General features: G+C 45.6%; 3 protein-coding genes across 7 annotated transcripts; 1 reads left to right on the forward strand and 2 right to left on the reverse strand.

Annotated features, from left to right (window-relative positions):
* The first annotated feature begins 440 nt into the window (after positions 1–440).
* DENND10 (DENN domain containing 10) lies at positions 441–17,624 on the forward strand. 3 transcript variants are annotated; one of them, XM_054581589.1, is made up of 9 exons: positions 441–517; positions 2,555–2,751; positions 4,290–4,369; positions 7,561–7,709; positions 8,730–8,841; positions 11,077–11,177; positions 12,529–12,636; positions 15,069–15,163; positions 17,448–17,624. In XM_054581589.1, exons 1-9 carry the CDS (start codon positions 463–465, stop codon positions 17,622–17,624), a joined length of 1,074 nt encoding a protein of 357 aa, XP_054437564.1. In that variant the 5' UTR covers positions 441–462. The 3 variants fall into 3 exon arrangements, with proteins under 3 accessions (XP_054437564.1, XP_054437565.1, XP_054437566.1); XM_054581590.1 differs by lacking the exon at positions 4,290–4,369 and having other exon boundaries at positions 443–517; positions 2,535–2,751; XM_054581591.1 differs by lacking the exons at positions 441–517; positions 2,555–2,751; positions 4,290–4,369 and adding an exon at positions 4,655–4,690.
* On the reverse strand, positions 17,574–38,994 carry SFXN4 (sideroflexin 4). 3 transcript variants are annotated; one of them, XM_054581593.1, is made up of 15 exons: positions 38,793–38,994; positions 37,530–37,595; positions 35,695–35,769; positions 34,777–34,803; positions 34,636–34,690; positions 33,648–33,673; positions 32,857–32,910; positions 32,502–32,558; positions 32,310–32,375; positions 31,523–31,601; positions 30,559–30,674; positions 25,043–25,128; positions 23,223–23,340; positions 21,238–21,317; positions 17,574–17,687 (listed from the first exon to the last, which is right to left on the reverse strand). In XM_054581593.1, the coding sequence occupies exons 1-14, from the start codon at positions 38,829–38,831 to the stop codon at positions 21,240–21,242; spliced, it is 942 nt and encodes a 313-aa protein (XP_054437568.1). In that variant the 5' UTR covers positions 38,832–38,994; the 3' UTR covers positions 17,574–17,687; positions 21,238–21,239. The 3 variants fall into 3 exon arrangements, with proteins under 3 accessions (XP_054437568.1, XP_054437567.1, XP_054437569.1); XM_054581592.1 differs by lacking the exon at positions 17,574–17,687 and having other exon boundaries at positions 20,902–21,317; XM_054581594.1 differs by lacking the exons at positions 17,574–17,687; positions 32,857–32,910 and having other exon boundaries at positions 20,902–21,317.
* A 1,920-nt stretch (positions 38,995–40,914) lies between these two features.
* Positions 40,915–49,685, reverse strand: PRDX3 (peroxiredoxin 3). The gene is made up of 7 exons (XM_054581595.1): positions 49,595–49,685; positions 48,089–48,224; positions 46,035–46,176; positions 45,331–45,466; positions 44,413–44,516; positions 41,993–42,158; positions 40,915–41,692 (listed from the first exon to the last, which is right to left on the reverse strand). The coding sequence occupies exons 1-7, from the start codon at positions 49,628–49,630 to the stop codon at positions 41,639–41,641; spliced, it is 774 nt and encodes a 257-aa protein (XP_054437570.1). The 5' UTR covers positions 49,631–49,685; the 3' UTR covers positions 40,915–41,638.
* Between the last annotated feature and the right edge of the window lie 11,263 nt (positions 49,686–60,948).

The following is a 60,948-nucleotide window of genomic DNA, read 5'->3' on the forward strand; positions in this document are numbered from 1 at the left end:
TTCCCAAAACTAAAATCATCTTTGGAAGAGAAGAGATTTCAGTCGATGAAATACAGGAAAATATGACAAGGCAGCTGATGGTGATTGGGAGAGCTGTGCGAGGTCCCAAGGTGCCTACTTTGAAGGGGACTGAGACGTCATTGCCCTATGTATAATGATTCTGGGTTGAAGAGACAGCGGGTGAAAATCTGGATTAGAGAAATGGACGGAAGCTGCCGAGCCTGAGGGACGTTTTTGGGGGTGACGAGCCATGGGCTCAAAGTGAATGGAGGAGCTGGCAGGAAGTCCCCAAGAGCGGGGCAGGGGCGGGGCCTCCAGGGCTGGGGCGGGGCCTGGGGTGGAGGCGGGGCCGTAGCCTGCGGGTGGGGCCAACCGGTAGGCAGGCTCTGGACGAGAGGGCGGAGCCTGTGAGCGGGCGTTGGGAGCGGCGCTCTGCGGCGGAGGCGGTGGCGGCGGCGGAAGATGGCTGCGGCTGAGGTGGCGGACACCCAGCTGATGCTCGGAGTCGGGCTGATTGGTGAGGACGCAGGCGCCCTGTCCCACAGGCCCGCACCCCAGTTCCGCCTCCGCCTGGGCCCCGGGCGGACCCTGATCCCACCGCTCGCGGAGGGGAGGGCGCGATCCCCTCCCAGTTGGGCCTGGGCGGAGGGCTGCGCGGCCCGACCTCCTCGACGCGGGGGTTCGACCAGCGGCCCTGGGCCCTTCCGCCCGCGCCTTCGCGTGGCGCCCGCCGGGGTCGGGCGGCGGGGCGGAAGGATCCCCCAGGCCTCTTAATTCCGAGGGAAGCTCCTCCTGGACGCCCCGGGCGGCAGACGAGACTGGGCGTGGAATGGAGGGTGACCGAGCTCCTGCGTCTGCGAGGGGGCCTCTGCTCAGGCGGGACTCTGACGGGGCCGAGCACCGCTCTCGGGCGCCACAGCGGGGAGGGGGGAGGGCCGGGGGCCCCTTAGAGGGTGGGGGAACCAGGCTTGACTACCCGCCCGGCGCCCGACTGGCCTGGATCATGTGATCGAGCGGTTCGAGACCCGGCGGCCGGCTGCACCGGCCCCGGGTACTGCGCGTTTTGCGTGGATTATGTCCATTTAACTCTCCCCTCGGCTCCAGGGGTGTGAGTAACGTTTGATACCCACTTTACCCAGCAGCAGCTGGAGGCCCCAGGTGTCACTTGTACACCGACGCACGCTACAAAGTGGCGGGGCCATGATTGGAACCCTTGCAGTCTAGCCCCCGCGCCCCAGCCTCAGCCAGTGGAGGACTCCTGCATCGTACGATAAAGCTTGTGCACGTAGCACGGGTGTCTGCTTAAGCACGCTGGGTGGGATGCCGTTGGTTTTGAGGATGAGGAAGTACGTTGGGACCTTTGGGCAGCCCAGAATGTGTGTCTGAGCCGTGCGCAGTGTTTCAGTGTTGGGTGTTTTCAAGGAACCATTCATTCGACATGGGGCAGCGAGCACGGGGTTGCTTGGTTCCCTGTGTGCCATTGCCCTTTGAAAAAGTATTATTCTATTGAGATTTTTACAAAACTTCTCTAGGTACTCTGTATCCCAAATGTACAAGAACATTGGGTTAAGAAAAACCTGGCAAAATGTACTGATTACTTTTAAGTGTCTCCATGAGTGCTTTTATGTGGGAATGGCTTCGTGTATTCCTCTCTTTTTTTTCTTAAATCATTTTTTTATTTTTCAATTACAGATGGCATATATTAGCTTCAGGTGTACACCCCAGTGATTAGACATTACACAACTTACTACGTGATCATCCTGATAAATCTCGTACCCATCTGAAGATTTCTAATGTGATTTTAAAACTGCTTCAAAGCAAAGCTTAAGTAGCTTGGGCACCTTAGTGCTGCCTGAAGTACTTCTGAATTAAGGCAGAGTTACACTATGACTTTATTTGGTAACAGTGAAGAAAAAGATGGCTTACAATCCTTTTCAATTCAGCAGTTTTTAATTTTCCATGTTGACTTGAAAAATAAAGGAATTTTCTTCAAAATAAGGGGAGGAGAAATGCCCTTCCCCCTTATGAACAAGGAGGGCCAGATGTTGAGAATTGCTGAAGCTGAGTGACGGGGAGGAGGAATTTTTCATTCTCTGCTTTTTTTATACACTTGACATTTTCCATAGTAAGTTTTTTAAGTCTATAGATCAAAATCTAGATTCTTACTGCTATATGTGCAATAACTTTCTAAAATTTAGGCTATCTTTGCATGGAGTTTTTATTAATAGATTGCTTCTGTTATTGAGGTGTTTATTTTGATGATGATATTACATGTGTGACTGGATACACTTTATTATTATTATTAAAATTTTAAATAGAAAATGTGTACAATCAGTATGTAGCATGATCTCCTCAGGTGGCCTAAAAATCAAGGTCAGGAAAGCTAGGTTATGTGAGCAGTAGAGGTAGGTGGGAACTGGGGGCCTCACGTGCTGTGGGTTGCTTTGTAAAATGGGATGTTAAAAGTGATTCCGCTAAGTGCTTCTGAGTAACCAATCAATTCACTCCCTTGCTGCTGTTTGACATTCTCACAGTGACCATCTTTCCACCGTAGAAAAGGACACCAATGGAGAAGTTCTGTGGGTGTGGTGTTATCCTTCCACGACAGCTACTCTAAGGAACCTGCTGCTGAGAAAATGCTGCCTTACAGATGAAAACAAGCTCCTCCATCCCTTCGTCTTTGGTCAGTACAGAAGAACATGGTTTTATATCACAACAGTTGAAGTTCCAGATTCTTCAGTTTTGAAAAAGGTATGACTGCATAAAGGTCAAAAAACCAAAAATATTTGAAATGATGTAAGATTATTTCAGTAACTCTTAGCCTTAGATTTTATTATTCAAAATTCACTTGAAAAACATTAAATATGGTTTTCATTGGGTGTGTTACATGACTGACCCTGTTGTTGGTGTAGGGAAGCCTTTTTCAGGTTATACACTGATGGAGGAGAAATGTAGAAATAATTTCAATGTAATGACTCTGATTAAAAGTGTGAAGAAGGATTTTTTCCATCATTAAAAACTATTGTAGAGGATATAATTGTCCTTTACTTAGTTAGGAAAATCTTTTTATTCATTTATGGATAGTGAGGCTATACTAAGAATAGAAAGGATAATTAAGGAAACTCATGTATTCAGTAGGTTTTTTCTTGTGTCATTTAATATGGACAGGATCAATGTGACAGGTTGAAAACCACTATGTGGTTGTTGTGAGCTTCCCAATCCCGAACGTCTAGCAGGGTTTTTCAAAGAAAAGAATATTGGGGAGTCAATGGCTGGGTTCCTAGCATGTTTCTGAGTGGAGGATTCTTTTACCTTTTCAGGGATAATTTTAGAGCCAATAACCTGACTGTATGAAGCATATCCAAGATAGCAGTTTAAGGAACTGCATTTAGAAAAACAGGAAGGCAACAATTTAGAAACTGTTATAGGCTTAAGACAAAACAGAGATTCATAATTAGAAAATGTAAATTTGCAGAAAGATAGTTTTCCACCTGTTATTAAATCTCTCGTTTATGTTCATTAAGTTTTTGAGGAAAAATTTTGATGTATCCTCAGGGAGAGTTATTATGTTTTACACTACAGACTGCCAAATTACAGCAACAGTGATTTCAAATCTGTTTTTCAAATTTGAAAAATAACGAGATTTTAGATTTTACACTTCAAGATATGATTTTTGAAAGTATTTCTTAAATGTTTTGCTTTTATAAAGTTCTAAATTTTGTCTCATCAGTGGGAATCATAGATATATGATTATCAGAAATTTATATTTATGATGATAGAGGCATATAAAAAAATGAAGCTTATTATAACAGCACCCTAGATTATATAGCAACCCACAGAGAATAAACTATTTCAGGAACTCTATAATTTTTACTGTAAGAATTTTACTGACCTTTTTTTGTGGTTTTCTATCCTGCTATTTCATTAAAGAGAAATAGTTCCTACAGTGGTAGGTCTGATAGAGCACACCTAGTTCTGCTTTGATGAGGTTAAGGGCTTTTAAATAAAAATTCACATTTTTTATATTTGAAATGTTTTTGTTTTGAAAAAATAAAGTGTTACATTCTTATGTAGTAAATTCAATATATGTACAGTTACATATAATTTTTTATATTTGTGGATATACATAGAAATGTATAAAGAAACAATTGAGGACTTTGTTATATTTTGGTCTTCTTCTTTTAATGCTGGTACATCTTGTACAAGAGGTTTTTTAGGATAGAATAATAAAAGTTAATTCTAGTAAAGTATCTTTAAAAAGTTTACTTACTTTTGTTTCTTTTGGACAGGTGACTCATTTTTCTATTGTTCTGACCGCCAAAGATTTTAACCCAGAGAAATATGCCGCCTTCACTAGGATATTGTGTAGGTCTGTATGAAAACTGTACTAAATGCTAATATACAAAAATGAAGATCTTAGTAGTTACATAGCAGATTTCTACATCGAGGAAGCAGAATTCAGCCCTTTGTCTCGCCAACTTAATCTTTATTGGCCCTTCGAAAGCTGTTTTATAAAGAGGAACTTTCTCTTCTGCTTCAATGATATTGCTCCTCTTATTTGGGAAAATGGAAGAGAGGAGGAGAAAAAGCAGTTTGCACAACTAGTGTAGTTCCTGGGTGTTTTGAGTCACTTGCCATTTTTGGTCTATTTCTCCTCATTTCCAGTCCAGAACTTGCCTGAGCAGAATGGGTAAGTGAAGTGCTGTATGAAGGGGCAAGCTGCTTCATACGTGTCCAGGTCTCTGTGTGGGAGTCATTTGGAGGGGAGTTAGTGAGCATTTTGAATTACACTGAAAGCACAGGAAAACATTCCTTAGCTGGAATGCTGAGAAGCTGAAAAACTGATTAATTGGTTAAGTGCAATTCAAGTAGACTCCTTTAGTTTCATCCTAGCTGTTGAAAAAAATTTATCTAAAATACACCAGTGTACTTGCCTCAGTAAGTAAATCTAATAGACTTCATGGAATCTTTCTTATGTGTTAAGAATGGTGGCTTTTTCTATAATGAATACTTTTTGCAGGGTTTTGTTTAGTGTTTTTTGTTTTTAATAAATATTGTTGTCATTAGATAGACTTGAAAGTCTAATATGTATTACTCTCAGTTCTCAGGCTCACACCCAGTAAGTAGTTTGGGGCGGGGAATGGGGGGTGAAAATGGGGGAAGTTTTGTTTTTCCCACTATAAGCCCAATAAATGGTTTGCTTTTTGCCACTTTTATGTGCACACATAACACACGGCATAGCATAAAAATACCTTCTCATTACCTAAGAGTTTCAGTTAGGTTGTAGTTTGACAAAATGAAGTTTCACTGTTTTTGCAGCCAGCTATGATAAGAAAGACTTCTTGCCATCATAAGATAAACTCCAGGTATATGGCTCACTGTGGAATATAAACATTTCTCTGTTAATGTGGTACTTACACAAGGAGAGACTTGTTGCTATAAGAGATGCTGTCCAGAAGCTGTGAACTAAAAACATTGCAAAGGTGGTTTTGAACAAACACTGGACTCTCGTTTCATTCGCTTAAGTCAGGGTTAGGTTACTTAACTGAATTCACTGTGAAATGTTCTGGGGCCCAGAGGGAAGGTTAGTTTGGACCCCACTGCCGGACCGGCAGGAAGCCCAGAAGGTTTCTTGCGTCTGTGGTGCCATGGCATTGGCGCATTCTAGATTTGCTTCTGCCACAATGCAAGGGGAATGAGGACTCTGAGCTATTGCCAGCCACCTCGTCGTCCTCCTACCCCTTAGCGAACTCTCGTGCTTGACCATACGTGTGTACACACCCGTGTACTCAGGTGCATGCACACATGTGTGCACACGCACACTTCGTCCCTGTGAACGCATGTGTCTGCGTGCATGTGCACGTAGACCAACACTTTTAAAATAATTTTTTATTTTTCCATTATATGCAATACTACATTACTTTCAGGTGTATACCATAGTGATTAAGCGGACAATTTTTGATAATGGCAAGGTATCCGTGGACGTGCTCCCTTCCATTTCTGGTGAGAGAGGCAGGCAGGCGTTCGTTCCCCAGCATGCGGCTCACGGCACAGCGGAGGCCCGCGTCAGGCAGGGTGGCGGTCATTCCCTGTAAGGGATACAGGTCAGCTGCCATGACCCCCTTCCTCTTCTGGTCCCTCAGCTAGCGGCCCCGGTAGGGACAGGGTTTCGTGCACACTTGGAGTCGGTTGTCCAGGCCAGGTGTGACAGCTTGTGGGTGACCATCTGGATACGTTCCCCTGGCTTGTGCTTTGTGGTTTTACTATGGAGTAGTTTTGGGGGGTTCTTCCCTCTGTTTAGTCTCTCATGGCCCACAGTTGTCACATTGGAAGTCATTTTATCCTACTACCTTTCTTACGTTTCTCTTCTCCATTACTGTATATTGTTTCTATTTTATAATTGTAATGGTGTGCTTTTTGGTTTCTGTATTTTTTTTGTGGTGGTAATGTAAGTGCATAGTTAATACAAAATACAAACGATACAGAAGGGTGTACAGTGAAAACTACGTCCTTTCCCCTATTCCCAGCCTCTTGACCCTCTACCCCAAGGCATTTCCTAGGCCTGTTTTTGTATCCAACTGAGATATTTCCTCCTACATAAGCATGTGGATGAGTCCGTGGACTTACCTGTGTTTTATAAATATGTTAGGGTACCACAGTCATTGTTCTCTACCCTCTTCTCTCAATTTCTGCATTAAAAAACAGTGATGATTGACAAAATTTGGTAAGCAGTTAAAACACTTTTTTTCGTTATCTTAATAAAACTTAATATACAATAAGTATAATAATTTTCAAGTGATCTCTCTTAAACAGTGATTTTATTTTCTTTCCAATTTTCAATCTCTTCAGCTGCTGAAAGGCCCAAGTAGACCCAGCTCTGCTTTCCAAGCAGAATTTAGATTTAGTTACTCATAGGAAGAGATTTCAGGGGGGGAGATTGATTTCACGTGCGAGCTATAAACGGAGCCAGTTTCCAGTCAGCAATTTCTGGAAGTTTTTAACTTGATGAATGTATCTAGCGTGCATTTATCACCAGAAGCTTAAAGGAGTTGGATTTCTTAATGATATAAATATAGTTATCTCTGGGAACTCTGATAATAAATATAGGTTCTACAACTAATTACTGCTTTCTCTATGAACAATGCATAAACCTCCTTTCTTGTCAAAGGAAATTCCAGCAATAAAACAGAGTTATGACTAAGAACCCCATTGTGAATGTAACACATAAAAAGAGATAAGTGCACGATGCTCCTGAGAATAATGGGGCCTCAGAAAGCCCGCAGTTCGTTCTCCTGCCTGAGTGGGCTGTCGCAGGCTCTCCCAGATAGAAAGAGCGAGCCAGCTTCAAAGAATTGCCGAAGGTCTCTGAAGTGTTTCTTTTAAGATACATTTTTAAATTAAAATTTTAAATGATCATGTAATGAAAAAATTCAGGCATTCACAAGTGTATTAGCAAGTTGGCCTCAATTCTTTAGAAGGTACCCATGCCTGGCTTTGGTGCATTTCTCCATGTGGTTCATGCAAAATAAAAGCATGATTGCTTTTTGTCCTTTGTTACAGAATATACCTGAAATATGGGAGCCCAGTTAAAATGATGGAGAGTTATATTGCAGTTCTTACAAAGGGGATATGCCAGAGTGAAGAAAATGGCTCTTTCCTCAGCAAGGACTTTAGTGCTCGAAAGGCATACCTTGCGGGCTCTGTCAAAGGTAAAAAAAAAAGAAAAAAGAAACAAAAACCCATCCCAGATGATTTCATCCTGACAATGACAAAATCCTGAAGCCGAGGACAATCTGTCAGTAGACTCTGATTTTCCATCTTTCCACATATATTATCTACATATTTACTTTTTGTATAGGAGAGTTCAACTTCTCCATTTTCTTATTTGATTAGAATTCTGTCAGAGGAAAGCAGACTTTTGTGATGTTCCTTTCCAAAAAATCTGACTTTAAGTATAGAACTGTTCTTTCACCAGCGAGCTGCCCTTCGTGGGTTCAGGTCTCCCCTGACTTCCATAGTTTTCTTTCCTTAGCTCTTAGCTGTTATTAACTCTTCCATCTGGAGAGCTCAAGCCCCTGACCCAGGCTTCTAATCCTGTTCCAGCCTTTATCTCCTACCTGGAAAACTCAAAATAGCAAAGACAGCTCGGGGCTAAGCCACAGTCTCCTGGGTCCTTATCAAAGGGAGGAGAGGGAGCTCCCTGCCCACTCTGCTCTCCTCCCGCCACAGTGCCTGTCTGTCTGTACTGCCGGTGCCCTGTGCTCCGTGGTTCCTCAGCATCCCTGTGGAGGTGTTAGGTGTTGCGCAGCGATCCCAAAAGGACTGACGTGCTTGCCTCAGCAGCACAGATACTAAAATCAAAAAGACTCAGTAATGACATGTAGGTGGGTGGGGGGTTGTTAGTGAACAATTTTTAAAATTTAAGGTTTTATGACACAGAAAGATGCTGGTTCCCTTCATACCATTTACTCCACTTTCTTGTGAGTCTGGCTTTATGCATCCAGCATAATGAGTCTTTTGGGGGGCAGGCGTAGGCAGCTGTGGCGCCCATCCTGGGGAGCAGACGTATTTACCAGATAAGATGCTTCTGTACTTACAGCATTTATCTAAACTTACCTTTTGTGTTGAAAACAATTTTGCATTCATTTGACAAGAATTATTTCCAATATAAACTTTATTTCCTTATGCAACATTTAATTCAGTCATGTTATACTTTCTTTTGTTTTAAGACATTGTATCTCAGTTTGGAATGGAAACTATTATCTTACATACAGCACTGATGCTCAAGAAAAGAATTGTCGTCTATCACCCCAAAATAGAAGCTGTCCAGGAGTTTACCAGGTATCTTCTCTAATCATTAAAAAATGTAAACTTTGCTGGCAGCTAGTTTGGGGCCCTTGATGTTACTATTACTATATGCTCTGTTTGTACATTTGGTAAAAATAGAATATGTTAGTCTGGGGATGAAGTACCATTTTGGTCTCACGGTCCAGTTAATTTTTTTGCTTTTTAAATTTATATTTTTAAAAAAATTTTAATTTTTGATGTTAGAGGGGAAGGGAGGGAGAAAGTTGCCTTGCCTTCCATATGGGCCCCAACATGGGAATTAAATCACAGCCCAGAATTGTGCCCTGACCTGGAATTAAACTGGTGACCTTTTTTGATTTCTCAGATGATGTCTAACCAACTAACTGAGCCATACTGGCCAGGGCTAATCGTCCAGTTGAGATTTAACGATTCAAGGCCGCTGAGTTTGGACAGATACTTCTTTAAATTTAAAAATACAAATATTTTAGAGCAAGAAATATTTTGGGCCTGTAGCCCATACGGTCTCTGTCCCAACCACTCAGCTGTCATGGGTAGCATAAAAGCAGCCGGAGGTGAGTGAGTGAGCATGGCTGTGTTCCAGTAAAACTGTGTGTACAGACAGGCGGCAACTCATGGGTCATATTTTCCTGACCCCTGTTTAGGTAAGTAGTTTCTTCCATTCAATTTTTCTACAGACTGTTTTTTTATTTTTTTTTAAAGATTTTATTTATTTATTTTTAGAGAGAGGGGAAGAGATGGAGAGAAACATCAATCTGTTCCCTCCTGCATGTGCCCCACCTGGGGATGGGGCCCACAACCTAGGCACGTGCCCTGACAGGGAACTGAACAAGTAACCTTTTGCTTTGCAGGACGGTGCTTAACCAACTGAGCCACTTGGTCAGGGCTTCTCTTATTTTTGCAATAAATACGTTTATTTTGTTCTTTTTATTTTTTGGCTAATCTAACTTGTTCTTACATTCTTTTTTAAAATCAAGGAGAACTAGCATTTATGCTGTATTTACTATGTGGCAGGCATTGTATAAGATACCTTAAATTTATGATGAGAACTTTTCAAGTATTATTACCCTGTATTATTAATGAGAAAATTAGGACTCAGGGAGGCTAAACGGTCAGATAAAAGAAAGAAGAAAGGCTTCGTAGTTAGAAAGACCTGGGTTAAAATACCAGGGCCTGACCAGTGTGGCTCGTTGGCTGGGTGTCATTCTGCAAAGTGAAAGGTTGCCCCTTCAATTCCCAGCCAGGGCACATGCCTAGGTTGCAGGTTTGGTCCCCGTCAGGGTGCATATGAGAGGCAACCAGTTGATGTTTCTCTCTCACATCAGTGTTTCCCTTCCTCTCTTTCTCCCTCCCTTCCCCTGTCTCTAAAAATAAATGAATAAAATCTTTAGAAGAAAATCCTGGGAAGGCAATTTATTCCATCAGTGTCCACATAAAGGGTACTAGTATTTCCAAGCCTCAGTCTTTTTATCTGTAAAATGAAGATAATACTGACCTCATAAGCTTGTTTTTAGGATTGAAAATAGTTTGTGTAAAGTTCTTCGCTGGTACCTTGCCCATAGTGTGCACTTTAGGAATAATCATTGTTGTGATAGCAGTTGCCTCAGGTCTTAGGTGAAAGGGCCAGAATTTTTACCCCGCTCATTCTGACTCAAAACCCTGTATTTTTCTACCCCATTATCCTTCCCCTCTACATTTATGCTACTAAAACTGGAGTGTCCAGAGCTTCATGTAACAAGGCACCAGGGAGTTCACAAAATCACAAATTCAGCACATCTTGCAGTAGCTGTTTTACTGGAAGGTTTTTTTGTTTTTTGTTTGTTATTTTTGAGGAAACCTATTTTGTATAAATAAACACAAAGTGGTTTACAAGTTTGACTGGAATTAAATATGAAATGAGACACTTTCCTGCTTACAGGCCTTCTCTGGAGTGAATGTGCAGTTTCCTTCTCCATAGCAGTCAGCACAATAGGGTTGTTGGAGGAAAACCTTAGCAGCGTCTCTCTTTGCTGCCAAGGAGGACTTTTGAAATTTCATCTCGGGCTTTATGTAGCTAATCTGGCACCAAAAGCAGAGTTTAAAACATTGTGTACCTTTCATTTGAAGTCTGGAGGTGTTAGCCCTTTTACGGCTGGTTCTCCCCCCTGCCTGTGACAGCCCGATTTTCCTCCTGGAAGAAGAGGGAAGAGGGCAGCTGAGTCTCTCAGGGGCAGGCCAGCAGCCATGTGAGCTCTCGCTTTGTTTCCCCAGGACTCTGCCTGCCCTGGTGTGGCATCGACAGGACTGGACCATACTGCACTCGTACGTGCACCTCAATGCCGATGAGCTGGAAGCGCTGCAGATGTGCACAGGTGGGCCACGGAATCGCAGGACAGGGACTGGGCTTTCACTGCGGCTGTCGTTTGGTTCTGTGATATGGGGCTTTTTTTGTTTGTTCGTTTGTTTTTGTGCAGTTTTGTGTGTGTGCATTCTAAAGGAGAGTACTGATTGGTTCTTACTTTGGTAAATGGAACCGATTTTTCCTCCTTTTAAAACCTTGAATTTAGAAAAAAATTGGGTAAAATACACGTAACGCAATTCATCATCTAAATCATTTTTAAGTGTGTAGTTCAGTGACATTAAGTACACTAACATTTTTATGTAGCCATCACCAAAATACAACTTATTTTTAACTTGTAAAGTTCTCATCTCAAAGTTTTCTTATTAGTGATTATTTACTTATTTAAGATTTTATTTATTTTTAGAGAGAGGGGAAGAGAAGGAGGAAGAGGGAGAGAAACATCTATTGTCTCTCCTATGTACCCCAGCCAGTGGCTGGGCCCTCAGCCCCGGAATGTGTCCCAGTCAGGGATTGGACCAGTGACCTTCAGCTTTGCAGGGCAGCGCCTGATCAACTGAGCCACACCAGTCAGGGCTTACTGATTTGATTTAGAGTTTGACTTGCGTCTTGTCATATTTTTTCTCAAAATTATTTTAAAATGATGTTTTTATACTTGTATAATCATTTTTAAATAAGATTCTGGGAATAATTTAATAATGCAGTATTATCTATGTCTACAGTAATCCTAACTTTGTAAAGCCATAGATTTTTTGTTTTACTTTCTTTAGATGTAAGGTTAAAATGCCCTTTATATGTTAACCTTTTTTTTAGATTTTGTTATTTTTTTAGAGAGAAGGGAAGGAGGGCAGAAAGGGAAACATTGACTGGTCACGCACACACACACCCCCACCCCCTGGTTGTCCTGGCCTGTAACCCAGACATGTGCCCTGACTGGGAATCAAACCAGCGACCCTGTGGTATGCAGGCTAATGCTCAGTCCACTGAGCCACACCAGCCAGGGCTGTTTGGTTATGATTCCTTGTAGACAAAGATCTGAAGGGGGAACAGTTATCAAGAGCATCCTTGCTACCTTCTGTCTGTCTGTCATTTTTGCCCCTAGTAAAGCAACAACTGAAAAGTAAATGCTTTTCCTTCAGTCTCCTTCCTTGACACTGAAGTCTGGCTTTGCAACCTTTTGAATGTGTGAGTTGCTTGGGGCAATGGACAACAGAGTAGTCTTAATGAATGCCACAGGGCACAGCTAATGACCCTGAGTAGGTACGGCAGTGAAAAAAAGCAGCTTTTCGACTCAGTTCTCGTGTGATGTGTTCACAGTATGATTTCTTCGTAGCCCAGTAGTGTTGGTCATCTTTGCAATGCAGGTTACATTGCTGGATTTGTAGACCTGGAGGTGAGCAACCGATCAGACCTCTATGATGTGTTTGTGAACCTGGCAGACAGTGAGATCACCATTGCTCCGCTTGCGAAAGGTTAGTTCTCTGGTCTGTTCCGTTGATACGAGACAGGAGGCAAGCAGTTGTGACTTCTTTAGGCTGATTCTCTAAAACTAATATTTGAGGGCCTTCTTAAACTGCTCTGTTGAAGCTGGAGGGATTTTTTTCGTGTCTCAAATGCAGCATTTATTCTTTCAGGCCTGGCCACGTTAGTAATACATCCTGGATGCTTATGCTGCACAATATATGCTAATGAGATGGTCTATTCATTTGTTTTTCCACTTTCTATTTAAAGTGTGTTAAGTTATCTACTGCTGCATAACAAATCACTTCTAAAGTTAGTGATTCAAAACAACAAATATTTATTACCTCACAGCTTTGGTGGGTCAGGAATCCAGGACTGACTTAGCTGGGAGATTGGGCTCAGGGTCTCCCCTGAGGTTTCCGTCAACATCGTGCCACGGCTGCCGTTATCTGGAGGCTCAAGTGGGGCTGGAGGCCCACCGCCCAGCTAACGCGCGTGGCTGTCAGCTGGAGCCCTCTCCCTGAGGCCTCTCCACAGGGTGCAGCTTGGGCATTGCCGTGACCTCAGAGCTGGCTTCCCCGAGAGTGAGTGATCCAAGACAGAGAGAAGAGACCGCAGTACCCCTTGTGCCGGGGTGTCCAGCCTTTTGGTGTCTCTGAGCCACACTGGAAGAAGAATTGTCTCAGGCCACATGTTAAACACACAAACACTAATGAAAACTGATGAGCAAAAAAAAAAGGTTTTAAGTAAATTTACGATTTTGTGTCGGGCTACACTCATAGCCATCCTGGGCCGCGTGCAGCCTGTGGGCTGCGGGTTGGACACCCCTGCTTGTGGCCTAGCTCCAGAAGTCACATACTATCACCTCCGTATTCTATGAGTTAGAAGCAAGTCATTAAGTCCAGGCCCTGGAGGAAGCAGTATAAAGAGTGTGTAGACATTTATCCAAGAGTGTGTAGATATTTATACAAGGGTCGACTATGACTCTGAAAGAGGGAAGAGCTGAATGCTGGCTAATTAGGGGTTTTGGTTAGATAGACTCTTTTTACATGAGATTTTATCCAGTAACTCCAAATGAACAGAACCAGGACTAGTTTTCTTTCATTGGTTTTAGAGTGGCAAATATAATCCATGTTCCTGGTGAAAAATTCTAAACATGAAAACATCCACTACCTTTTGTAACCCAAAAATGATAGAAAACTAGCCGCGGCCACTTAAATTGCTGAGCGGGTGGCCATTTCCTCACTGCCATCTCTTCCTCTGAGTCTGTACAGTGGGCTCACCCCAGTCAGCACCATCCACGTTTGTGCCTTGAGGTGACGAGCAGAAACTCCTGTTAATCTCCTCGCTGCAGAAAGTGGCACTGCACGACGAGGGACCCAGAACATGGAATTTATAAAAAACTGTGTATTTATTCTTACATGTTTAAACTTCAGTCACCTTCCAAGTACTCTCCATTTGATGCAATGCACCTATCAAGACCTTTTCTTCCACTGCTCAGAATGGTTTTCGAGTTTGTTGATTCTGATGATTCTAGTGCATCTGCTGTTTTTTGTTTTACCTCTTCAACATCGGCAAAACATTTCTTTTCGAGGACTTTTTTTCATCAGGGAAAACAAAGTCACTCAGGGCACGATCTGGTGAATAGGGAGGGTGGGGCCCGGAGTCATGCCATTTTTTGGTTAGAAACTGAACACTCAGTGCGGTGTGGGCAAGTGTGCTTCGAAGTCAGCCATGGTGAAATGGGCAAATGTGCTGAGGGGGTCCTCCAAAAAAATTTGCTGAAGCCGAACACAGCCTCTCAACAACGCCAACTGGTCCACTGATACAGTTGGGTTCCTAGAACACGCACCTAGGAAGGGAAGCCTGTACTACAAGCAGCCTGCCCTCCAGAAGATACTTCTTTTTCGGGGGGGCTCCCCCCTCGTATATAATTAATGCAACTTGGGCTGCTTCCTTTGCTCGTTTCTAAGAGCCTTTGTACGCTGAATGTTCAGCCAGCTTCTGCAGAACTAACAGGAAGCACCTCTTTCACAGTCTTCCCGCCAGAAAGATAAACTTGAATTCTTAACTGTGAAGACCTGGACAGGAAAGTCAGGCTCTTGGCGTACACTCACAACTCATTTGTAGTCAGAAGCTTTCATGAGGTGTTGTCTAGAAAAAAAATAGGAACTCTTATCAGGCAGAGATGAAGGAGAAATTTGGTTTGGCACTGGCATGTTTTCAGTTGGACATGAAGGATGGAAATCGTGATTATGCCTCCCTCCCCACCTAGCATGTCGTCATGTTTGTATTTAGCGATGAGATGGAAGTGTGGTGGGCTCTCCGCTGCTTTTTGAAAATTCCCTCTGTATGATCTTCCAGGTTTTCAGATAGATGGCATGGTGAATTTTTATTATGTGAACTTCTAAATATTCACATAACATATTCTTAATCTCACCAGAGGCCATGACAATGGGCAAACTGCACAAAGAAGTTGGCCAGCTAATTGTTCAGTCTGCAGAAGATCCAGAGAAATCTGACAGCCAAGTTATACAGGTAAGACCCTAATCTACGGACTGAGCCCTAGGCTAGCGTGGCTGGGCCAGGTGCGCAGAGCTGCTTATTGTCTGCTGTGCACATGGCAGAGGGAAGTGACTGGGAAGTGCTCGTGGGGGTTGGCAGATGAACCCGCTGGAAGTGAGCAGCAGGGGCCGCCGTGGCCCCCTGGGTCAGGCTCTGAGGACAAGGTATATACAGGGACCCGGGCTGAAGCCAAGCATTTATGGTGAGAAATTAACTTCTAAGTGGTCTGGAATGCTGTTCTGGATTGGCCAATGCATTCTTTCCTCCTGGCGGAATTTTCATGCAGAAACAAATTGAAGGCAGAAGGTTGTTACTGAGCATGGGGACCAGATAGAGTGTCTTAGTCCAGCTTTGATGTATTTATCGTCTCCAGGACATTAATAATGCAGGCGCCTGCCAAACTCAGCAAACCCTGGTGTCATAGTCTGCAGGGCTAGCTCCTCTGTGGGGTCTGTCATCTGACAACAGTTCTTGTGGACCCTCTCCTCTCCCCTTTCCCACAGGGGGGTGGCGAGTGGGTTTTGTTCACGCCTCCCTGTCTGGTGAAAAAGCCCCTCGTTGGCACCGCAGCTTGCCAGCGCCCGCCCCTTCTGTCTGCCGCCAGTTTGCGTTGTGTGCTTCCAGCAACTCGCTCCTCTCCTGCACGGACACATCTCCAGCCTCGTCTCTCTCAGGCTCTGCCTCATCTTAACCCGTCTCGTGCTCTGGGGGCCAGGGGCCTCGATGGATTGTCTCCCCCTGTCTGCACCCGGGAGGCACCTCTGATGTGAAGGTCCTACTCATCTGGTTGTGTCTCGCTCTTTTCTTCATTAATCCATTTATTAAGCAGTATCTATTGAGCACTCACTATGCATCATGCATTGCACAGGGCAGTGCAGTTGCAGCGGTGAGCACAGTCCCGGCCCTTACTGCCTGTATTTTAGCGGAGTAGGTGAATAGGAAGTAATATGTGACAAGATCATTGTGAACCGTGATAAACAAATGCTGTGACAGAAACAAGGGGTTGAAGGAGAAAATATTAGACAGGGGATCAGACAGCTCTCTGAGAAAGTGACATGTGAGCTAGAGGTTGCTGAAGGGTGAGGCACTGCAGGTTTTCACAGGGACCCGCCAGCGCCGCTCTTCTCTCTGTTCAGTGCTGGTGGCCTGTCCAGCCGTGGCCAGAAGTGTGGGTGGGTCTTGTCCTGAGGACTTGAACATTGAGACGCCCCTGCTCTGTGGATCCTTCCATCAACATGATAGTAAAAATACTCTTCACAGTATTGGTGACGTGTAAATTTGAGTTCTGAATTACGGTGTTTTTCGTGGACTAAACATGATACACGATGACTCGGTATAATCTATGATGAATGTGCCCAGCATGTTGTAGGGGTGCAAAAATATTTGAATGGGTTAATGATGTCAGCACAGCAAGAAAAAGACATGACTTTGATGTGAGCTCTGGTGAGTCCTCAACCCCGCGAAGCAGTGTCAGTCGACAAAGAGGAATAAAGCCCCTGTGGCAGATGCCGGGTTTCTTATCCCAGGCGGAAGAGAACTCTGGGAGGAGGTCTGTTCTAGAAATAATAGCACGGTTCCTCAGAGAGGGAAACATAGGATTGCCATGAATCCAGCAATTCTACTCCTGCGTATTTATCAAGAGAAATTGAAAAAGCGAGTAGTTTGTACACCCCTGTCCACAGCAGCACTAGTAACAGTAGCCATTGATGGATGGATGAACAAAATGTGGTGTATGTATACAGTGGAATATTATTCAGCCTAAAAAATGAGTGAAGTTCTAATATATGCTACAACATGGATGAACCTTGGAAATGTTATATGAAGTGAAATAACCCAGACACAAAAGGACAAATACTGTATGATTTCACTTACGTGAGGTGCTCAGTGCAGGCAGATTCACAGAGGCAGAAAGTAGAATGGCTGTTACAAGGGGCTCAGGGAGGGGCGGTGGGGAGCTCTTATTTAAGGGGAATGGAATTTCCATGTGGGATGAAGACAGAGCTCTGAGTGGAGTTAGGGATCACCACACAGCACCGCGAACGTACTTAATGCCACCAAATCACATGCTTAAAAATGGCAAAAGGAAAAGAATTATCTGTGACATTGATTTTTCTATTTTGTTTCATTTTACCTAATTTAAAAAGTAAAGTCAGTCTGACAAACTTTTAAAAATAGCAGGAAGAATTCTACTATAATGCAACAACTACTCAAATTTTTCGGTGCTAACATACTGCATATTTTCCTGTTCTTATTAAAGGATATTTCCCTGAAAACAAAAGAAATCTTTGCCAATCTGGCACCATTTTCAGAAGTTTCAGGTGATGGAGAAAAGCTAGTTCTCAATTTGGAGGCACTGAAGCAAAGACGATTTCCACCAGCGACAGAAAACTTTCTTTACCATCTTGCTGCAGCGGAACAAATGCTGAAGATCTGACCGTGTGTCTGAATGTATCGCTGAGGACTGACACAGAGCTCTGTGACCATGATTATCCATTAACTGTGTTGTAAAATACGGAGGAACAAAGAAAATGGTATTATTTTAATGATTTATTTGAAAGTATTGAGATTTGACCTGAAAAGCACTGAAACACATGAAAATGCTTCTGATTTTCTCTTACCTGATCAGCTTCATGCCCACTGTCAGGGTCAAAGTGCTGTAACCCCACCGATAGGTTAGAAGAGGGCCGAGGTCCTGGAGCACAAGGGAAAAGCTCTGCCCAGTTCCTGTGTAACTCTCAGCAGATCCAGACGCCTTCCTTGTAATAAGTTCCAGTTTGTCTCATTGTGTACCACAAACAAATGGTTTATTTTCAGAAAGCTGCCTGAAATTTTGCTTTGTATTCTTCTAGGAAGAACCTTAATTCCTCATGAGGAACTCTACTTTCTGAGCCAAACTACTAAGTTTTCTGCAGGACCGTCTAGATTATTCAAAAGACCCTGAAATTGCACTTTCTTATAAAAGATAATTTTTTTTCTTGGCCTTTGAACATTTTGCCTATATTATGAGGGTTTTGCATAGATTTTATACTTGAGCAGACAACTTTAATAATCTGTATTTATACTGTCCCAGAGGTGAGCGTGTGGCAAACTGAAGCCATCAACCCTCTTCAGTTAGCCTCATTGCTAGCAATATTATTTTGAAAAAGATGCCGGTCCTTCTATGGCAAAGTAAAATAAGCAGCCTATTTTGGATATAAATGTCTGTATAACTGAACTAGCAATTTTACATAATTGGTAAAGGAATGTGACAATTAACTTCCTGCAAGGGCCAAAACCAGAGAATGTCTTCAAATAATTCCAGTAAAAGTAACTTGGCCACATATGAAGGTAACTGTTCCTGTTCAGTTGTGTACCTTTCTCATAATTGGAGACCTAAAAATTGTAAAGTAAGCATGGAGGTCTAAGTTATGTCCTTGTTATATTAGTATATGTATCCATATTAACTATGACAGGTTATTTTACAGTCACTACTGTTGTCCTTAGAAGTTTCACCCAGAAAATGTTTGCAAAAAATCTTGTCTCTGTTGGATCTTTCATTTATTCTTGGTGTTAGACTTTTATTAAGTAAAGGTTTAAAATAGCCCTTTCCCTCCCTCCTTGGGTAGGGCTGGACCTGAGATGAGATTTTGTTTACTAAGGCAAATGATTTAAAATTAAATCTGCACTTTATGAAAATGAATACTAACATCTTTTTCTTGCTCATTTTTGTATTACTATATTAGCTAATGATTGAAGTTGTTAAAAAATTACAAATGTATGATGCAGAAATAAAATGGAAATATTTTGATAACAAAGTTTTAGGCAGATGAAAAATTGTGCCCTCTCTCTCTTCCAACTCCAAAAAAAAAAAAACCAAAACAAAACAAACCCTAAAACAACTTTTTGTCAACTGCCGATGTGCTGGGGAACCTTATTAAAAGGCCTCTTGGAAAGCGAAGGGGGCCCTGACCAGGGTGTCGTCCCACAAAACGAAAGCTCACCCGTTTGATTCCCAGTCAGGACACAGGCCTGGGTTGGGGTTTGGTCCCCAGTCAGGATGCATACGAGAGGCAACAACTGAGGTTTCTCTCCCTCCCTTCCTCCTTCCCTCCCCCTCAAATATATATACGTACATAAAACCTTAAAGAAAGACAATGAAGGCTCCTTATCTCCCTGCCCTTACTCTCCCTCACGCAGCCACTCTCCTCCGTCAGTGGGGAAGCCGTCACCTGGAGCCTTCCCACATGGTGTTCTTTTGCTTACTGTAGGCCTGGGGCCATCCTGAGTCACCTGGTAGGTCAATTTTACTAATTTTGTCCTTTTAGGTTGTTTGCTGTGAAACCCTTTTATGATCTTTCCGGCCCAGGGAAAACTGAAAAGCCAGAGATACTCTTCAGTGATTTGGGGCAGTGTGTTGGGAACTTTCCTCCAGGATGCAAATGTTTGTATACTTCATGCAGAGCACTGTTGTGTCCTGGGGCTCCCTTGATGCACAAGACAGTTCCTGCCCTCAAGGGACAGTCTACAGGGGCACCGGGCCTGTGCTGTGGTGTGGCAAGTGCAGTGGGAGCACAGGAGAGGCACATGATTCAGTGCTGTGAATCCTGGAAGACTTCCTGGAGGGAGTGACTGACACCCACATCAGACCTGAAGCATGAGCACGAGTTAGTCCAGAGCAGAGGGAAGCGGGTGTGAAGGCCCAGAGCAGAGAGAGAACAGCCCCTACAAGGGGCTGGACGTTGCTCCAGAGTGACGAAAGGGAGCTGCTAGAGGTGAGTAAGGCGAACGCTCTTGCCTGCATGGCAAAGCATTTGAACTTGATAACCTGAAGCTCTGAGAAGCCACTGAAGGCTTTTGAGCAGGTGTGATTTTAGAAGAGCAGGTTGGAGCATGGATGGGAGGGAACCAGACAAGTAAGGCGAGTAGTACCAGCAGGGGGTGCTGTTGGACTGAGCTGGGCAGCAGCAGCGGCCACGGAGCGAGTTCTAGAGCTGCTGGCTTCGCCTCAGTCTGCTGAGTGGGAGTAGGGGGAGGGCGGAATAAGGGTGCCGCCAATGATCCTGCCTGATGCAGGTGTGGTGGTGACATTTCCTGCGATCGGGAGGTCTCAAGTGGACACCCAAATGGCAAAATGCAGGGTGCAGCTAGATGTGAGCTATTGCCCGGGGAAAGCAAGCCCAAAGACTGGGGACTCAGCCAGCCGGCAGCGGCAGCAGTTTGGGTGGGGCGTGGATGCCCGCCATCTCAGCTGAGTGGAAGGTGGGGTGCAAACAGTGAGGGCAGACAGTCCTGGAAAAAGTGTGGCTACAAATAAGGGTTTTACTTTTTCAATGAGGCAGGTGACGCAAGCAGTTTAACTACTATTGGGAAGAAGAAGTAGTTAAGCAGACAGAGGTGGCTGGAGGCAGAGGCCCTGAGGAAAGAAGGGAGGAGCCGGGAACCTAGGGGCCAGCCGACCTTGCCCGGAGGAGGGAAGGTTGGTGCGGGTGGAGGAGGGTCTGCAGGTTTGGCGCCCGGAGCTTCCATGGCGGGCCAAGAGCCGTGGTTTTTACTGTGAAGCAGGAAGCAGGGTCGCTTGCCAGTGAGGAGAAAGGAGCTGGGTGGCAAAGATTTCAAGTAGTTGTGCAAAATGGAAGTAACAGGCTTGCTTTGGGGGTTGCTCACCAGAGGTTCAGGTTTACCTCGAAAGGGGCCATCAATTTTAATGCCTGTGCCATGGGCTTCGATGACCTTTCATTTCTTCAAAAACTCAACTTGATACGAGTTTATTAACAATTTCAGTGTCTTTTCACAGGCTGACAAATTGAAAACTGAACCTTAACATCACCCATAGCAATCCCTTGGGAGCAGGTCAGACAGGACAGCCTGCCATTTCTCTTCCTCCATCCAGGCTCAAAAACCGCAGGCATGACAAGCCTAGACAAGGTCTTGGCATGTGTGACTGTAAGCCATCCTGTCTGTGCAGGCACCTCGGGGGTTTCCAGGAGACCTCGGGCACAGCTCTGGAAACCGAAACCTTGAGAGGAAGGTTTTCGAGCAGGAACCAAATGAATTCACCTAAAACTCACCCCTATACCCCTCTGTTATAGAAGAGTTCTGTTTCTTCTGTTGCAGACTGAATTTCCTCTTCAAGTTTACTGCACTGTATCTGAAAAACACAGTTAAATTCTTAATATTTATATTAAGAACTTTTCTTGCCTTAGAAGCCAAGTTTTTTTGTTTTTTGTTTTTTTAATTTCAGAAAGTATTTGTTTTACGGTCCAACTTTTTTTCAGTGATGTCTAATTCAGAACAAAAAAAATAGAACCTAACATCTTAAAAACATTCTTCTGGAATATTTCAAATATAAGCAAATGCTGAAAGAATATAATGAGCCCTCATGTACTCATCACTCAGCTTTAACTATTAACGATCTGCCAATCCCATGAGATTTAAAACCTTCTGGAAATGACCTGGCTTGCAGATAAGCCATCGCTCTACTCTCTGAACACTAATGGAATCAGAAGTTATTATTTGCAAAGGGTTCGCTTTTATTGCAATCTTATTGTGACAAACTGTTCTAAAAGGGGACTGTGAGGATTGAAAAATTTTTTTTTTCTATTTTACCTGTTTTAATGAGAAGCTACTCTCTCTACCCATCCCTCACCACCTTTATTTTTTTTAAGATTTTATTTATTTATTTTTAGAGAAAGGGGAAGGGAGGGAGAAAGAGAGGAAGAGAAGCATCAATGTGTGGTTGCGTCTCCTGCGCCCCCAAATGGAGACCTGGCCCTCAACCCGGGCATGTGCCCTGACTGGGAATTGAACTGCCAACCTTTCAGTTTGCAGGACGACACCAAACCCCTTAAGCCACACCAGTCAGGGTGCAACTATCTTAAATTATGTAAAACTTCTGTTATATGCTGGCAAAGTTGCCTGAATTAACGATTCTATAAAACCAAACTTAGAGAATCTGGGTTTTGAACAAAAGCATTCCATAAATATACAGGGTGGAGCAAAAGTAGGTTTACAGTTGTCTGTATAGAAAATAATACAATAAATAATAATACAAAAATAAACTTTTGTATACTCCTGACTGTAAATCTACTTTTGTAAGTGCTCTGAGGACATGACTGATTTTTAACTTCAGTGACAAACCAGCATTGGAAATTTTCAGACAAGAAATGCCAGAAATCGCTAATATCTACTAGCATCGATAATGTCCTGGGTACCAGCAACAACCCTTCGCAGAGATACTATTATAGTCCTCTCTCTTTAACAGATTCAGAGACTGGGTCTCAAAGAGTTGAAGCAAGTTGACCAAAGTCATGGAGGAGCTGGGAACTTGGGCCCAGCAGGCTCACTCACCACAAATGACAGTATATCCTAGTCTACAGAACTGTGCAGTCCAATACAGAAGCCACTAGCCACATGGGAGTACTTAAGTTAAAATTACATTGAAATTGCTCTGACTGGTGTGGCTCAGTTGGTTGGGCATCGTCCCGCAAACTGAAAGGCCACTGGTTTGATTCCTGGTCAACGCGCATGCCTGGGTTGCCTGCCAGGTCCCCAGTTGGGGGCCTGTGAGAGGAGGCCAATCCATGTTTCTCTCCCTTTGTCTGCCTCCCTTCCCCTCTCTCTAAAAATAAATAAACAAAATCTTCTAAAAAATTACATTAAATTTAAAATTCAGTTCCTCAGTCACAGTGGCCATGTTTCAAGTGCCCGGTAACCACATGTGGCTACTGGTTACCGTACTGGCCACCACAGATACCGGGCATTCCCATTACTGCAGAAATTTCCACGAGATGAGGTGCTGCTATAGCATAGAACAGATCAAAATATCTCAAAGTGTTTTTTAATATCCCATAAAAATGCTTCTGATTTACCGGTAAGAAAAATAGAATTCAAAACGGCACAAAGGATCGGGGGTGGGGGGGAGATTACATGTAAATAATGTTATTTTCTTTTATGCTTTTGTAAACTTGGCAGGTTTTTTAGGAGAATAACTTATTTTACTCTAATGAGAAGAGAAAGTTACTTGTTAAGAGAAAGTCAAACGGGGGGCACTTACCCGTTCGATATTGGGGAAGACACTAAAAGACACTGGCACCATCACTCCCATTACCAGGATGGTACAAGACAGCTTCAAGGTCCACAAGGAATGCGGGTATCGCACGAATAACTGGGTCCTGTAAGAGACAAGGTTGTGGGGCTTCTTGGAGGCGTCGGCCACCGGCTCCACCGACGGCCGATTGCCTTGCTCACTAGCGTCAGGCCCGGGAGTAAGGACTTCATGTGCATTTGCTCACTGGGTTGCTCCACCGTCCTATGAGGTTTGTGTTGCCATCATCTCCATCACATAAACAGGAGAAGGTAGCAGGTGTCCACTTACCGTATTTTACCGTGTATAATGCACACAAAAACGTAGGTGCGCATCATTGATGGGGAGTGCATAATACACAGCAAAATGTGGTAAGTCATTTGTCCAAAATCCCACAGCTCGAAAGTGAGAGGTCAGACCCTAGGGCCCACGCTTTTTCACCAGGGGGCTACCTGACACAGATGTGACATGCTGACCCTGACCTTTGAGAGTGTGAGAAACAGTGTGGGAAGATGCAAAGGACCCCAGCCTGGTAGTCAGAGCCTGGGGTCCTGGGGTCGGAGCGGGGGATTGGGGTTCTGCTCCGGACATACTGGGTGCTCTCAGGCAAGTCACTTACCCTTTCTGAGCTTTGGGTTTTTTCGGGCGCAAAACGAAAGGGTTGAGTCGGTGGTGGAGGTCACTCTAGCTCGGATACTGTCATGGTTGTGGGATGGCATGTGGTCCTGCTGAGCACCCCAAGGTCCTGGGAAACAAGGACCATTGCTCCCCACCAGGCGGCTAGTGCCATTACACAGGCATCTAGGGACAGACCGGAGGGTCCCAGCACCCCCAGGAGCCAGCTCTGAGGCCAGTCAGAGGGGTCCAGGATGGTCCTGACTGAGCGTTAAGTCTCCATACCCACCCAGCGGGACCGGCTGTGGGAAGGAAGTACCAGTTGGCACCACCCAGGATGCGGCTACTTCATGGAAAAATGGTTCTAGCAGGGGCTTCCTAGCTCACTACACTGAACAGAGTGGATTGGTTCAGCAACAGGCAGGTGACCCTACGTGGGCCAACAGAACCCTTCCCTGGGAGTTTGTGAACTGAGTGGAAGACATTCCTGCCTCCCCTGGGGTTTACTGTTTTTAGCTCTTATCAGGACACTGTGAGGATATAGCTAGGAGGTGTCAGTCACATCCCTCATCAACATGAAGAAGCCAGCGTGTGGCAGAAGAGGGGAGGCTCTCCCTGCACTACAGCCTCTGCTCAGCGGCCGTAGGCTCTGCATCCTGCCCGTGCCCGGTATCCAAACCAGCACAGCTCCCTCCTGGTCTGAGTTTCTGCAACTGGAGCTTCGCAGACTGGCTGATCCCCAGGCCCTCTCCCAACAGGCCATTTCTCGCTTCTCGAAAGGGATGACAGTCTACCGAATCTGGGGCCACTTAAGTTAATTTAATACGTGCTTGGAATGAAGGCGGGGAAAGAGGCTCGGGCAATATTCATAGCACATCAGAGCTGGGAAAACCTGCAAATCATCCAAACCCATCGTTCTAGAAGTGAGGAAACATGCCTCAGCAGGTGCTGGGACATGCCCAGGAACACAGAGCTAACTGAGGACAGGGCCTGGGCTACGTGCCAGATGTGTTGGCATAGACACAGCTGGGTTTGCACGCCTGCCCCAAATTAATCCCACTGTCTCAACTGTAATGAGAGTGTTTAGTAGGAAGACCACGGAAGCAGCATCTTCCCCTCCCTCCCACCGTGTTCAGATTTGACACGCTTTTATAAGGATTTTGACGGTGTCTTACCTTTTAAAAAAGTGTGCGAAGACTTCAGGAATCAGGGCGGAGGTCCCAAACAGCATGGCTCTGGATGTTGCTGTGTCTTGAACGGCCTAGTGGAAAGGGAAGGAAAGCGGCTCAGGATGTGGAGCAAGACGGTTTCCAGGCATATCCCGTAATTCATGACGGAGACAAGCAAAGAGCAACTCTCCTTTCTCACTTAAAAAAACAATGCACATGGAAGCCGGGGAGAGGGGCAGCACCTGACGTGCACATGTCTGTAAGGCAGTTGGGGTCCGTGCCAGGAGCAGCTGAAGACGGGATTTCCCTCCCCCCGACTCCATAATGGGCTCCCTCAGTCCGCCGACCACTCCAAATAACATACTAAGTATAACTGAAGGCAGCTTACAGACAAAACCACGCTTAGAACCCAATGGTAGTCCCCTTCGCAGAAATGCTGGGTTTTGCCAGTGAGGGCCAGTCTACGTTTTCCTTTAAATCCAGGACTCTGCCGCCGGCCTCCCTCTCCAGGACGGCTCCCCAGTTATCCCCGCCCCTCCCAGGGGAGGGATGCCCCCAAACACAGCTCAGAATGTGCCAGCATGGGTTGAGCCCACAGGGAACATGTCTGAGTCTACCTCGGACATGTGCACCCAGCTTCTGTTTGTGCAATTTAAAGTGTGCTATGAAATTTTATTTTGCACAAACATGTATGCAGGGTGTATAACATTTTGTCATCTTTTCTGTTATATACATTACTCTATGTAGTGAACATTTAAATATATAATTTTCTGTATGGGTTGTATGCACAAAATCATGTGCACCCAAGGACAATGGAAGAGACTTTCAAGGGGAATTACAGATACAGGTGACACTACGTTAACTTCAGAACCCAAACCCCGGGCAAGACACAGCTCCACATGCGGCTGCTCTGTGCAAGGTAAGTATGCCCACAGGCCCCACTCCCTCCCTCCCACTTCCACTTCCCGGCACAGCCTGCCTCGGGGCTCCTCCCCTAGGCCTGCACCTGCTGTCTGCCTCTTCCACGAATGAGCTGCTCGTGTGATCCCCCTGCAGGGAATGCCTTTCCCCTGCGACGACAGGGAGCCAGGGAGGGTGGCTCTTAAAATAAACTTGCAGAAACATTAAATAAAATCGCTCCACTTCAGAAAGAGAAAAGTGACTGTGAGCGTGGTGCACTTCAGTGTCCGTGGGACGAGAAGGGTGTCTCCTGTGCACGGGGAGGCCACTCCAACAAGACAGCCGTCACTCGGAAGCACTGGGAGACCAGTTACAGTTTGCAACTGAGTGGCTTCCAAGGCCAGTCAAGGGGAAATGACATGGATTAGGCTCCTGAAATCTGATCAAAGGTGCCCTATTACAATCAGATATTGCTGGTTACGCAGTTTCTGAAATTTTAGCCAAAGAAAAGAAACCTTTTGGTGACAGGGGAATGATAAAAGAAGGCTTATGCTTACGCACAGTTGCAGACACTTTATTCTTAAAAGAAAGATAAACTTATTTTTTTAAAGCAGACCATCAAACCTTCCTTTTACCCTAAGTTGGAGTTCATGCAAAAAAAAAATGAGGTTCCTCCCGGTGCAATGGACTAGATACCTAGATACCTAGCAGGGCCTGAGGTGCCTCCCCGCTGGGAGGCCCAGCACTCCTGGGCCCTGCAGAGAAGGGATTCGGACGGGTGAGGGTGTCCAGAACCTAGTGCGGTGCCTGGTGCGCAGGAGGTGCTGAGGAACCACTGTGGATTAAACATTTTCTCTCCCTTCAGCTGTATGAGTCGTTTCCACCACCACCAGTACCCTGCAGTTAAAATTGATCTGAAGATCCCTGGCCAGTGTAGCTCAGTTGGTTGGAGTATCAGTCCCTACACCAAACAGTCGCACGGTCCATTCCTGATCAAGGCACATACCTAGGTTGTGGGTTCGATGCCCAGCTGGGAAGCCTATGAGACACAACTAACTGACATTTCTCTCTGACATTGATTATTTCTGTCTCTGCCCCCCCTTTCAAAAGGCAATGAAAAAATGTGCTCAGGTAAGGATAAAAAAGGATTAAAAAATTGAAGTGAAATGCAAACATGCAAAGTCTGTCCAGAAAAACTCCAGCCATTGTTAATATAAGAACAGTTTCCTTGACATCAATGTAACCTGGCAGCCAAGGAGAGTGGACTGGAATGCACATGTGTGAACAATGAGAACTTCACGGTACTAGGCAGTGGGCCCGGTAGATGCCATTGAGCGAGCATATGTGCTGTGTGGCCATGGCATTCAAAACGGCTGAGCGAGTAGAGCAACGAATCTGCATCAAATTTTGTGTTAAGCTTGAACATTCCTCTGCAGAAACTGCTGAGATGATTCAGAGGCTGCAGCTACGGGCACCTGGTGACTGGCAGGTTCATCACAACAATGCGCCCACTCACGTATCACGTCTCATGCAGAATTTTTTTGGCAAAACATCAAATCACCCAGGTGACTCAGTCCCCCTACAGCCCAGACTTGGCACCCTGCGACTTCTGGCTTTTCCCCAAACTAAAGTGATCTTGGAAAGGGAAGAGATTTCAGACCGTCAATGAGATTCCGGAAAATATGACAGGGCGGCTGATCGCGACTGGAGAACTGTAGGGGGTCCCAAGGTGCCCACTTTGAAGGGGACTGAGGCAACGCTGTCCTATACACAATGTTCCTTGTACCTCCATCAATAAATGTCTCTATTTTGCACAGTACATGGCTGGGTACTCTCCGGACAGGCCTCCTATTTCCAGAGAGCTGCACATGAACGTTCAGAGCAGCATTGTTTACAATAGCTCCGAACTGGACACAACCCAATGTCTGCTGCCTGGGGAACAGAAAAGCAAAAAGGTGGCACATACGTACCATGGAATACTGCTCAGCAATAAAAAGCTGTAAACTATTGATATGGGTTAAAAGATGGATGAACCTCAAAGGTCCAGAAGCTAGACACAGAAAACTAATGTACAATTTGTTTATATGAAATTTCTGGAAAAGGCCCTACTATGAAGGCAAACAGTGGATCAGCGTTTCCTCGGGGCTGGGGGTAGGAAGGGAGAGTGACTACCACAAGGGAAATTTTTAGGGCGATGAAAATGTTCTAAAATCAGACTAGGGTGATGGCCGCATAGCTGCTTACATTTACTAAAATTCATCCAACTGTAGTCTTTTTTTTTTTTTAAGAATTTAAAAAATTTTTAGAGAGAAGGGAAGGGCGGGGAAGGAGGTAGAGAACATCAATCAGTTGCCTCTCGCATGCCTCCAACTGGGGACCTGGCCCACAACCCGGGCATGTGCCCTGACCAGGAATCGAACAGGCAACCCTTTGATTTGCAGGCTGGCACTCAATCCACTGAGCGACACCAGCCAGGGCCCAACTATAGTCTTACAATGAATTTTATAGTATGTAAATCATACCTCAATAAAGCTGTTAAAGATGTCTCTCTAGGATGGTTTCTTAGGCATGGAACCTTCCTTTTGAAAATGAAGTATTTTATTGCTGGCAGAAGTTTCCCTCCTTGATACTGGCAATTATCACGTCCCTGCTGTAATTCATCTAGAAAGGTGGCCATTATTTTGAGACATGCTAATTTGATGGACCAGTAAAGACACTGTAGCACGTAACTGACAGTTCCTAACTCAGCTTTGTGAGTCATTGCTAGAATTGGGAGTAATGTGTTTCATGAGCCGAACCATGAGGCCCTTCCTGACTGAATGAGCGGCCTCTTTTTCCGAGCTCCTCTGCCACCCACGTGCCGGGCAAAAGGCTGCCAGGCTGGCCCTTCTCTTGCTCTGCATCAGGGGCTGCTTCGTGTTGCTTTTCATGCCGTTTGCAAACAACTGCTTCCTGTTACAATTCTGAAGTCACTTCCCAGCGACCCCGAAAAGATCTCATTTGTTAAAAAGAAAAATTTTCTTACAAAGTCCATTCCCAAAGTAAAACTACTATAGGCTACTGCAGGTCCTTAGAGCTGAATGCCTACAAAAGTCACTGTGTTGAATAGAGCAAAAGAATAAGCTATTTAATAATAAAAATTATTAAAAATTGAGGACTCTTTGAAGAGTTTTGGGCCAGAGCATTGGGTTTTCTTCGGCCATCCTTGACAACAAATCAGGCCCTAAAGATGGAGAAAATCTCCTAGGAGCCAGAGGCCAGAGAGGAAGGGTTCTCATCAATGCAGGTAGGTGTCCACCTACTTCCATGAGTACACAGCAGGCCGTGAGGGCAGATGCAGAGCTTGAAGAACAAGATCTCACATTCACTCTGACCAGTGTAGCTCAGCTGGTGGGGTGTTGTCCTGCAAAGTGATTCCCGGTCAAGGCACATGCCTGGGTTGTAGGTTCAGTCCCAGCTGGGGTACAAAAAACAACTGATCGATGTCTCTCTCTCACATCAACATTTTTCTCCCTCTCTTTCTCCCTCCTTTTCCTTCCCTCTGAAAATAAATTTAAAAATAACTCTCAGCACAGGCTGGTGTGGCTCAGTGGACTGAGTGCTGGCCTGTAAACCCAAGTGTCGCCAGTTTGATTCCTGGTCTGGGGTGCATGTCTGGGTTACAGGCCAGGTCCCCCGTGGGGGGCGTGTGAGAGGCAACCACACATTGATGTTTCTCTCCCTCTCTTTCTCTCTCCCTTCCCCCTCTCTAAAAATAAATAAATAACCTTAAAAAAAATATTTTTAAATAAATAAATAAATCTCACACTCAGGGAGGCCTAGCATTTGGCAGACACCCATCTGTAACAGCCATTCTTATAGGTCAACTCGGCTAGGCCACAGCTCCCATCTAAGCAAACGTGAATCGAGGTGTTGCTGCTGGGATGTTTTACAATCAGTTGACTTTAAGTAAAGGAGCTCCCCTTCCCCCTCACAGTAAGGATGGGCCTCACCCAATCAGTTGAAGGCTTTAAGAGCAAAATCTGAGGTTTCCCAAAGAACAAATTCTGCTTCAAGACTGTAGCACCAGCTGAGTTTCTAGCCTGTAGACCTGCCCTACATATTCCTAGCAGTACCACTACACAGCCAATTATTAAAGATAATCTCTTTATATATATGTATGTAGACAGACACACAGATATCCTATTCATTTTGTTTCTCTGGAGAACCCAGACTAACACACGATCTTTGATTTTATTTTTTTATACTCACTTGAGGACATGCTTATTGATTTTAGAGAAAGTGGAAGCGGGGGAGAGAGAGAGACGAAGAGAAACATCAATCGGTTGCCTCCCACATGCAGCCCTACCAGGGACCAAACCTGCAACGTAGGCATGAGCCCCGACTGGGAATCGAATCTATGACCTTTTGGTTTACAGGACAACGCTCCAAGCAACTGAGCTACACAGGCCACAGCTAATGCACAATCTTTTAAACATCAGGGTGCACAACATAAAATCTCTCTTGGCATGAGGGAAGACAAGGTAAGAAAAGTCGGAAGGGAAATGTGAATTTGTTACCAGCGTCTCAAACAGAAAATTCAATTCTTTGCCCGAAAGGCAAGTGCCATCATGTTCCCCTACCTTTGCCCCGGCTTTTCTGGAATAGCCTATGACATTGCCTTCCTTGTCCATGACTTCAATCCCTCGCATGGTCTCTAAACTTCGGGACGCAAGAACGTTCAGTGCACTGACTTGGGCTGTGGATTAGAGAACACAACAGAGATAAGTTTCAGTCTGGTGAGGGGACATCTTCTCTAGGGTCAAGCTTCTTTCTCTGATGGCTGTGCTTCCCCCTTAGCGGTCACCTGACTTGTGCTGGGTCAACCAGGCTCTGTCCTGGGCTGTGGAGCTGGGTTGGAACTGCTGGCCTATCAGTCTGGGATCCTGACTACAACGCAGCACCGGGTTCCAGCACCCCCAAAGGTCCAGCGCAGCTCCCTGCCACGATTCCGGGAGAACCCCCGGGCCCTTGAAATATGCCCCCCTTTTGGTTAAGCTCCTTTGACCAAGTTTCTGTAACAATTTCCCAAATTTTACCGATGACATCCTGCCAATTCTTTAAATTGCTATGATTCCCCAACCCAAATTTGGAGCGTGAACTAGCAAACTTGCAGGCTAACGAACTTAAAATAGTTGGTGACTATCTCAGCCACTCCCTTGGAGTTAGAGCTCTGCTTCTTCCCGGTGACCCGAGGAAAGTTATTTAATCTCCCCCTGCCTCAGGCTCCTCATCTGTAAATGCGAATAATATCACCTCCCCATAAACTGCTGTCAGGATTAATTGAAATAATATGTGTAGAGGGCTTATACAGAGAGCCTTTAAAATGTAATTTGTGTTTCCAGGTTTGTGTTCATCCTTTGACAACTGAAAGGGCATCTACGGAGAAAGTGTCGCCTCTCAAATCAAAGACCTCATTTGGGCCTGGGGGCACCCTCCAGCTGCAAATGGTGGCTGTCATCAGCCGCAGTGTGGCCAAAGGACCTGAGTGTCCCTGAAGATGGGGAAAGGCTCAAAGGCCACAAAGACTTCATGCTTCCTGCTTACCGAGAATGACGACAGGCAAGGTTTCTCTTAGCAAAGTGTTTTTCAGTGCATACTTTATTAGGAGTAAATGAGGGAATAACTAGAAAATAAGAGAAAACTCATTATTGCATGGAACCAAAACTCAGCTGAACATATGCGACAGCAGAGAACTAACACCAACATCTTTCCTACTATGGGTCAGACCACAGCCAGGGCTCTCCCTGTATTTTTATCTTTTATTTATTTATTTTTAGAGGCGGGAAAGAGAAACATTGATGTCTAAGAGATAACATCAATCAGTTGCCTCTTGCACACCCTCAACCAGGGACCTGGCCTGTAAGCCAGCCATGTGCCCTGACTGGGACTAGAACTGGTGACCTTTCGGTGTATTTTTGAATCTGTGTAGCATTGAGCTATTCTCTTGATCATCAGCAGCATGCGTGGAGGTTTTGGGAAGTGGCATTAACATGTCCAATAATTAAGCCAGGATATGAACACAGGCTTATCTGACTCTAAAGTCTACAGTTTTAACCACTGCGATACTCTGACACCCAACACACTATACAAGGTGTCCACCATGTTTTTGGAGCATGACCTAATTTTTCAAAAAGACAGCATTTGCCTAGAAACTTGGAATACTCACATAATTATAGGGGGGTGATAGGATTACAGGTGGCTTTATTTTCTTCTTTTTATCTTAGTCATGCTTTATGAATTGTTTGAAATGGAAGATAGATGTGTACTCAGAATAAAGTTTTTATTTTATTCTGAGGGGAAAAAAAAAAGGACAGAATTTTAAAATACCTACTGCAAAAAAGGTTGTAGAAGCAATTGCTCCGGCCCCTACTAGTACGCTCTCATATGGGCGACGATTCTAGAGAGAAACAAAAGTATACATTTAGCCACCAGCACAGTTTTACCCAGAAAAGATAATTAAAACAAAAACCAACTCCCAAAGACACAATACAAAACTGCAACCCTCTGGCCTCATGACACTCACATAACTTGCGTTTCCATTGATGAGGTTGAAGGCTGAACTGTAGGTGCAGAGAGACAACTGCAGAAAACAGAGGCAGACAGATCACATGTCGGTTTCAAGACCAGAATATAGCCCTGGCTGGTGTGGCTCAGTGGACTGAGTGCCAGCCTGAGAACCGAAAGGTCGCCCGTTCAGTTCCCAGTCAGGGCACATGCCTGGGTTGCGGGCCAGGCCCCACTGGGGGACATGCAAGAGGCAACTGATCAATATCTCTCTCGGACATCAATGTTTCTTTTTCCCCTCCCTCCCCCTCTCTCTAAAAAAATAAATAAAAAAGAATAGAATTTAGTAACCATAGAATTAAAATAATTGCTACCTGCGGTAAAATCATGGACTTTAGGCTTTTCCCCGGCACCAGGGACAAAAAAACCTTTAAAGAAAAAAAAAAGGCAGGAGTTACAGTGTTTTGAAGGAATGAGAGCTTGTAAGATCTCAGAACTCCCCGGGGAAGATGCAGGACAGGGCCCGCCAGGAGCTGGGACAAGGAGAGGGAGGTGTGATGCAGGGGCCACCGGCAAGTGGACAAGAGAAGCTGAAGGGGCACCAGCTAGGTACAGAGGACACCTGGGGTCTCACAGTGCCCCCTGTCCCTGAGACCTGCAGCTGAGCAAGGCGGCTGAGAAGGAAGCACTTCAAGGGGACCCAGGCACAGGGCCGATGTGGAGGAAGTGGCGGAGGAGTGCTGTCACTTGTGAGTGTGCCCTGGGAGAGCCAAGGTGGGCTGGCCCGCTGGGGGCATTTCCAGGTCCCAGGTTAGGGTCTGTGTCAGAGCGAAGGGCTTGGGCAGAGAAGGTGAAGGACCATTCTGTGGGCTTGTGGCAGGGAGCACGTCTTCACTCGTGGCTCTCCTCCCAGAGTCCTTTGTGCCTAGTAGGCGGTCAAAGAAAGGGTCACCCCGTGGCACTCTGGGTGCCTGTCTGGGCAAGTGGGGCGTGGTGTGGGTGGCAATACAAGAGGAGCAGACAAAGGTCAGAGGTAAGGAATCCATTACGGTCTATCAGGAAGTCAGGGGACAGGAGCTGGAACTTAGGAGACGAGTGGACATCTTCCTGACCACCCCAGCCTGCCTCTCCCACTGACATTAATGGCAAGGAGTGGCTTACTCACCATGGGCGCCGTGAAAGGCAGGAGAGCTGGCGAAGAGAAGAGGGTCAGTGGCTGCAGAGAGGCCAGAGGGAGTACCCTGCCCCCCCAAACCCCTCCTCTAGCCCCCTGAAGGCCTGGATGTCAAAGGATATTTTTTACTCATTCTTTTTATTTTCCTAATAAAAATAACTACATACATATGGCAAAAATTTAAATCAGTGCAGTACAGAAAGACCTAACGAGGCTCCCGCTCCCCAGCCTTCGGAGTCCCTGTCATTGAAGATAGGCAGTGTTAACTGGCACCTGTTCACCCTGCCACATGATTTCCACACATCTGGGACACCGTGATTTATAATACAAAATGCGAAGTTCCTCTCATCTCCCATTCCTAGCACAAAAGAGCCTAAGACACTTAGAATTTCCAGAGTGGGAAGAAGGCAAAGAAAGTGAGTCTCTTTGGTTCTTGGAAACATGCCCCTCCCAACCCACCTGAGCTTGTGGGACTGAGGTGACTTTTGGAAAGCCCCTAAGGCTGGGGGCTGGCTGTCAGGGGAACCAGCCAAGCGAGAGCGGGCAGGACCTTTCAGCCCTACTCCCCCAACCTCCACCTCAAGGGAGGAGAGAGGGGCTGGAAGTTTAGCTAATCACCCCCGGCCAATGACTTTGCCAGCCCGGACAAATGACAAAGCCGCCATCTGAAAATGCTACCAGGGGCAGAATGGAGAGCTTCTGGGTGGGTGAACACGTGGAGGTGCTGGTAGGGTGGCAGCCTGCTGACGGCATGGAAGCTTCTCACACCACACCAGTGCCCTCCCTGCCACAGCCCAGAACTTTCCACAGCACTGGGCCCTGCTCTCCCCACACCCTTCAAACATTCTTTTGGAGCCATGGTTTCCAGGCTCGTTGTCAGAAATCCTTCTAGGAAAAAAACCATTAAAATAAGGCGGCAGTGTTTTGTAACTCTTAGTACACCTTCCCCACCCTCTTCTGAAAATGAGCATCGGCTCACCTGCGGGCCGGAAAGGGACCGGGATCAGCTTGCTGTTGTCAGGGTGCACTGTTGACTTCAAACAGGCAAGCACGCAGGTTAGTGTGATGTTTGGTTTTGTGATTTTAGGAGGCTAAAAATTAAGAAGGGGCTGACATTTACCAGACTTCTCTTCCAAGCTTCTCGTATCTAAAAAGAGAAAAAAATAAGCAATAGCTTTTAAAGGTGGCTTGGCCACAAACCAATCTTTCCAGTCTAATTTCTGATGCTGCCTTTGCTCCACCTTTCAGGGAGCGAAGGGCGAAACTATTAAATACCCTTTCGACAGAACAAGTCAAAATAAACGAGTCAAACGAACAAATGATAATGACCACCAAAGAGATCATCCACATAAAGAAAATGACCAAAGCATAAAAAATCCTAAGTCTCTGACCTTGGAGAACTCAAGGCCAACACCTAACCTGCCCCTCGGGGGGCTGCGTGTACACAGCACACCATTAGCCAAGTCACTTGCAATGGAGCCAGCCTGTCAGCCCAGAGGTCGCAACAGGTTCTTAGAAAAACCAAGTTAAATCTGTGAGCCTTCCACAGGCTGCCTCACAGGACTCATGTTTGCGGGCTCTGGAAAGCCCCACGCACTCGTTGCAAGATGGGAAACCAATATTCAATTTGAGTCTTTTGGCGGGAATGGAATCTCGTCCCGGAACACTACCTCTAACTGGAAATAGATTCAGATTTCGGAGGCCTGTCTGAATTCTGGAATTCAACCCACAGGGCTCCAGGAACCGGCTATAGAGCATCCCCATTAATATCCATTGCATAGGAGAAACCCCATGATTTTTCTCCTTATTACTAGTTTCTACTCCTGGCACCTAATACTAACTTGGTTTATGGGAAGGCATTCTAACTACAACGAAAAAACTAACCCAATCTTGAAAAGCAGATGCCTTTTTTATAATGACAAATTTCACCAGATTTCAGACCATCTGGAGGCAGAATCAGTTAACGGCAACCACACCCAGTCTTGAACCAGGTGCACCCAGGTGCACCCAGGTGCGTACCAGGCGCACGGTAACATACCCTGTGGTCTTCCAAGTCATGAACCGTTGCATCTTCATTCGTTAACAATAGTTGCCTCAATTTCTCTATTTTTCCCTAAAATCAAATATAAAGAAATCAAGCCAAGAGCTCAGATTTAAAAATGACATGTTTATCACACCTGATTTCAAGGGACAGGTAGCCAAGGCTCTCTACCTCCTGAGAGTTTCCATCAGGATAGTGCCTTGTGTCATTCAGACCTCCGAGCCACCTCCCTGTTCTTCCCTGAGGTCAACTCTCTCAGCGAGCAATACCACTGCCTATGTGGCTGTGCAAGCAGAAACCTGGAAGTCTCTTATCTGTCACTCACCCCCACATCGATTCAGTTCAGTCTTATTTCCTCTCTTTTTTACTTAATTTGAGGGGAAAAATTATATGCAGAAAATACAAAGAAGCCCTGACCAGTGTGGCTCAGTTGGTAGGGCATCATCCCGCAAAGCAAAAGGTTGCTGGTTCGATTCCAGGTCAGGTCACATGCCTGTGTTGCGGGTTTGGTCCCCTGTCGGGATGGACACAAGAGGCAACCGATCGATGTTTCTTTCCCACATTGATGTTTCCCTCCCTTCCCCTCTCTCTAAAAATAAATAAAATATTTTAAAAAATAAGAAAAGAAAATATAAAGAATGATTATGTACTTATAATCCCTTCATCCAGAATTAACAACTGTAAACATTCAGTTATATTGGCATCTAATTTTTTTTTTTTTCCAGAAAAGAGCCATCACCCCAGTATCATTTCCCTCCCCTTTCTATCAGAGGTCACCACTATTATGAGTTCAAGGTATAAACTTCCAGTCCTTTTTTTATACTTAGACATACACGAATACATGTATCTATAAACAAATATGAAGTATTGGATTTTTGTTGTAATTTTCATAAATATGGTATTTATGCATCTTGCATTTCCACTAAACATCAGAGATACCATGTTTGCTATTTAACAGCATATATATCATATGTTTCTACTCCACATGTGTTGATAACTAAATCATCACTTTTAACAGCTAATTAATATTCTATTATATGAATACGCCACATTATGTTTTTTTACTGATAGACATTGAGGTTGTTTCCTGCTTTTCTCTATTATAAACAAGGCCAAATAGAACATCTGGAGCACAAGGGTGGGAGTGTCCCTTTGGGTCTGGCCCTGAAGGGTCAGTGCTGGTGACAGGACATCTCCACATCCCTCAGCCACATCTGGTCCAACCCTCGTCTTTCACTGGGAAGCAGAGCCATCCCGGGAACTGATCCCCTCACTTACTGTCTGGTCCCCTCTGGTCACTCACCACACGGTGACCAAAGAAACCCTCTGTAACAGAAACACTGTCCTGTAGGCTAAGTGCAAACTCGTCTCGTCTGAATGACACACAAGGACCTTCAAGAATTGCCTGGACCCCCCTCATAAAAAGCCCCCATGACTGGGTGACCTGCTCTCGTCCCCTGGGCTTTGCTCACAGTCCCCCCCACCAAACCTTCCTTCAACACCCTCCCCCTTATGACACCCTGTGGCACCCTGCCCTTCAATCTCTAGGTCAGGGTCTGAGACTGGCATTGCCAGCCCGTCTTCCCTTCCCAGGGAGGCCGATCCCCTCCGAGGCTCCAGCAGCTGGCCCAGGGCTTGGTGTTGCCTGCTAATTGGACATTCCCTTGTATTTATCGCCTTTCCAGTCTAACGAGCTCATCGGAAGGAATAAAAACACGATAACGTGTATCTGCGGATTCTGGTATTTCACGTGCTTTCAAGAGACACACAGATTTCTTGTTTCAGAATAAAACGTAAAACTCATGATCTCTGAAAACAAGAAAAATACTTACAATTGAAATGACCAAATTTGTAGGATCCAATAACTCTGTCCACTGAAGAAGTCTCTGAATAAAAGACTTAAGAGGGGGAAAGCACCCAAGAGGTTAACCAAGCAGAACAACAAAGGTACATGGTAATAACAACTGCTAACATTATTTTTGAGAACCTAATGGGGATGCAGCATCTCCTAGAAATCCCATCCTGCAGGTGAGAAACGGAGGCTTCGCAGGGCGCACGAATGGACTTTGGGGGGAGCCCAGCCAGGAAAAGGCTCCGCGGCCTGGGCTCTGAACCACTCCGCGGTCCAACTGCTCTTGAGGAACCAAACGGCTGCCACGTGGAGAATGGAGATGCGGTTTGCTCCCAAAGCCCCTGAACTTCACAGTGGTTCCAGCTTTGAGTCCTGGCTCTGCAGGGACAGCTTAGGCCTCCTGTCCCTTCTCTATTTCTTCACCTAAAAAAACCACGCTGGCCCCTACTTGTAATTTATTTATGTAAATAAGGGCTGGAAGAGAACACCCTAGAACGCTGCTGCCCAATTAGCCACGTGTGGCTTTGGAATCTGTGCTATGTGGCGAGGCCGAATCGAGATGCACTGTATGTACAAAATATACACAGGATTTCCAAGATTTTACCATAATTCGAAAAAAGAACGTAAAACACCTCACTAAATAATTTGATATAGATTACAAGCTGAAATGTTAACATTTTGTATCTACTGGGATAAATACAATATATTATTAAAATTAACTTTGCATGTTTCTTTTTGCCTCTTGTCCTGTGGCTACTGGAAGATTTTCAATTATCTATACGGCTCCCATCATGTTGCTAACGGACAGCGCCATACTAGGCACCACCTGAAGGCGGGGCCTGTGGTACCTGTCTCACAGCGTGAGTGGCCCAGCCTATGGCGCTGCGGACGCTGGGGGCTGCCGGGAGGACCTGTTTCTCTCCAACCAGAGGCGACCCGACGCTCAGCAACAGCTTAGGCAGCATTGGGCAGACACATGCGAAAGGAGATTGACTCCTCTTGTAGGGCGATCTGCAACGTGACTTCGTGGTGACCCTCCCTAGCCAGGCCCGGGGCAGAGTTGACACTCGGGTAACAGCCGTGGACGTCGGCATCCGGCAAGCTACGGTTTCCCTTCGTCCCCTCCTGGGGTCTGAGGTGGGGAGGCGGGTAATGAGACCACGTGGCCTGCCCAAGGTCACCCGGGCCAGCGGGTGACTCCATACGTCGCGCCCCACCCCCAGCCGCGCGTCCCGGGCCGTACTTGGCGTTCCGTGATCCAGAAGCGCACGTTGGGCTCCATGAGGCCGGCCGTGACGCTGCCCCGCGGGAGCCGTGTGCCTCCGCGCTTCCTCCTACTCCTGCTTCTCTTCCTGGGAAACTACGTGATGGCTGGAAAGGCCGCTGCCACTGGGCCAGGCACGGAGGAGGAGCCGGGCGGCGTGCTCCGCCCCGGGCGCGCGAGCGCCCCCTGTTCCTATCCCCGCCCGCGGAGCCCGCGCGCCGCTACTCTGTGTTACACGCGACAGCGCCCCGGGTCCGTGTGCTCGCTGCTCTGTGTCACCGTCTGCGAGCTTCCCGGGCCCTGCGCACCTGCTGCTCGGCGTCACCGCCTTCTAGTGCCCCAGTCCCCACGCACCCACTCTTTCTATGAGCCCACCTCTGCCACAGACCAAGTCATCTGGACCCTGCTTCACCCCTTAGGGTAGCCTGGGCCCTTTCGGAGCGGGAGCGATCAACTACAAGAAAACCCCCATATCGCAGCAGCAACCTAAGCTTTCAGACATACCCTTGAAAATCCCTTCTGTTGCTGTCTGAAGTCCAGTGTACAGATATTGGGAATAGTCAAAACTGGCTAGGTAATTGTCGTGGCCCAGTGAAAATTGAAAATGTAAAGAAACTGAGAAAAGTCGACATCAGAGCATTAAAACCAGGTAGGGCCTTGAAGCTGGGCAACAGTTTTTTCTCCAGCTCTGGGGCAACACCACGTCTTTCTGCTGAATACTGGATCAAGCAGGGGCAATTGGTGGAGGAAAAAAAATACACCTTCCTTCTCCCTGTCGCCTACTTCCCCCTCACCCTCCCTGGGATGGGCAGGGGTTGTGTGTGTTGGTGGAAGCCAGTGTGGGTGTTTAGGGTGATGAGGAGGGGAAGGCGTGGCCCTCAGGAGGGCTGGGCTGGGGGCCCAGCACCACCCATTCTGTAGTTGTGTGACCCTAGTCAGGTCCATCTCCCCAGGTCTATTTACTCACCAGTAAAACAAGGCTAAGAATTGTACCCATCTCCAGGTTTGGGCCACTAACACCCAGCCAGCCTGTTCCCTCCCTTGCCTTCCCCTCCAGGAAGGTGCAACCAGATCATGGTTTTCTTCAGGCCCATGTGCCTCCACAGCTTCTTTTACTCAGCTGACCTGGTTCACTTTTCAATAACCTTCAGAAGTTCATCTCCTCTTTCCGGAAGGCTTCCTGGACGCCCATAGCTGGATAGAGCCCCTCCTCACCACACTGTTCCCACATGACCCAGGAGTATATTTATTGTACCCTAGTAGTTAGCACACTGGTATTATCCTGTTGGCTCTACCCTCAGGTGTCACAAACCCAGCCTGGCTGACCTCTCTGCCTGCTCCCCTTTGGATCCTTCTGGTCTCGTCTTAACAAAGGAGCTAGTGGGCCTATTAGAACAAGTTGCCCTAACTCTTCTCAAAACCCTCTTGGTATTTCCCATCTCAGAAGAGAACCCGGAGTTCTTAGTGTGCCCCGCGGCACTCTGGGCTCACTACCATTGCCCTCCTTCACTGCTCTGTGCAGGCACATGGCCCTCCAAGTCTCCATCCCCACCAAAACCTTTGCTTCAGGCCTTTGCCTGGTACGTTCTCACCCCCCCCACTCTGTACACGTGATTTCGTTTGAGCCTCATCATAACCCTGACACGGGCACAACTGCTGCCCTCATTTCACAGTCGGGAAAACAGACCTGGAGAGACCGCTCCTCCCAGAGACCTTCCCTGACAACCCCACCGGGCACACCTGCACCTCGCCCGCTGTCTCCCTTCCAAACATTCCATGTGTTGTTGCACTGTTTCCCCTCTAGAATGTAAATGCATGAAGGAAAAGGTCTGTCACTTTTTGGTCACTCCTGTGCCTCCACAACAGCACCTGGCACGCAGTAGGCACTCAAGGGTTTACTGAAATAGAGAATAAATGCTCCCGCTTCTCTTGCCCCCTGAGTTCCTTGGGTGCGGCACCACTGTCCTAGTCGTCTTTGTGGGCCCCGAGTTAAGTTAAAAGCTCAATAACAGTTTGTGGATATAGTCGAAAGGAAGACTAGACCCCACAAGGCTAGACCTGAACCAACGATTCATGGTGTTAACAATGCAAATATTTTTAAATGTTTATTTTTTAATGATATACTTTACATTGAGGTCTTCAGAAAACATCATTACATTGATTTCAAAATGCAATTCAATTCAATAAATATCCTCTATAATTACCTTCAACTGATCTTTAGAAATATATGCAGACACCAAGTCGGCTAACAAAAAAATAAGTAAAATAATTATATGAACTACAAATCTCAGGGATGAGGAACATGCATGATCAGTTAAGTCACTTTGCCACTGTGATTTTTTAAAAACATGATTCACATTTGTTTCATCATATATATCTCCAATCCAAGAGTTAAATTTAAATTAGACTGCTGATGCTAACAACTTAAAACTATCATCTTTTGTTACCTTAAAAGAAAATTCAGTTTAACACAAAGAAATTCATGAAGAAAATTTCAGGACCCTTGATCAGAGGCTTTTGATACTTGTATGACACTGGTGGACACAAAGCTTCAAGTAAGCTTAAGAGTATTTTCCATTGAAGACATGATCAAAGTAACAGGTGAACTAGGCAGTCCATAAATAGCTAGCCATCAAGAAGTTAGCAAGGAAGGACTCGTGTTAGTAACTGTTTAAAAAGCATTAGCCAATGTTACAAAGACAAACATTTATGAATACAACAAGCATAATTGCTTTTTTGCCTTCTATACACAGTCATCTTTGAAATGGTAAAAGTGAGTTCCAAATGTGGTTCTTTTGAGAAGCTGGAGGTACCCGTGGGATGATCTACTGATTGACCTTCTCAAAGTATTCTTTGGAAGCAGTTGGGTGTGGCTTGATCTGAAAATACAAACATTTAATTAGTTAACTGACTTTAAGATAATAGTTTCAAAAGTCAGTTGAAAGCTCGTAATTTTTACCCTGAAGTTCTTTAACTTCTTAAAGGCTAGTCTGTTTCCTTTTAAATACATGGATGAAAGTTACATTAACGGCTTGCCTAACTCCTGGTACCACCTCAGCAGCTTCACCCATTCACACACCATCAGCAGCCCTGCCCCAAGGGCGGACTCTTTAGGTGGCTCTCCCAGCCCACAGCCCTGAGGCAGGGGGGACCCCAGGGCTTTTGAAAAGGAAACCTACTGTAGGAGAGTCCGGGGTCCAATTGGCTGGGCACACTTCTCCATGGACTTCCACGAACTGGAACGCCTTTACCAGGCGGAGGGTCTCCTCCACGCTTCGGCCCACTGGGAGGTCATTGATACTCAGGTGCTTGATGACTCCATTGGGGTCAATGATGAAGAGACCTCTGCATCACAAGGTGTCCCCATTAGCGTCTCAGCAGTGCCAGAACGAGAAAGACTCTAACTTCTACCCTCTTCTGTCTTTAATGCTCCCTAATAAAGCATTTACTGAGTGCTGTCATATGCTTAAAAACAAAGTTTTCATTGTTAGGCAGGACTGGACCAGGCCGCCATGGAAAACAGGCAAATGTGGCCTGAATGTCACGCAGTATCTAAAAGTCACGGAGAGCAGAGACTTCTTTCCTTATTAGTGATGCAGCCAGCATTCTCTGGGCTGCTGTATCAGCTCTTGGCAAGAAACCACAGGCAAATGGGAAGGGACACAGATGTATTTTATCTGTATTCAGTAAATACTTATGAAATGAGTGAATTCTTGGGTAAATGGGGGGGGGGGGAGGAGAGGAACGGGAAGGAATCCCGTGGGAAAAATCTTTGCAGAAAGCGGTCTATACAGAGCAGAAATCTAAAGGAAGAACCCACCGGAAACTTCTATTTTATTCACTAATGTCAGCCAATAAATTCAATAAAAATTTAAAATCAAATACATAAATAAAGGAAGAACCAAGCCCATCACTGTTTATCACTTGGCAGCTGTGCAATGCGATGACCTGCCCCGTGGTCTGTGTTCCTCTTCAGTGTTGGTATCACTATGACATGTGCAGATATGGGTAAGGCACAGGTTTTAACCGTCTATCTTCAAAAGGTGTGGCATTCCAAGTGTTAATCACTCTGGGAAAAGGTGAGTTAGAGAAAACTCACAAGGTAGAAAGGTGCTCCTCCCTCCCTGGGCCTGGTCCCTGGAGGCCTAGGCTCTGAGGCTCCGGGAGGTGAGCCCCGCTGGAGTCCATGGGGCTGTACAGACCTGGAGCAAGGATGGAGCGGGGCCCACGGACTCCAGAAAGCCTTATCTTACAAGCCAGACTTGGCTCCTCTCCCTTGTCAATCCTAACTGAAACCAGCAGGGAAGTAACTGCAGAATTACAAGACCCGACAGGAAGGATCCAGGAAGGAAAAAGCCAGTTCTGTTTCTCCTCCCCTTGCCAACTCCATCAGAGCTGCGTTTTACTTTAGTAAAGAAAGACAGTAATCCTTGGAGTAAAAGAGGCCCAAGTTCCAAGGTGGCTCCCAGAGCTAAAATTCCAGGTGTGATGCAAAAGGAGACCCGGTCAGAGATCAGCTACCAGGTAGCGCGGGAGAGCCACAGCGAAGTGGGGTCCTCGCCTGCTTCCTGGTGGTGAAGTTCCACCCACACTCTCCTTCACTCAGCGGCCACCAAGATGCCAGCCCTAAGGGAAGCTCTCCTCCCTCCCCGGAAGTTGCGTTTTCATGGAAGACTGCTAAAGACAGAAAGCAAGCTTCCCCACTCACAGGAGTGCAGATCTAACCACAGAATGAACGAGGACAGAAATGACATTCTGAGACAGGGGTTGTAACAGCTGCCAGGACCTGTGCTAAAACCTTCAGTGGCCTCATCTTGCTTAGTCTTCACAAGCAACCTGGGAGGCACATTCTCATTTTAGTTATGAAAAAACTGGGACTCAAAGATGTTAAATAACTTGCCCAAAGTTATACAGTTACTAAGGAGCTGAGTCGTTTTTTTTAAAGATTTTATTTATTTATTTATTTTCAGAGAGAGGGCATGGGAGGAAGAAAGAGAGGCAGAGAAACATTGACGTGTGAAAGATACATCGATTGGTTGTCTCTTGTACTCCTCCAATCGGGGACCTGGCCCACAACCCAGGCATGTGCCCTGTCTGGGAATCGAACCAGCGATCTTTTGGTTCCCAGGCTGGCTCTCAATCCACTGAGCTACACCAGCCAGCACAAGGAGTCGAGTTTAAAAAAAAACAAACACAAACATACTCTGGCTGTTTTTGATTCCAGGGCTTTGTGAGAGCTCACCCATTCCAGGATACTGACTCCTGCCCCACCGGTCCCCCTCCTCCAAACACGCCAGGAATGTGCCCCCCCCAAAAGCAGCTCAGACGGGAAGAGTACAGCGGTGTGACCATCAAGACACACTATCCTTCTTCAGACACAGGGTGGTGCGGGGGGCACACATGTCTAGGCCGGTTCTGAGAGAATGCCAACCCTCCTAAGAGGCATTCGTTGGTGCTTATTAAAAAGCTAAAATTAAGGACTTTTGGTTTTCAGAATGCTTTACCAAGGTCTCTACAAATATCTCTATAAATTCCCTAAGAAGTGGGATGATGCTAAACATGAAAAGCAGTTTTAAGTTTCTAAGGAACAGGATCTTACCTTAGTGCAAGACCAGGACCTTCTAACAGCACGCCATAGTCTCTGGAAATCTGTTTAGTCAAATCTGACAACAGTGCGATGTTCATGTGGCCCAAACCGCCATTCTAATAAAAATGCAAACAGACTCGTTGTTAGGTGGGTGCCCTCACAGCGCTCTTGGCCTGGTAACACGACGCCTGAGACCAGCAACAACAGCAACAGGCAGCAGAACCGAGCACCAACAATGGGCCAGGCCCTGCTCTCAGCTCTGTTAACTTACTTCCGCTTCCCAACTATCCTGGAATTGATACTATTATCACCACCTCTTCAAAGATGAGGAAACTGAGACAGACAAAAGTTAAGTAACTTGCTTTAGGTCACAGCTATAAAGATACAGAAGCAGGATTTAAACCCAGCTAATACTACAGACCTTTCTTTTTCTAATTCCTAAAGTATGTACAATAGTTGAAGATTAATTTCTGAAGCATAAAAATGGAAAGGTATTAAAAAAAAGCTGAACAATTTATTATTGATAGTCCAGCTTCTTAACTAAAAATTTTGATTCTCCCAAGCAAGTTTTTAGACAAAAATACCAATCATGCAGAACAGTGAGGTCAGAGAACCTACCCACCATCCCACAAGCCATGCAGAGGGCATGGGATCTACAAGTCACAGGCGACAGCCTCCGCTGTCCCCGCGCCCTGCTGAGCCAGCTCTCCGTCACTGTATGCCTTGGAAAACACAAGCGCAGTGGAGGTAATATGCATGCAATGCCAAGGGAGATGTGGACACAGGCAATAGACTTTGCCAGTAGGTGAGAACCTACAAACAGCCCATTTCAGACACGTCGTGTTTTAACAACTTCCAGGTTAGTCTTTGATGGGATCTTTTCTGTTTTTAAGATCCTAGGAGCAATGGCAGGACGAACGACGTTCGGACCTTCCTCGGTGTGTTGATCCAGGCCAGGTGGCTGAAGTGGGAATCCACAGAAACGGCGACAACTTCACAGTTCACATCACGGAACTCGTTGGCTTTGTCACTAAAAGCAATAATTTCCGTAGGACACACAAAAGTGCTAGAGAAAAAGGGCAGAAATTCTCATCAGAGAATTTAAAAACAAAGATTTAAAATATGAACAAGAGTCTAAAAACTAGTTTAATTTGCCTAAAGGTAAAAAGGCAAAATGGCTAACCATCCTTATTGGACACATCTTTCTGTTTAAGAACCATGTCCAAAAATGGGGGCGAAGGGGTGGGAGGCAGATTCTAAGAATGAAGAACAATTTTAATTAAATAAAGTGGTTTTATGAGAAAACGCCGTTTATCACCTGTGCTTTTCTCACTTTCTTCCAGACCAGTGAAAACTGCCCCCAGACCAACCCGCAGGGGCTGCTGCTCCTGAGCCCACCAGGCAGCCCACGGAAACCCCACTGCATTTAAAAAAAACGCCTCGCCATCCTCTAAATTTGTTACTTGAAAATTAGCTACTGATGCAACCTGTATCTACAAGGCCATCAGCGAGAAAGGCTCAGAAAGAACCTCCTTGACAAGAAGCCTACCTAGAGACAGGCAATGTCAGCATGCAGGCAGGGAGCTTTGCTTGCTCTCAGAGTGACAGTAAAGTATCACAGAAATGACACTTACAAATCCAAAGGGTAGAAGAAAAGCACCAAGTATTTCCCCTTGAAGTCATCAAGGCTCAGTTCTTTGAACTCCCCGTTGACAACGGCTGTACCCTTAAAGTAGGGCGCGTGCTGGGTCACGGCAGGAGCGTGGTATGAGGAACCTGAAAACCCCCCGAAGGCATCTAAGTTCATCATTTGCTAATGCAAGCGGCTAGTTGATTTTATTTAAAATTCTCACAATAATTAATTACTAATATAAATTAACTAAAAGATTCAGTTTAACTCTGTCTCATATAAATTTTTTTCCTCCCATAGTTCTAGATTGCACACAAATCCAGTTGAAAACTGCTATGGCAAACTAAAAAGATGGTCAAAGATGGTAGGGGTGACGTGCGACTGGGTATGGCGCCTAAATATGGTTCAGAGTTTGCCAAGCCCCGATGGGACAGGGCCAATGGCATGGAGGAAGGAAGAGGGCAAGTGTGGGGTCTGGCCCGTGGCACAGTGTCACAGAACAGAGAGAGCAGGTATGGCGGAAGGATGAAGAGTGGTAGACAAAGCAAGAATGGCTGAAGGCCATGCTATTAGGGCCCTGAAATATCAGGAAGAGTTTGTTCTTAAAAGAAGAGATAAAGGAGTTACTGGACGTTTTCAATTTTTCCAGTTGGAGACGGAAGATAAGCTGGCTGTTCTTAGGAAGATTAGTCTGGCAGGGGAGGGGACTCCTTCGTTATCTGAGTGAGAAGTATGGAGGGAAGGGAGTGGCAGAAGACCAGGAAGAATGAAAAGAATTCAAGGGCTGTGTCAGAACTGGAGAGGGCTTGCTTCTATCTAGGAATGAGGGACAAAGGAGATCAAGAGACAGAAGAGAACACACGTCAAAGTGCCTGGGCCTCAGGAGCTGCTGGAAATGAGAATTTGAAATAGATAACAAAGTTTTAAATCTGGGGCATCAAATTACTATTAGAAAATTTGTAATGCTCCTCAGTGGTAAAATTGGAAAACTTTTTAGAACACTGGTCCCCAATCTTTTTGGTACCAGGGACAGGTTTCGTGGAAGATAACTTTTCCACGGTCGGTGGTGGGGAGGGTCTTGGGATGATTCCAGTGTATTACATTCAAGCTCACCACCTGCTGTGCGGCCCCGTTCCTAACAGGCCCGGACTGGTACCAGGCCACAGCGCGGAGGCTGGGGACCCCTGTTTTAGAACATTTCACCTGTACACAAAGGCTTTGCTAAAGTATAGCCCCCAGACCATTACAAGCTTTTTCAAATATTAGACAAATCTAAAGGGGGCATTTTCAAATACTACTCATTATCTGAGGCTTATCTTTGCAAAGCCCACATTCCAGAAAATGGAGCGTAAATCACAAGAAACAGCTATGGAGAAGTCCACAGACTAACATGGGCAACTGGAGCCTGCACACAGATTTGAATGCAAAAGCCTCAGTTCCTGACAGGCTGCCTGCCACTCCCACTGACCACACACCCGTCCCTGCCTCAGAAGGCATCTCAGTCACCCCCCACCCCGCCCACCATGTTCCCTGACTGGGATTCAAACCTGTGGTAACCAACAAGGAAATGGACACAAAGGCAGTTTGCCTCAGTGATTCTTGACCCTGGCTGCACATTAGCATCACTTGGTGAGATTTAATTAATTGATGTTTTTAAAGATTTGTTTTTATTTTTAGAGAGAGGAAGGGAGGGAGAACAAGAGGGAAACACCAATCTGTTGCCTCTAGTGCGCCCCCTACTGGGGACCTGGCCTGCAACCCAGGCATGTGCCCTGACTGGGAATTGAACCAGTGACCTTTCAGTTTGCAGGCCGGTACTCAATCCACTGAGCCACACCAGCCAGGGCAAAATCACTTTGAGAGATTTTTAAAAACACTGATATCCTGACCTCACTCCACAGAGTGACTTACTTTGTCTGGGCTGGGAACAGGGCAGGGTATGTTTTTAAAAGCTCCCCTGGTGAGTCTAATGTACAGCCAGGGTTCAGAGCCCCTGTCCGGGGAGGATGACTCTTGTTTCCATTCATTACCTGGGTCAACACAAGGCATAACACTTACTGGTGCTAAAGGCACATTTTGCTTGGCTGGAAGCTGACCACAACACGTTTGTCACGCCTGTTCTTCGAGGAGCAGCAGGTCTAAGGGCTGCAGAGGCAGAGGTGCCCCAAGGAATGGCGCTCACGTGTCGGGCAACCTGGGAAGAGAAACAGCTTATATTAGGAAGTTGTCTCAGAATAGTGGCTAAAGGCTGGCCCTGCTGAGAGGGCACAGGCCAATGGTGGCCTCAGCTGTCCTTGTTCCTACGAACCAAAGACCAAACCAAAAACTCTCAAGAGCATGGATTGGGTCTCCATGTTAACATTCCCTTCTACTTCCTTCTCCCACAAGAATGCAAGACATGTTGGTCATGGGTACAAAGCTGCAGTTACGTAGGATGAATAAGTCTAGAGGGCTAATGCCGAGCATGATGACTATACTGAATAATACTATACTGAACGTTGGGAATATGCAGGGAGAGCAGGTTTCAGGTGCGCTCATCACACGCACACACACAAAACATGTGAAGAGAGATGTTAATTAGTTTGACTGTAGTAATTATTTCATTAAGTATATGCATATCAAATCATCATGTTGTACATCTTAAATATAATTTTATTTAAATATATAAAAATTAAAAGAAAAACAAAACACCGGGGAGGGTGCTGTCATAAACAAAGACTCCATGCTCTTAAAAGCAACACAGAGAGTTCAAAAACCAGGGGGACTTGGGCAGGCCCCGTGAATTTAAGCCTCTTTGCCAGGACGATATGCTGAGAATCTATCATGTCAAGGTTTTACTTAGAAAAGACAAGGCCTTTCTAGCCCCACAGACGAGCAAACATGTAGAGCAAAGTTCAGCCTCTAGGAAAGTTTGGATGGGACTCAAGGGAAATGTTTGCTCAATTTTACTGCCCAGCATGACTCAGGAAAAAGAACCTGCGTTGCCCCCCGCCAAGGGAAAGGGGGGTGGGGTGGGTGGGTAGCACGAGGGTACCAGGCTTTGCCGGAAAAGCAGCGTGGGAGCAGCCCAGGGGCGTGGGAAGAGAAAAGTGTCTTTTGCGTTTTAGCACTTTGGTTTCCATCCAGCAGTTAGCGGATGCTCCCAGCCTCACCTTGATGGAGGCATCATTCTTTCCATCTTAAGGACAGTGAACTGAGATTCGAAAAGGCGAAGTCACTTTCCAAGGTCATAGAGTCTGTTTCAGAAACGGGACCCGAGGCATATCGCCCCCTTCCAGGACCAGGACCATGTGCTCAGGTGGAGAGTGGTCTGGGGACCTCCGACTTCGAGCGAGGATGCATTAGGGGAGGGGACCACGAGGAGAGGGCAAGAGAAAGGCGGTTCTGCGCAAGCGCAAGGAGCTTTCCCTGGAGGAGGAGGCCCCTGGGTCCGTTACCCGCTGATGCCTTCCAAGAAGAGCGAAATATCCCCCGGACCACAAAAGAGCGGGACTTTGTCTGGAAGGCACGTTCTCGGAGCCACCACAGTGCCTCCGCACTTGTTCCCAGCTGGCAGCCACTCACCGTAGCCCGCAGCAACCTTCCCACCGTGGCCGCCATCTTCAGAGCACACAGGAGCCGCGAGGAAGACCGCGGAGCAGAGGAGGCGGGGCCTGGGGGCGGGCCCGGAAGGGGCGGGGCGGGGCCTCGCCGTGAGGGGGCGGGGCCTGAGCTGGGGGCGTGGCCTGAGCTGGAGCCGGGGCGGGGAGGGCCACAGCCTTGCCGCGTTTTGGTTGGGTCCCTCCGCCCGTATTGTGAGGGGGAGATTCACATTGTGGTTTTTGAGTAGCTGAATACAACAGTAAGATTTTGTCTCTAATTTTTACCCCAACCTAGAAAGGTCTAATTCAGGTGGGGAGCTAGATAGTCGTTTCTGTGTTTGCTACTGTTTTTTTGTTGTTGCTGTTGTTGTTAACCTGTATAAATGACTGTTCATAGCTGTTTCTTAAAGGGATCTCTTTCCTACTTGGGCTTCTGAATGAAATGGAATTAACTTCAGTGCAATTTTAGTCTATTAACAAGCTAAGAGGGTCAGCCACGCCACAGTTTGAGTGTCCTGAAAACCTTTGGAATGGTGTGTGGGCTTCCATTTTGTCCTCCCTTCCCAAAATTGGGAGAACGGGGACAGATTCAAAACTTATTTTCTGTTGCTTTAGTAAAACCAAGTCCTTGAGTGAGCATGGTACTTTGGAGCAAACTCATTAAACAGATTAAAAAAAAACCCCTCACAGTGGCCTTAAATGTGACAAGTGGTAGACTCCACGTGGGTATTTTCTAAACCCCAGTCATTGCGTTACCAACCCAGTTGGTTGAGTCTGCATATCACCTACATATTATTCGCTGTGTAAGTTGCTCTCCTTGGATACACTCGGACCCTCTGCTCTTTTGTCTGAACAGTCCTAGTGGGTTGGGACCCTGCAATTCCGGTTCACCGTCCTGCGGACCTGCCTGGTGTCGCCCACTCTGTCCTCCCTTTTCCTCCTGCCGAGCTTGTGGGAAGAAGGCAGCCACTTAGTTCTCCCAACCAGAAGAGTCTTCAGACATTGCCAAGTGTCCCCTGGGGAAAAAATCACCCCGGTTAAAACACAAAATAAAACAAACAACAACAACAACAAAACACTGCCCTAATGGCTAATGGCATGGCCCTGGAGCCACCAGGACATGGAACCAAACTCCTGGTCTGTCGCTACAGTTTTGGAGGGTAGGGCACGTACCTAGGGCATCATGACTCCCTCATAGCTGGACCGGTTGCTTTTCTCCACCTCAATTTCCACATCTATCAGTAAACTTAGAACAATCATAGCATCTACCTCAAAGCATTAGCTGTGGGAAGGGAGACAACATGCAAAAAACTTAGCTGGCCCTCACTAGGATTAGGTAGATATTCGTTATAATTTTGCGCCCAAGCAGACAGGCTACTTTTTCAAACAGCTGACAAAGGCTTTGAATACATCTTCTTTCTCTCCAAGTGATGAAGTTCTTCCCCCTTTCATTCAGGAGTGAAGGATGAGGCTTTTGCTCAAGTACTGATTTGCAAGGAGGCTCAGGTTATGCTCTTCTGGAAGCTAGAGGGACATGAAGTCAAGGAGAGGGAAGACGCCAGGTACCTACCCACTTGCTCTCCGCAGCCCAGTCTTCGCCTTAAAGCTCGTGCAGTAGGCTCTTACTCAGGAAACCTTATTTTTTTTGAGTGGTTTTTTTGAAACCTTATTTTAGCCAACTTTGAGTAATAAGGATAACCACAATGGTAAGATGCTTGTCAGGCCCTTGTCTAACTGAAACGAGTTTTAGCTGTGATTAGAAAGAAATCTTGACCATTTCTAAGATGGATGTGAATTTCGTTTTTTTGTCACTGGGTGTCCAATAGCTGGCACAGTTTTGGAAAAAAGGTCTCTTCTACTGTATTAACTTCTGTCTACGTTTTTAAATGTTTTCTTTTAATACGTGGTTTAATTTTCCTTTTAAGAATGTGCTTCCTTATAGGTATCTTTTTGCCTTTTCCCTCAATGTAAAGCGCGCTAGGATGTTTTGTAATTGTTATCTCCATAAGTCTCGATTATTCCACAGTCATTCTCCCCGTCGGCACTTTAGGCGTGTTCAGCAAAGCATTGCTGTCTCCTCCCACCAGCCAGGGGCCCAACACAGCAACCCAGTTGTCAGGTCCTTTGACCACTGGAGAGGAAGTGTTACTGCTTATCACTTCTTTTTCAAACAAGATGGTTACAGAGCTTTCCTCAAGACACACAGGGATTCATCGGCTCAGGGACAGTAGAACCAGGAACTCTCCGAGCGGACGCGTTCGTCTCCTGGTCTGCTGATGCCTGTCTAAAGGCTAACTTCCCTTGCCTGAACAGGAATGAAATCCCCTAGAATCTCAGGCCAAGAGGCCCAGAGGGAATTTCGTATGTGACCCTTCCTGTGGCCTGTTGAGAATTGTGGAGTGAGTGGCCTTCAGCTAATCTCGGCCCACAGCCAAAACTTCTGGGAGGACGCACAGAGCCCTCCATTTCTGCATCCCAAGACAGATAAACCATGACTGGCGTTTGATCACCAATATCAGCTCTGTTCTGTCAAGCAGTCCCTGACCACCCCTCTGTCCGTCCCGGTTAGAGACCCTCTTGCATGCCTAGAAAGCATTGGGCCTTTCTCATTCTCATTGTCCGTGTCATGTCACAATGGAATTTCCTTTCGCCTTGTCTGGGCCTTAAGCATACTGTGAACTTCTGGAGGGTTGAGGTCATGTCTCATTCATCTCTGTGGCCCCAGGGGCTAGGCTAGTGCCTGGCTTATACCGACTTGGTCAGAAATAGTTTGGCAAAAGAATGAATAAACAGTGGCTGACATGGTAGCCAACGTTCTTTGCACACTCATTCTGGAAAAAATATCTTTCTATTCAGTTTTCTCTAGCTGTCACAACAAGAACACAAATTGTTTCCCTAAAGAGAAAAAAAAAAAACAAAACTGACCTTGTCCTCATTACCAAAACAGTAGGAAATAACTGAAATTCTCCCTTTTGAGTTTGGGAGAAGAATTTCTGGGCCTCGTTGAGGGAAAGGCAAATGAAAAGATATATGCTACTTTTTATGATGATTAGGAAAATACCTCCCTGGAACCACAAGTTAACGTTCTGGTAGCTGGGGCTACAATTAGAGATGGCAAACATCACTCTGGGTTTTGCTGAGTTCTTCCTCTTTCCAGGGCAAACAACATGGGGACCTGGGCCCAGCTTCTCCTCACACACAACTGGGGGCCCCCCACTGAGCCAGCCTTAACAGGACAGGGGGATGGAGCCCATACAAACGCTCTGAAAAGGGTAAGGTATAGCCTATAGGTTAAGTGCTTGGTGACCTGGTGCCGATATTTCTGAAATTTGGTGATGAAAAGGAGACACAGACTCTTCAGGCAAGCAGTATTTTTGTTCTTGTTGTGGTGGGAGGGATGGAGGAAAAATTCATCTGAAGGGGAAGAGGCTCTTTTATTTTGGGAAAACACTTTGAGGGGCTTTCAGTTACTTGAAATCAAGCCGAAGTCCTACTCTGGAACGGAGAAGCTGGGAATAAAGAGGGGTTAAACTGTGCTGCGTAACACTTGAAAAGGATGTCTTCATCAGGGAAGGGTGGTGGCTGGGAATTAATCTCTCTTAGGGAAAAGCCAGGGGTGCGGGGGCGGGGGGCGGTTGGAGGAGGAGGGCTGGGGTGGGGAAAGAAAGGCAAGATCAAGGACGCTCCATATGGTGTTCTCCCAAGTCAGATGCTGGGAGCCAGGGGGAGAGGTGCGGGGCGGGGGTGGGCAGCGGGAAAGATGCTGGGGGGGACGGAAGGGAGAGAGGTTGAGTAGACATGGGGTGAGAGGTTGTGCTGAAAACAAAGACGCTGTTCAGGTTTCATTTTGTCTTTGGTGCCTTCCAAGTGGACCAAATGACAGCAGAGAGGGAGGATGAGAGGGCAGCAGGAAGGGAGCTTGAGGAGCAGGGTCTGGTCAGTCGGGTGGCAAAGCTCCTCCCTCAGAATTACCTAATGGAAGCGGTTAGCGTGGCTCAAAGCCTCCCTTCCTTGGTGGAGTCCCACTCCATCCTCGAGCCTGTTTGCCTATTGTCCACTAGTGTCGTGATTTTGTCCATGCTAATGCTGGGGTCCTCTGTTTGTTGGTTTCTCTTCCCCTTCTCCTCTGCCTTTCCTTCTGTCCATTCATCTGTGCCCCTGGACTCTAGGCTTCCTGCCAATATTTTCTCCTTCTGCAAGATCAGTGCCATTTGGTAAAAACGCTACAACGTTTCTATCATGCTAGAAGACCATGCAGTAGAGTGGAATCTAGGACTCACCTTGGAGTTCCAACTCTGCAACTTTTTGGTCATGCACCCTTTTATTTCTCTGGCCTGTAATTTCCTTATCTATAAAATTGAAATAATACCTATCTATGAGCCCTGGCTGGGTAACTGAGTTGGTTAGATTATTGTCCTGATACACCGCGTTTATGGGTTTGATCTCCCATCGGGGCACATACAAGAAGCAACCAATGAATGCATCAGTAAGTGGAGCAACAAGTTGATGTATCTGTCTCCCATCCCCCATTCCTCTCTATCTAATCAATAAGTAAGAAATTTAAAAATAAAAATGGAACAAAAAAATAATAACTACCTACTAATCAGATAGGTGAAAGCACTTTGAAACTTGTAAATTGTTAGCACATTAATAATTATTCATCACTTGGTCTAATTAAAGTATTTCTCAATTATTACTTGGATTAAAATTTTAATTTTTATTGAGGTAAAATTCGCAGAACATAAAATTAACCATTTTAAAGTGAGCAGGTCAGTGACATTTAGTATATTCACAGGTTGGGGAACCACCGCATTTATCTAGTTCCAAAACACTTTCATCACCCCAAAATAAACCCCATACCCTTGAATCAGTTCCGCCCCCATTCACCCTGCTCCAAACCCGGAGCAGTCACCAATCTGTGTTTTTGCCTCAATGAATTTTCTGTATATTTCATATAATTAGAATAATATAACGTTTGTCCTTTTGTCTCTGGCCTCTTTCACTGAGAAAAATGTTTCTGAAGTTCATGCACCTTGTAGCATGGATTGCTATTTCATTCTTCTTTATGGCTGAATAATATTCCATAATATGGATAGGCCACAATCTACTTATCTATTAATCTACTGATGAACATTAGAATCATTTCCACCTTTTGATTATTCTGAAAGTGCTTCTATAAATGTCTGTGTACAAGTTTTTGTGTGCACATTTGTTTTTAATTTTTTTTGGTATATAAGAATGGAATTGTTGAGTTATATGTTGGTTCTGTTTAACTTTTCTCAGAAACTCAGGGGTTTTTTTTTTAGAAAATGAAAAAAATCAGGAGTTGATGAAAGTGTTCTATATTTTGGTTGTGTTGGTGGTTACACAAGTATATGCATTTGTCTAAATTCATCTAACTAAACACCAAAAAGAGCGAATTTTATTTTATTGTATGTAAATTTAAAAGGTACAAGACAAAAAATATGCTCATTAATTCTTTAAAAAATCATTGTCTTGCCTTGGCCAGGTAGTTCAGTTGGTTAGAGCATCGCCCTGATACATTAAGGTTGTGTGTTCAATTCCTGGTCAGGACACATACAAGAAGCAACCAATAAATGCATAAATAAATGGAACAACAAATCTCTCTCTCTCTCAAATCAATAACAAAAGTTAAAATAAAATAAAAAATCATTGTCTTATTGTTATGGCCAAAGATTGATAATAATAAAAATGTTCATCAGTAGATGACTAGTTAAATGAGTTAAGGTCCAGCTCTTTGATGGAATGAATATCCTGTGTCCTTGAAAAGAACATGCTAACCTTCCCTGCTTTCCCCGAAATACAGAGGGGACAAACTCAGCCGGGGGAGAGGGAGAGTCATTGGAATCCCGTTTGGCTCCTGGAGCACAAGAGGGCTGTGGAGCTCGAGATCTAAGTAATGGAAATGTTCTATAGTCCAATAACCACTTCACTGACTTTGTAGCACATGGGAACTGTTTGCACTGTAAATGAACTGGCCTAGCACCCTCAATGGACTCATTTTAGACCACAAAATGTGGAGCCTGAGGTTTCCTTTTGTCATTTGGGGGCTGGCTGCAGCTCTTCAGAGTCCATGCTAGATGGCATCCTCTCTCTGTGGAGGAGACTTTGTGGAACAAGTGTTCCAACCTGAGGGTTCTTGCACAAAACTTATTTCTGTAGCACGGCAACCCCGCCTTTGCTTCTACAGGAGGAAATTAAGCTGCCCCAAATCAATTGGGCAAATTAGATACCATATTCTATTTCATGTAATTGTCAAAGAGCAATCTGCGCAAAACATTACATTTTTAAAACTCTTAAGTATTTGTTAGATTCTATTTAGCGTATAACTGGGTAGCTAGCTGAGACTTCAAGAAGGGAGCAAATGTGCCCTCCTTTTATTCGATCAATGAAATTTTCACGTCCCTGCAATGGCCTGTCTTAGGACAGCAAAAGCTGTGTACTTCAGTCTCAAGGACAATTAGAACTAGAGTCTCTGGAACAAGAGAAGGTTTATGTTATTGCAGCAGCAAGGTCCAAACTGCTGGAGCCCATCATGAGTCATGAGTCCTCTGGTTTTAAGGGCTTTTCACACTGCATTCAGTTTATCTCGCCTCCTCCTTCTCTTTAAGAAGCAATTCTACCTTTGTTGTCAAGGCTGCATCCACATTTCTATTGCAGGCTACCACTCTCAGACAAAGGAACCTGGCTTTGGTCAGGTTATCATCACCTGATAGATGCTGGTCGTAAAAAGACCATAAGTGATGGTTTGGAATCTTTGCTTATCCATATTAACTGAAAATCATTGGCTTTGAAGTAGATTATGTGAAAAGAGCTAATTTTTCCTCTTCGCACTCTGAATTAATTTTTATACTTTTGCTGTGTGATTTTATTACCAATTTGAACATTTTTCCTCCATCCAAATCTATCTGACTGCTCAGCACTGAACCAAACCAAAAAACAAAACAAACAAACAAACAAACAAAAAAAACGTGGTGCTTTCTGTGCACTGTTTTTGGGGTAAATATTTTGTTTCACTCTGAAAAGTGAATAGAAATTGGTCTGCTCAGTTTCCTTTAAAATTGTCTGATCAGTTTAACTACTGGGCTGATCACAGGAGACAGCTGCATTTGAGGATGGTGGTATAGTCAGAAAGCTGGAAGCTCCAGGCACAGAGATTGCCCATGGATTTCTGTGACATTGACCCAGGATGCCAGGAAGCTGGTCTCCCCTACTTTTCCCCTTTCATCTCTGATCTGGCAGGGATGTGGGAATTTTGACAGTTAACTAGTACAGAATAACCAGCATCCCAGAGATGCAAGTGGGGTTGAGTGATGGCACATTTGCTCCAAGTCAGCAAATATTGCCAAATGCTCACTATGTGTAAGACCCTTACTATGTTCAGGCTTTCAAGTAGGGAAGGCAGACGCTTACCTAAATAAGCAGCCTCATCACCCACTTAGCAGTTGACCTTGGGCAACAGACCTCTTCTAAATACAATGAATGGAGGCAACGACTTTTAAACAATTCAGTGCCCAAGTAAGTCTGTTGCGGGACTCGTAATTGAACGTGGCACCAGGGAAGGAGGGCTTGTATTCTCACTGAAGACCAGAAGCACAGGAACCACATGTGGTTGGAACCATCAGCAGACTTGTGCATTTCACCAGGAATCCCTTTTCTGAACTTGCATCTCAGAACCCAGCAGAACCCTCACTGGCGTGGCTCAGTTGGTTGAGCTTTGTCCTGCAAAGGAAAGGGTTGCCGGTTCAATTCCCGGTCAGTGCACATTCCTGGGTTGCGGGCCAGTCCCCGGTTGGGGCACGTGTGAGAGGCAACCAATAGCTGTTTCTCTCCCTCTCTTTCCCCCTCCTTTCCCCTCTCTCTAAAATTAAATAAATAAAACATTTTTAAAAAAACCCCAGCAGATTACTCTGGAAAGTCTTGTTATCAAGATGCATGTTCAGATGTCCATAGGTCATAGTCATTCAGCAACAGCAGGGAGAGGCCTCCCAACAGGTTTGTTAAGATCAACTGGTTCATCTTGAACCACAGGCTGCTCAGGACCCATTGCTTGGAAGTGGGTTTTTTTTTTTCCCCCCCTGAAGTATGTTGCTTGGAGATCAGTTTTTTCCAAAGTGTGATATTTCTACTGCTACTTATTTCACCAGTATGATAGGTTAGAATGAATAAAAAGTTTTAAAGCAACTTGACTTTAAAGAATGATAGGTAGTCTACAGCATGGCAAATTTTTTAATGTTAAATTTGGAAACTACTGGGGGCCATCAATGAAGGGTCTTCTCAGAGAGGAGGATACGCCACTGGAAACCTTATGACTCCAATTCCACTTTCAGCTTGCATTTCTCCTCCTTAGAATCTTCCCAGGTGCCTGAAATCTTTCTCTGTTTCCAAGTACTTTGTATATGTGTCCACAATGGCTCTTAATTCATTTTATCTCTGCGGGTTGCCTCCCAGCTTGCCTTCCTTCCTAGTGCCAAGCTCTTCTGGAAAATCACCTTTGTATTCCCTCCAGTGCTTGGCACATAAAGGTAAACTTTGAAGAATGAGAGAATAAATGGGAGAATGAAAGCACTATCTCCAGCTGTTTCCTGATGATTAGAAAGCTATGAGGCAAGGCAAGGCATGAAAACTCAAGCTCCAGCACTATTCAAAAAGCCAGTTGGATTATTCAGGCCAAAGCAATCCATATTTTAGGACAGAGAGATGTGTGACTTTCCAGAATAGTCAATTTCTATTTACAAGAACTCAGATGGAGCAGCTTTATCCATGCAATACAGGAACTGACAGAATGAGAAGATTCCCTGTTTCTTTTGCATTTCCAGCTCAGCTGACCCTGAGTGGACTGGACATCTGTATTTGTCTTTGGCATATTCCCATCCCTTTCAGACTCACCCAGTCCTTCATTTGGGTTTCCATCCTTGCTGTCAGCCAGCAAGATTCCTATTGATATTTAATGGACTACTCTTCCTTGAATCAAACCCGTTTTTCAAGAGGACTATGTGTAGTTCATGCAGTTAATTGAAAGGAATGAAGCTATAATGGTGGAATTACGGAAGGGGGTGGAAAACCCCTTTTAGTCTTAATCATTTAGTCAACTGCCTGCTTTGCCTTCTTACAATACAATTTAAGTTCACTCTGCCAGCCAAACAGCACAATTGCAACCAAGGTTTGCATGCCAGCCTGAGGTAGCCAGAAATTAAGCGCACAGACTGCTAGGTTCAAACCCTGGGTCCTTATTAGTTGTGTGACCTTAAGCAAGTTATAAAACTTCTCCTAACGAGGTGACTTTATCTATAAAATGGGGCTATGTTTTCTACTTCATCCAGATATTGTGGTCAATGAAGTAATCCATGTGAGGCACTTAGCACAGGACCTGGACTACAGTTGGTATCCAATAAATCTGGCCATTGTTATTTCATTCTTGCGTTGGAATGTCCTAATTTCTTCATAGAAGCACAGATACTTGAAGTACAGCCATTTATTTTGTAGGCAGGGTGTATTACCATGTGGCAGAAAGAGAAATAGGCTTTCATTTGCTAAGTGATAGCACAGAAACTACTTATTCTACCTGGTCTGTTTCACATCTGTAAAAAGGGGTTGGGTGGGCAGGGTTACAAACTCAAATGCCTGTAGAGGTGAGAGAGGTAAAATCACTGGTGACCTTGGCTGGGTATTAGACATTAGAGGGTGGTGGGAATTACAGTTAGCCGTAGAGTTTTGCTACTCAGGATGTGGTGCACTGACCAGCAGGATTGACAGAGCCTTGGAATTTGTTAGAAACAACAGAATCTCAGACCTAGTGAAACAGAATCAACATTTTAACAAGATCTGTTTTATTTTTCAAAGATTTTATTTATTTTTAGAGAGAGGGGAAGGGGAGGGAGAGAAGCATGATTGTGTGGTTGCCTTTTGTGCACCCCCTACTGGGGACCTGGCCTGCAACCCAGGCATGTGCCCTGATGGGGAATGGGACCAGCGACCGTTTCGTTTGCAGGCTGGCACTCAATCCACTGAGCCACACCAGCCAGGGCTTAACAAGATCTTTAAATGACCTGTATGCACATACAAGTTTGAGGAGGCTGCTATGGAGCACAAAGCCATCTAAAAGCATTCAAATTTAGTCTCGGCTGGTGTGGCTCAGGGTTAGGCACTTGCCTGTGAATCGAAGGGCCACTGGGTTGGATCCTGGTCAGGGCACATGCCTGGGTTGCGGGCCAGATCCCAGGGAGCCACCCACATGGATATTTCTCTCCCTCTCTTGCTCTCTCTCTAAAAAATAAATTAAAAATTGTAAAAAAAAAAAAAAGTATTCAAATTTAGTTTCATTTCATTTCTTTTTTTTTAAATGTCAGCCAAAATAACAAACTTAGGGCTGCATCAGCTTAGGCTGCCAGCAAGTGATCATTGTAGTTGGTGGCTCTGACATGCTGCCAGCTCTAGGTTTCTCTCTCTGAGACCTTTCCATTATAAGTTAGGGCTCCGAGCATGTGGCTATGGAGCCAAGACCAAGCCTGAGTTGCTTAGGACAATAATCCCTGGAGTGGAAGATGCCCAAGAAGTTATCTGCTTAACTCCCTGCCTTCTAACAGGTGAACCGTTACTGCTCCTACTTCGTAGACAAGACAAGGGAGGCCCAGGGAGACCCGCTGACCCAAATCCAGACACTAGGAAGTGGTGGTGGTGGTGGGTGTACTCCATTAGGAAACAAACAGTCCTGTGTTGTTAGAATTCTGGTTTCCAAGGCCTGGGAAGTCTATTAATTTCTTTATATTCTCCATTGCCTAATAATTGTTCTCAGTTTCTCTCGGCACCTCCCTGCCACTTCCTGGCAGCCCTGGGGACAGAAGGTTTCCTCCTTTTGCACAGAGAAGGCCCATAGTCGGCTTCTGAACGGATATCCGGCCCGCAGGATGCAGAGGAGGCAAAAGCCTCATTGTTCTTGGGGCCAGTCCGCCCCTCCCCCAGCCCAGAGGACATTCGTCGCAGACCCCCAGGGTGACCAAGTGCCCATTTCCCAGTAGTGGGGCCTTCAGAGGAAGCGAGGCTGAATGTTCTGAGCATACAGTAGAAAGGCGCTAAGAGCCCCAATATAAATAAGTCCGGCGTTTGAAAACTCATTTCCAACACCAGCTTGGCATTGTTACTCATTAACACTCCTCGCTGCCTACTCAGGCGATTCCGTCTGCGTTTTTATTAATCTGAATGAGTTTGGTTGTAACGGGGCTCGTTGATTTGCGGACTCCACGTGCTACATGGCAGTTCATTAGTCAAATGGGCCGCTTCCCACGCAGGGACCCCTCGAGTCCCGTTCCTGAGAGC

Source organism: Pteronotus mesoamericanus, unplaced genomic scaffold, assembly GCF_021234165.1.
Source record: "Pteronotus mesoamericanus isolate MK-2021 breed Mesoamerican mustached bat unplaced genomic scaffold, CSHL_Meso_final contig_657, whole genome shotgun sequence".
Classification (NCBI taxonomy): Eukaryota; Metazoa; Chordata; class Mammalia; order Chiroptera; family Mormoopidae; genus Pteronotus; species Pteronotus mesoamericanus.

Coding starts and splice junctions, on each gene's coding strand:
- DENND10 (XM_054581589.1), top strand. CDS start 463: ATGGCTGCGGCTGAGGTGGCGGACACCCAGCTGATGCTCGGAGTCGGG. Junction 7,710..8,729: donor CCTTGCGGGCTCTGTCAAAG/GTAAAAAAAAAA, acceptor TTTTGTTTTAAG/ACATTGTATCTCAGTTTGGA. Junction 12,637..15,068: donor CATTGCTCCGCTTGCGAAAG/GTTAGTTCTCTG, acceptor TAATCTCACCAG/AGGCCATGACAATGGGCAAA.
- SFXN4 (XM_054581593.1), bottom strand. CDS start 38,831: ATGGAGCCCAACGTGCGCTTCTGGATCACGGAACGCCAA. Junction 37,596..38,792: donor TCTGGATCACGGAACGCCAA/GTACGGCCCGGG, acceptor CCCCCTCTTAAG/TCTTTTATTCAGAGACTTCT. Junction 21,318..23,222: donor TCTTCCCCAATATCGAACGG/GTAAGTGCCCCC, acceptor TGTGTTTTTCAG/ATACAGTGCAGTAAACTTGA.
- PRDX3 (XM_054581595.1), bottom strand. CDS start 49,630: ATGGCGGCCACGGTGGGAAGGTTGCTGCGGGCTACG. Junction 48,225..49,594: donor GAAGGTTGCTGCGGGCTACG/GTGAGTGGCTGC, acceptor TTCTCTTCCCAG/GTTGCCCGACACGTGAGCGC. Junction 44,517..45,330: donor GGATCAACACACCGAGGAAG/GTCCGAACGTCG, acceptor CATTTTTATTAG/AATGGCGGTTTGGGCCACAT.